Source organism: Odocoileus virginianus, chromosome 1 (genome assembly GCF_023699985.2).
Source record: "Odocoileus virginianus isolate 20LAN1187 ecotype Illinois chromosome 1, Ovbor_1.2, whole genome shotgun sequence".
Taxonomy (NCBI): Eukaryota; Metazoa; Chordata; class Mammalia; order Artiodactyla; family Cervidae; genus Odocoileus; species Odocoileus virginianus.
This window is the reverse complement of record NC_069674.1, coordinates 14624957-14677479: the sequence shown is the minus strand read 5'-3', so window position 1 is coordinate 14677479 and position 52523 is coordinate 14624957. Positions and strand designations below refer to the sequence as shown.

The 52523-nt window shown below is 43.1% G+C and overlaps 1 protein-coding gene, 1 long non-coding RNA gene and 1 other non-coding gene across 4 annotated transcripts; all 3 read right to left on the bottom strand.

Moving 5' to 3' along the window:
- Positions 1–17655: 17655 nt before the first annotated feature.
- MKRN1 (makorin ring finger protein 1) lies at positions 17656–35301 on the bottom strand. 2 transcript variants are annotated; one of them, XM_070464912.1, is made up of 8 exons: positions 34907–35301; positions 28906–29034; positions 22811–23037; positions 22131–22357; positions 19976–20190; positions 19143–19253; positions 18444–18582; positions 17656–18087 (listed from the first exon to the last, which is right to left on the bottom strand). In XM_070464912.1, exons 1-8 carry the CDS (start codon positions 35086–35088, stop codon positions 17878–17880), a joined length of 1440 nt encoding a protein of 479 aa, XP_070321013.1. In that variant the 5' UTR covers positions 35089–35301; the 3' UTR covers positions 17656–17877. The 2 variants fall into 2 exon arrangements, with proteins under 2 accessions (XP_070321013.1, XP_070321019.1); XM_070464918.1 differs by lacking the exon at positions 34907–35301 and adding an exon at positions 31472–32289.
- A 35-nt stretch (positions 35302–35336) lies between these two features.
- LOC139034324 (uncharacterized) lies at positions 35337–36516 on the bottom strand. The gene is made up of 3 exons (XR_011486740.1): positions 36335–36516; positions 35863–35885; positions 35337–35632 (listed from the first exon to the last, which is right to left on the bottom strand). It is a non-coding gene; the product is annotated as an uncharacterized lncRNA (long non-coding RNA).
- A 9767-nt stretch (positions 36517–46283) lies between these two features.
- On the bottom strand, positions 46284–46390 carry LOC139036689 (U6 spliceosomal RNA). The gene has a single exon (XR_011489520.1). It is a non-coding gene; the product is annotated as a U6 spliceosomal RNA (small nuclear RNA).
- Positions 46391–52523: the final 6133 nt, after the last annotated feature.

Genomic DNA, 52523 nt, shown 5'->3' with positions numbered 1-52523 from the left:
AGTTAAAATAGGGAAAAGGAGTCCAGAATGGCGGTGGCTAAAAGACCTGTAAGGGAAAAGCCTGCAAAAATAGAACAAAGGAAGGTCTTAGGACCAGAGTGAGAACCTCAGGTAAAACAACACTCCTGGCTGGCCCAATTTACATAGGACAGGCCCAGGGACAGAGAAACATATAAAAAGAGGAGCCAAAGCTCTCCTCTCTCTCTCTCCCCTGCGATGGGGCGCTCTTCTCTTCGCGTCTTTGGATCCACGTGCCCTCACGCCTCGAAGATGGATTTTCCTGCTGTTATCTAAATAAAATAGAGCTGTAACACTGAACTGTAACACTGATTTATCTAAGAGCTATAACACAGTCCGTTCGAGACCTGAGAGCTATAACACGGTCTGTCCAAGACCCGAGAGCTGTGACCCACCTAGGGGGCTTTAATGTCCATCACTCCAAATTTTTGTTGTGATGAGACAAAGAACCAAGGAGCATATACTCGCCTGACAGAAACGAAACAACCTACCTTTTGGAAACAGGAAGGAAATCTATTATAAGCCAGAAGGAACAAATACATCAAAGCAGATTAACTTTTTAACATACATATTCTCCTTTTAAAGAAAGGGCTGGACTCCCCTGGTGGTCTGGTGGTTAAGAATCTACCTGTCAATGCAGGGGACATGGGTTTGAGCTCTGGTATGGGAGGATTCCACATGGTTCAGGGTAACTAAACCTGTGCGCCACAACTACTGAGGCCACACAGCCATGCTCCACTGCAATGAGAAGCCCGCACATCACAAATAGAGGAAGCCTGTACACAGCAACAAAGACCCATTGCGGCCAAAAATAAATTTTAAAAAGAAAAGAAAGGGTTATGTGAAGCAGGATTTCACACAGCCGATCAGCAATATACCTACACCAAGCCACTGAGCGATTTTCAGAAGAGACAGTGAGCCGGCAGTCATGAAGAAGAAGGAAAACTGAGTGGATCAGGGGAAAGTGGGCAGAGAAGAAAGAGGCTGAGCAGGCTATGAGGTCAAGGGTTCACACCAATCCTCCTTCATTTATCTGTTTATCAGTCTTAACCAACACTTGAAAACCTAACCAGCTTCTAGGATGATGCACTCTGCGGGTTATCTGGAATTAAATACTCCTTACCAACAGGTTTATATATGTGAGAACAAGTTCATCTGAACACCAGCAACCTGTAATTAGCCAGTGTGGGCTCTGTTGAAATGAAGGTGCTGGGACAGAAGGGTTGGAAGTGGAGCAACTTTCCTGGCTGAGGGCACACAGAGGTCTGCTCTGAAAACTTCACTTCAGTTCAGTCGCTCAGTCGTGTCCAACTCTTTGTGACCCCATGGGCTGCAGCACATCAGGCTTCCCTGTCCATCACCAACTCCAGGAGCTTACTCAAACTCATGTCCATTGTGTCGGTGATGCCATCCAACCATCTCATCCTCTGTCATCCCCTTCTCCTCCCGCCTTCAATCTTTCCCAGCATCAGGGTCTTTTCCAGTGAGTCAGTTCTTCGCATCAGGTGACCAAAGTATTGTTGCTCCAGCTTTAGCATCAGTCCTTCTAATGAACACTCAGGACTGACTTCCTTTAGGATTGCCTGGTTGGATCTCCTTGCAGTCCAAGGGACTCTCAAGAGGCTTCTCCAACACCACAGTTCAAAAGCATCAATTCTTCGGTGCTCAGCTTTCCTCACAGTCCAACTCTCACATCCATACATGACCACTGGAAAAGCCATAGCTTTGACTAGACGGACCTCTGTTGGCAAAGTAATGTCTCTGCTTTTTAATATGCTGCCTAGGTTGGTCATAGCTTTTCTTCCAAGGAGCAAGTGTCTTTTAATTTCATGGCTGCAGTCACCATCTGCAGTGATTTTGGAGCCCCCAAAATTAAAGTCAGCCACTGTTTCCACTGTTTCCCCATCTATTTGCCATGAAGTGATGGGACCAGATGCCATGATTTTAGTTTTCTGAATGTTGAGTTTTAAGCCAGCTTTTTCACTCTCCTCTTTCATCAAGAGGCTCTTTAGTTCCTCTTCACTTTCTGCCATCAGGGTGGTGTCATATGCATATCTGAGGTTATTGATATTTTTCCCAGCAATCTTGATTCCAGCTTGTGCTTCATCCAGCCCAGCATTTCACATGATGTACTCTGCATATAAGTTAAATAAGCAGGGTGACAATATACAGCCTTGACGTACTCCTTTCCAAATTTGGAACCAGTCTGTTGTTCCATGTCCAGTTTTAACTGTTGCTTCTTGACCTGCATACAGGTTTCTCAGGAGGCAGGTAAAGTGGTCTGGTATTCCCATCTCTTGAAGAATTTTCCACAGTTTGTTGTGATCCACACAGTCTAAGGCTTTGGCGTAGTCAACAAAGCAGATGTTTTTCTGGAACTCTCTTGCTTTTTCAATGATCCAACGGATGTTGGCAATTTGATCTCTGGTTCCTCTACCTTTTTTAAATCCAGCTTGAACATATGGAAGTTCACTGTTCACGTACTGTTGAAGCCTGGCTTGGAGGACTGAGCATTATGTTGCTAGCTGTGTGAGATGAGTGCAATTGTGTGGTAGTTTGAACATTCTTTGGCATTGCCTTTCTTTGGAAAGATGTGCAGCTTTTTCTGAAGCTCAGCACAGGCTCTCAGGGCACTAGAAGCTCACCCAGGTGGGTTCTGCTTTAGAGCTATGGTGGGGGAAGGCTCTTCATTGACTGACTGCTGGTGATCTCACATATGCAAAACTGTATGGTTGTTAACAAGTGAGTTACATGAAATTAAGTTCCAAAGGGACATTTTGAAAGAATAAAAAGACTATGAATGCCTCTATTTTGTCTGCCAGTGTCAAGTACATTTCCTTGTATAAGAATACTTTTTGTTAATATTTCATTGTTGGGGGACTTCCCTGGAGGTCCAGTGGCTAAGACTCTGGGCTCCCAGGTTTGATTCCTGGTCTGGGAATTAGATTCCACCTGCCACAACTAAGACCCGGCGCAGCCAAGTAAATAAATAAAAATTAAAAAAAAAAAAATTCATTGTTGGAATTTCCCTGACAGACCAGTGGTTAAGGCCTCATGCTTCTACTGCAGGGGGCACAGGTTCAATTCCTGGTCAGGGAACTAAGATCCCACATGCTGCAGGGCATGGCCAAAATTTTTCAAAAACCAATATAAATAAAATTTTAAAAATTTATTGTTCATAGATTATTCCTAAATCTCTTCCCCACTCTATTACTAAAAAGGTCTACTAATAGTAACAGTAATAGTACTACTATCGCAATAATAATGGCAAACACATTACTATGCAATTACTATGTGCCTGACACTGTACCAAACTTTTTGCTTTTTTTTGGCAGCTTGGCTTGGAGGATCTTAGTTCCCCAGCTAGGGATGGAACCCTGAACCCCCTGCAGTGGAAGCACAGAGTCCTAATCTCTAGACTGCCAGGAAAGTCCACAAGGATTTTATTTATACTTTGTTGTTGTTTACTCTCTAAGTCATGTCCGGTTCTTTTAAAACCCCGTGGACTCTAGCCTGCCAGTCTCCTCTGTCCATGGGATTTCCTAGGCAAGAATACTGGAGTGGGTTGCCATTTCCTTCTCTGGGGGGGAGGGGGGGGTTGGGGTCTTCCCAAACCAGGGATCGAACCCACGTCTCCTGCTTGGCAGTTGGATTCTTTACCACTGAGCCGCCAAGGAAGCCATAACTCAGTGTATCCTATCAGCTATCTTTTGAAGTAGGTATTATTTGTAATTCCTATCTTAAAAATGAGGCATGAGACATGGAGAGATTAAAGTCACACAGCTAGTAAGTGGCAGAGCAAGGATTCAAACCCAAACCATCTGGCTCCAGAGCCCACTCAACAATTATGCTATATGCTTTCTCAGACAATCATCAGTAATGGATTTGGGCTCTATCACATTAACCCCTCACCACCCGCCACACACACACACACACACACACACACACACACAAACACACAACTACACTCACTGCAAGAAAAACTCTCATACACAGGTTTTCATATCCTTCAAAGAATTGTGCAGCTCTCTCTATACAAGAAGCTGAAGGGGAGAGAAGGCAGTGAGGAAGGGGCAGGGTGGGGAACAGGTAGCTGGCTGGGGGCACTGGGTGAGTCCTGTCTAACTTCGGGGGAGTTATGGAGGAGCTGTGCCTGAAATACGCCCGGCCCAGGCTGAGTGCTCTGCCTTTTGAACAGGGATGATGCAGAAACTCGAGTTCCCTCTTATGTAAGGTGACGTGGTTGAGACCAGGGCCAACGAGGGTGGCTTCTGCCAGCCTGATGTCGAGCCATCACAGCCCAAGGCTTAGATTGAGAGGAGGGAGAACTCACCCAGCAGCACGCCTCGGGGCTCCCCAAGGGTGTTTTGCAAACCTCCCTGAGACTGATAAGCGGTTCTGGGGATTCATATCACCAAAGGCAACAACAGTGCCTGCTGAATTTCTTTCATTTTCAACAATATTAATATAATCTGTTCAAGAGCTTGTGATCAATTATTGAATGAACATGGATAAATTTCACAGTTCACAAATGACTCATTAGTTGGTGTAGCATCAGCAGAAGGGAAGCTGCTAAAGTGTTCTTGACATCATACAGTTTCTTCTGAACCATACATTGTTTAATTAATACCCCAAAATGATTGCCAAAAACTGGAAGCTCACGAATGCTGAAATTAAAGTGCAAGTTAAGAAGTAGCACAGAATAGGTGCTAATTCTGCAAAGTCATTCAAAGATTGCTCTTCACCTGAATAGAAATTGCTTTACTATCATTGTAACTTTCATTTAATTATTCTTACATAAAATTAACATTTGTAGAAATACCAAATCAGTTATTTTTTCAAAGGTACCGAATATAGGCATTCTCCATATAAAAGCTTGTGTGTGTGTGTGGCAGTTATCTGTCAGTGTTTTATTGTCTATATATCTCCAAACCAAAACATAGGTTATTTTAAAATTCAGCAATGTTTTAATGTAAATAAAAATAACTTAGTGAACATCATTTTAGTGGGAAAAAAATTAGTATATCTGAACATAAGAATTTCACTGTTGGTGATAGGTACACAACATTACAAATGTAATTAATGCCACTGAATTATACCCTTAACATTTTTGATATTTATTATTTTACTACAATTTTTAAAAAATGTATTATAACAAAACCCATTTAACTGTGTACTTAAATAAGTGAATTGTGTGGTATATGAATTACATCTCACTAAAGTTGTAAAAAAGAATCTTAAAATGAGCTCAAAAGGGCCTAAGGAGAAAATAATTGCATTTTAAATAAATTTTATAATCTTTAATAATTTATCAGCCATTAGTATTGATTCTTTTTTTTTTTAGTATTGATTCTTAACTTTAACCATTGTATACCATATAAAAACAATGAAACATTTTTAAATACCTAAGGGAATTACTAAGATTATATATTACTGAGGAAAAACTAAGAAAGGGATTTGTCACTTGGGAAAAGGAAAAGAGGTGAGGAACATTGGCTTTAGAAAAGTTCATATTTTTTTTCCAGTGTAAGAATTTTAGTAATTTGTTCTTCTGCTGCACACTGAAGAAAAAATTACATTACAGAAAAGCTGGGATCCCACAAAGAGTGACTCTCTCAACATGATCGTGTACATTGACTTTCCATAACATTTTGACATGTGCAGAGATATAGCTTTTACTCAGGTAGCCCCTCAAGGGATTTAAGTCCTTTGCTGGCCATTTACAATATGAACCTGGCAAGTCCCAGATAGTTCAGCTGGTAAAGAATCCGCCTGCAATGTGGTGTGGGTTTTGAACTGTGGTGTTGGAGAAGACTCTTGAGCGTCCCTTGGACTACAAGGAGATCAACTCAGTCAATCTCAAGGGAAATCAGGCCTGAATATTCATTGGAAGGACTGATGTTGAACTTGAAACTCCAATACTTTGGTCACCTGATGCGAAGAACTAACTCATTGGAAAAGACCCTGATGCTGGGAAACATTGAAGGCAGGAGGAGAAGGGGATGACAGAGGACTAGATGGTTGGATGGCATCACCGACTCAATGGACATGCGTTTGAGCAGGCTCAGGGAGTTGGTGGTAGACAGGGAGGCCTGGCGTGCTGCAGTCCATGGGGTCACAGAGTCAGACATGACTGAGCGACTGAACTGAATTGCAATGCAGGAAACCCTGGTTCAATCCCTGGGTTGGGAAGATCCCCTGGAGAAGGGAAAGGCTACCCACTCCAGTATTCTGGCCTAGAGAATTCCACAGACTATATAGTTCATGGGGTCGCAAAGAGTCGGACACAACGGAGTGACTTTCACTTTCTTTTTACTTTCAAGTCACTTCCCCTGTGGGGGCTTTAGTATTCTCAACTGGAAGAAGAGAAGGCTGGACAGGAGATGCATTTGTGTCTTGGCTGTGCATGGGATGGGCCACTGCACCTGCTGAACATACCAGGTCCCAGCTCTGCTTCAGTAAGTCTGGACCAGGATCCATAATCTGTACTTGGTAGAAGTCTCTTCATAGCATAAGGGGATTCCCACATATCAGTCCACAGACCAACAGTTATATCACAGACTAGAACCCATCTGTTGCTCCTACCAGCTCTCCAAGCTTCAGCACCCAAAGCCTTAGTGGCCAGTGACCACAGAGATATAAGCAGAAGTGGAAATGCCAAAGGAATTCCTAAATGCTTCAAGGAATGCCCATAATTAGGAGGAGGAGAAAGGAGGCGCCAAGTCTGAAGAAGTGAGAACTAGATGGTGTCAACCAATGCTGCTAAGGAGGGGACTGCACAATATGCCTGGTCCCAGGCCAAAAAGTACAGAAACCAGGGCCTTAGAAATCTTTGAAAATAAAATTGGAGGAGTGATTAAAAAAAAAAAAAAAGAAATCTTTGTATCAATCCCTTGGACAGCAAGGAGGTCAAACCAGTCAATCCTAAAAGAAATCAACCCTGAATATTCATCGGAAGGACTGACGCTGAAGCTCTGACATTTTGGCCATCTGATGTGGAGAGCTGACTCATTAGAAAAGACCCTGATGATGGGAAAGATAGAAGGGAGCAGGAGAAGGATGCAACAGAAGATGAGATGGTTGGATGGCAACATAGACTCAATGGACATGAGTTTGAGCAAACTCCAGGAGATAGTGAAGGACAGAGAAGCTCGGCATGCTGCAGTCCATGGGATCGCAAAGAATCAGACACAACATGACTTAGTGACTGAACAACAATTTGGTAGGATTCCTAGGTGGTGCTGGTGTAAAGAGCCTACCTGCCCAATGCAGGAGACCTAAGTGACATGGGTTCGAACTCTGGGTTGAAAAGATCCCCTGGAGGAAGGCACAGCAACCTACTGCAGTATTCTTGCTGGGAGAATCCCATGGACAGAGGAACCTGGTGGGTTACGGTCCATGAGGTCACTAAGACTCGGACACGAATCAATTTGAATTGCCATAACATCCAATTTTAGGTCTGTTGAAATCAATAACAACAACTTTGGAATTGTACTTTGAAGGATGTTTTTCATCTCATTTTCCTAACAATTTATTTGCCTTTCACAGAAGTTCTGGACCATGATGAACTGGAATTTTTTTTTCTTGGCTGTGCTGGGTCTTTCTTGCGGTGCATGGGCTTCTCTAGTTGTGGAGCACGGGCGCTAGAGTGCAAGGGCTTAGTTGCTCCACAGCATGTGGGATTTTGGGATCGAACCTGCGTCCTGCATTGGCAGAAGGATTTTTAACCACTGGATCACCAGGGAAGCCCCTGGAATTTTTCTTTTTAAAGACAATTAGTCTTTTTACCATTTGAAAGACACAGGTATAAAATAACACTAAAGACTGGGGAGAACAGTGATCTATTTCACCTATTGCTGCAAAAAGCCAAAGACAAAGGTGCTGCAATTCCTGAATTTGGCAGGACCTTCGCTGGGGCCCTTGGCAATGCCCTTTTGGGAGAATGATGAGGCAAGTCCCCTACATGCAGCATAGTCTCCTTGAGTCGAGCCTCTAATCAGAAGGTGTTACATTTGAAGTCTGCTCCACCGCTTATCAACTGTGAAACCACAGGCAAATGATCTAACCAAGTTTCAGTTTCCACCATTGTAAGCCAGAGACACCATTCACTTCAGATTGCTCTGAGGGGTAAATGAGAACTCAAGTGGTAAGCACAGGGCCTGACACTCCATGCATTCAATAAATGGTAGTTACCCTTTGTTCGAGAGCTCTCACACTGAGAATGGAAGAGAGAATTAGTTGGTAGCTGGAGACAAGCAAAGCTTTTTTAAATATTGGGAAGACGACTTCTAGGTAGTTAGACTCAGGAATTCTTCATGGATTTTATGAACCCATACTGCTCATCATAGTGAAAACCTGAAAATAATCTTCAACAATACAGAACTGGGGCTTCCCTGGTGGTTCAGTGGTAAAGAATCTGCCTGCCAAAGACAAGAGACACGGGGTCAAACTCTGGTCTGAGAGGATCCTACATGCCACAGGGCAACTCAGCCCACAGAACACAGCTATGAAGCCTGTGCTCTTAGAGCCCAGCAACAGCGACTACTGAGCCCACGAGCCACAACTACTAAAGCCAAGCACCCTCGAGTCTGTGCCACAAGGGAAGCCCTAGCACTGCAAGTGGAGGACAGCCACTGCCGTCCACAGCTAGAGGAAAACCTGCACAGCAGTGAAGACCCAGCACAGCCGAAATGAAACTTAAAAAAAAAAAACAGGATTGTTACATAAATTCTATACAGCATTTAAAAATGTAGTAACGACTATCTATGATCTGAGCCACAGTCAGCTCCCAGTCTTGTTTTTGCTGACTGACACCATCCTTATGGCAGAAAGTGAAGAACTAAAGAGCCTCTTGATGAAAGTGAAAAAGGAGTGAAAAAGTTGGCTTAAAGCTCAACATTCAGATAACTAAGGTCATGGCATCCGGTCCCATCACTTCATGGCAAATAGATGGGGAAACAGTGGAAACGGTGGCTGACTTTATTTTTCTGGGCTCCAAAATCACTGTAGATGGTGACTGCAGCCATGAAATTAAAAGACGCTTACTCCTTGGAAGGAAAGTTATGACCAACCTAGACAGCATATTAAAAAGCAGAGACATTGCTTTGTCAACAAAGGTCCGTCTAGTCAAGGCTATGGTTTTTCCAGTAGTCATGTGTGGATGTGAGTTGGACTATAAAGAAAGCTGAGTGCAGAATTGATGCTTTTGAACTGTGGTGTTGGAGAAGACTCTTGAGAGTCCCTTGGACTGCAAGATCCAACCAGTCCATCCTAAAGGAGATCAGTCCTGGGTGTTCATTGGAAGGACTGATGAAGCTCAAACCCCAATACTTTGGCCACCTCATGCGAAGAGCTGACTCATTTGAAAAGACCCTGATGCTGGGAGGGATTGCGGGCAGGAGGAGAAGGGGATGACAGAGGATGAGATGGCTGGATGGCATCACCGACTCAATGGCTGGATGGCATCACTGACTCAATGGACATGGGTTTGGGTGGACTTCGGGAGTTGGTGATGGACAGGGAGGCCTGGCGTGCTGCAGTTCATGGGGTCGCAAAGAGTCGGACATGACTGAGCCAGTGAACTGGACTGAACAACCCAAATTGTTTATTTCCAGACATATACTTTTAGGAATACATGTAGATGTGTTGTAGTAGCCACGTGTTCCGGGAAACAGAACAGAACTGAACTGAACTATATATGGTCTTCCCTGGTGCCTCAGTGGTAAAGAATCCACCTGTAATGCAGGAGACACAGGAGATGGGAGTTCAATCCCTGGGTGGGGAACATCCCCTGGAGAAGGAAATGGCACTCATTCCAGTACTCGTGCCTGGGAAACCCCATGGATAGTGGAGCCTGCTGGGCTATAGTCCATGGAATCTCAAAAGAGTCAGGCACAATTTAGCCATGAAACATATGAAGTAGATAATAAGGACCTACGGTATAGCACATGGATCTTTACTCAGTTCTCTATAATGACCTATATGGGAATGAGTGGACATATGTATAACTGATTCACTTCGCTATACACCTGCAACTAACACAACAGTGTAAATCAACTATTCACTCAGTCGTGTTCGACTCTGCAACCCCATGGACTCCTCTGTCCATGGGATTTCCCAGGCGAGAATACTGGAGTGGGTTGCTATTCCCTTCTACTCTAATTAAAAAAAAAAAAAAATGTGGTAAAATTGTTTAATGGGGTAAAAAATGTTCACCAATAGGGTAAATAAAAGGTTAAAAAGAAAGCATATTCTAATACACACACACAAAAGAGATATACACAGCAAGAAAACTACAAATGGTATTAAAAAGCTATAAACCAAAGAGCTACTTCTTGATATATTAGTGTATTATTACCTAATGACACATTGTTACAAACTTAGTGCTTTAAAACACATTTATTATCTCATAGTTTCTGTGGAAGTGCCGTCACAGCTTAGGTGGATTCTCTGCTTGGTCTCATGGGGCTAAAGGCAAGATGTCAGGTCTCTTGCTGGTCTCAGGTGCTTCTTCCAAACCCACTGGTTGTTGGCGGAACTCATTTTCTCTAGTTGTAGGACTGAGGTCTTTATTTTCCTGCCAGTTTAAGATTTTTTTTTGGATGTGGACCATTTTTAAAGTCTTTATTGAAAAAATTAAAAAAATAAAAATAAAGTCTTTATTGAATGTTACAATATTGCTTCTATTTTATGAGTTTTTGGCCACAAGGCATGTGGGATCTTAGTTCCCTCACCAGACTGAACTCACACACCCTCTGCATTGGAAGCTTAGAGTCTTAACCACCAGACCACCAATGAAGTCCCCCTCAACACATGGTGTTTGACATGGGTGTTTGCTTTCAGTCAAGCCAGCTGGAGCCGGCTCTCCACTTTCTCTTTGATAACCAGCCAGTGAATAGGCACCATGTAAATGAGCACCCTCCCTTCATTTTGGTGCCCATCCTTGCCTTTCTTTCTTCGTAACTGTCTTGGTACCAATATTTGTAATGCACCATCTCAAGCTGCCATGTGTAGACTTCTATGTCTCTGTTTGAATGACCTTCAGCGACCCTAAGACTGTAGGATACTACAGCAGTGTTAGAACTTTGACTATCATTGCTATTAAGAAACAGTTTACATTTCCAGCTGGTAAAACATGACCTTATCACATGAGATGCGCTGATATAAATATACCATTCACTTGCTTAAATGTTGCTTGTGGTCCATGAATTGTTCTTCTAATCCATGAATCCATCACCTGCAGTGAACAGCACTGCTTTGGAAGGGAGGTCCCAGGTCTCTGCCACTCCTTGGTTTACACAGTATGATTAGCAAGCCAGCCACTTCAACACACTGAGTCTCAGACACTTGAACTAGAACTTTAAGTTAGAGAGTAAAAGAGTTGTGTTCTGGCCATCTTTGAAGTCCGCAGGATTTAAACAAAGCATATCCTCTATAAGAAACTAAATTTTTTATATTTCAATCTCCTGGTGTTATTTCATAGCTAGAAATAACAACAAAAAAAAATCATTCTCTCTAAACTTTGAGGCTTTAGGACTCCACAATGTCAAGAGAAGACAGATGTTCAAGTCAGAAAGGCCGACTAAAGAGATGGTGGTGAGGAAGAATGTAAATCTGCTATTCAAGACACCCAGAAAACTTGAGCTACATCCAGACAGGAAGCAAATGGTGGCAGATCTGTGTAAAGACTCAGAAGTGGAGTCCAAAACCATTAAGGATTCCTTCCTGAAACCAGTGTTCTCATTTGCAAAATTAGACAAATACTGGCCTTAACTTCTTTACAGACTTAAGAGAAGCCATTAAGAAAAAAATTTTAGGGGATTCCCTGGTGGCTCAGTGGTAAAGAATCTGCCTGCTAATGCAGGAGACACGGGTTCAAGCCCTGATCTGAGAAGATCCCACATGCTGTGCAGCAACTAAACCGTGTGCCACAGCTATCGAGCCTGTACTCTAGAGCCTGGAAACCAAACCCACGGAAGCCCACATGCCCCAGGGCCTGCTCTACAATGAGAAGCCACCCCAATGAGAAGCCCAAGGCTGCAACTAGAGAGTAGCCCCTATTCTGCCAAAACTAAAGAAAAAAAAAATCCTACACAGCAAGAAGAAAGAAAGTGAAGTCGCTCAGTCATGTCCAACTCTGAATTGGAATGTAGCCTGGAAGGCTCTGTCCATGGAATTTTCCAGGCTAGAATACTGGAGTGGGTTGCCATTTCCTTCTCCAGGGGATCTTCCTGATCCAGGGATCAAACTCATATCTCCTGCATTGCAGGCAGACTCTTTACCATCTTAGCCACCTGGGAGACCCTACACAGCAGGTAAGACCAAGCACTGTCAAAAAATAAATTACTTAAATCATAAAAGAAAGCTTTTCATAAAGTATCATCCAAGTTCTCCTTTTGAAGACAGTGTTATAGCCAGGTGACATGGACTTCAAATTACAGCCCAGGTGGCCCAATAATGTGCAAGTGGCTTTAGAAGAGTGATAGTTGAGGTCCCTGTAGGACAGGATTCTGGGGGTACAGTGACTTTAGGGGGGAGGGCTAAGCTCTAGTTAGGCTAAGAAGAGGACCAGCTGGCTGTGTCACATCTTATTAAAAGTACTAACTTAGGAAGATCATCTTGATATATCAGGACAACCAATATTATCCCTATAAATGTTACCAACACACTTGTATTGACATACTTTTCTAAAAGGAAAGACAGTGGTAGCTAAGATGGGCATATCCTGCAGGCCACAGAGGGTGTCATATGTCTGCTTTTGCTGGCCTCATGGCTTTGGCACTTGTCTTTGGTCAGAAGGGAGGTGCCTTTCTCCACTTCAGATCTCAGCTCAGATGAGCTTTTCCTGGCCAGAGACGAGCCAGGCCTCCCACTGAAAGCTCACTTTATACCTTTCTAGTACTTATCATAACTATAAGAAACTCTAAGAAACAGTCCCAAAATAATCTAAGTTCCATGAAGAAAAGCACTACAAGCACAGTATTGGCAAAAAATCAGAGAACAGGCTTGCGAATCTCAATGAATCTCTGATTCATGCAAAACCTGATTTGGGGTGGAGGGGCTGTCTTCTTCAGTCACTTGGGGACCTCGGAATCTCTCCATCCTGTACCATCCTCTTAACAGTCAATTTAACACGTGGCTTCCAACACCTCCACAGGAGGAGGGATGGAGGAGGCTTGCAGCACGTGGTCCAAGTGAGTCACATGGCGCCGACTTAACTGCAAAGAAGTTTGGAAATGATTATATTTTCTTGGCTGCACAGCATGCCATGTGGGATCTTAATCCCCCAACCAGGGATCGAAACGGGCTGTCAGGGGTGTCCCAAAGTTTGCAAATAGAGATCACAAGAATTATTTGGATGGCACTGCTCCTGCCACTTCGGTGCTCACAGAACCTCAGGGCTAGCTCAGTGCTGGCAAGGACTTGAATACCTGTAAAACAAAGTTACCTTCATCTTATTAAAATGTTATCCATTAACACAATTTTAACACAGAAGGCAAGGGCAGGGGAAGAAAGGGGGTTAAGTGCACCTGCATGCATAGAAGTAAAATCACAAACAGCCCTTTATAAGAGGGCAAATATATCCTTAGTCTTCCTTTAAACACATCTTTTTCTTAGAAATTCATCATTTTTCATTTTAGATTATGATCACTGTTGGCAAAGACAGAGTAGGTGCAAGCTTTCTGTAAGTCAGTTCCTAAGTATTTGTTGAGGGGAACAAGTTTTCAATTAAAAAGAAAGTAAAGCATATCACTTGAACCTAAAAACACTTGTTTGTTCGAGTACTACAGGGTGTCTCTTCTACGCATTGGTAAGGGAGCTGTAGGCAGCACAGTAGGAAGGAAACTGCCTACCAATGCAGGAGACGCAAGACAGGTGGGTTCCACCCCTGGGTCGGGAAGAACCCCTGGAGGCGGCAAAGGCAACCCACTTCAGGATTCTTGCCTGGAGAATCCCATGGACAGAGGAGCCTGGCAGGCTACAGTCCATGAGGTCGCAAACAGTCGGACATGACTGAGCACAACGTTCAGTCAGGAAGACCTAGTTAGTTCTGGTGAAGTAAGATCTTAGCAATGTATCTCTTCCTGTCATCTGATACAAAGAATAAGCACTGGGTTGTTAAATTTTAAAGACTCTTTTCCCACTTAGAGGTTAAATCCCTTTCCTACAGGAGCCTATACAACCCTCAGAAAAGGTGTTTGAGGAGTACTTAAAAACTTGGCATCTAGCTGCCCAATTTGCAACAATTTAACTAAAGTAGGCTTCTGACAAAGCACAGGACTTCCCTGGTGGTCCAGTGGTTAGGACTCTGCACTCCCAACTCCCAAGGCAGCTGGGACAGGTCTTACCCCTGGTTGGGGAGCTAAGATCCCGCTCATGCTGCCTGGCATGGCCAAAAGGAAACACTCACTGTAGTTGGTGAAGGAGAGAGATAGGGAGGCCTGGTATGCTGCGGTCCACGGGGTTGCAAAGGGTCAGATAAAGTTAGCAACTGAACAAGTCAGTACAAAATCTCATTATTTGAAAAGATATCACATTAGTAATACTTATCAAAGAGTAGGCAAAAAAGTTTGTAACAATGCATTTCCTACTAATATCTGTACACCTGTGTATCAATTTTAAAAGATCATTTATTATATTTGTTCATCAGTACAATTTACTTGATCAGCTTACAATTTACAGTTTACTTGATTTCCTAGAATAGAGGTGCTGGAAAGTATTTTAAATACTCAATCTTTTATTTAGTTTTCCTTTAAACAGACAGATGAGATCAACATGGGACAGGCTATGATGCTGTGACAACACAAACACTCAAAGTCTCAGTAGCTCTTCCCCCTATACACAGCTGGGTCCCATGTCCCTTAGAAGTGAGCCAAATGTCCCACTCCACCTCTCCTCCTCATAGAGAGACCCTAGCTGACAGAACCACCACTTCCTTGGAATACTATCCATCACCTTAGAAAATCAGAGAATGAGGAAAACCATGGGCTGGATCTTAAACGTTTCACCTGGAGATGACATCGTGTCCCTTCCACTTTCCCCAGCCCAAAATAGTTAGATGCTCTTTTGCAACCATACCACACACCAGAAAGCAGACTTGATTCTAAGAGCACAACCAAGGCCGCCTACAAATACCTTTGTTGATGGCATCCCTCCTCCCTCCCCCACACCTTCAGCAGTATTTCCCCCAACATTTTAACAAGCACACAGAAGTTCTCTCGGTGCAGGCAGGGACAGGGCAGCAACACGAATGAAGGGCTGGCTTATACATAAATTCCCACCATCTTTTCCACAAAGACACAAAGAAAAGCTGCTTCAGACATCAACCCACCTGAACTCCAGCTGTTACCACCACCTGGGTCATGTCCAAGCCATTCTCCCCACCATGGACCAACATGCCAAAAAGGCAGCTACTAATGAGCCTCTTCCTACTTTTTGGACACCAAAAGCTGGAGGTTTAAGTCTCTCTCTGCCTCCCTAGGTCCCGACCACTTCCACCTCACCTCCGAGGCTCTCTAGCACTCCTCTGGGAGTATGTGTGGTCCCCAGCAAGGCCTCATCAGTACGAATTCTAAGTACTCTGGGAAGAGAGCAGCTTCAGCTGAAGATCCACCAGAAGGGAGCTTACAGAAACAGACTCCTCAGTGGATCTCCAGCTACGATCAGGACTACAGTTAAGTTGCCATCACACAATTCCTAGACGAGGAAACATTTTCAAATTGCATGGATTATTAACATAGGCAATACAATTATTTACTCTTAATTATATATATTAAGCTATTTTACAAATAAGCACTGTAAAAGGTTACTTAAGGTCTTCCATGGGAGTGGTGGGTTTTTATTAATAAAAAAATTCACATAGGGAATTCCCTGGCAGTCCCGTGGTTAGGACTACGCACTTTCACCGCTAAAGGTTCAGGTTCAATCCCTGGTTATGGAACTAGGATCCCAAGAGCGGCCAAGACATGGCAAAAAAAGAAAGTATATAATTAAAATTAGGAACAAAAACACCATTATTTGTGGATCCGAAGCAAGTTCAACAACCAGAGGATGGCAGCAGAAACCGACAGTGCCTCTGACCAAGAAAGGAGGCCTAAGGGTTAGTCTTGCAAATTCTAAAATACAAAACAGTTTGTAAGGTTGTCCTCTATATCTCAAACATTTCTCAGTAGGCTAGATATTTTAGGAGAGATGTCAACTTTTCTCAATAAAACTATCTCCACGGAAATCTGACTCGTGGATGAACTGATCCAAGAGGCGATGCAAGAAACAAGTAGAACATTTTGACATCTGCACATTTCAGAATGGCCCATTACACAAAACAGGAAGCCAAATCATGGGTTTTAAAAATTGTTTTATTTGGGAAAAGTGCGTCTTACAAAAGGGAAGCTGCAAAATACAGAGACCTCTGCAACAATTACTGTTTTGTTTTTATCTTTTTTTCTTTAAGTGAAAAGAACGAGTGATATCCGAGGCATCAGAGCAGTCGATGGACATATCTGGGGCAACTCCAAGTTATTTTCAGGAAATAGCAACAAAACGCAAAGCTAAAATTTCCGATCGAGGAATTCTTCTAACAATTTAACATTAGCTTATCTTGTGGAAACCACCCTCTGTTTCCCCTTTTAGTGGAAAAGCCTGACTTACTATACTGCCAACCAATGACTCCATTATACAGGAAACAGCTCAGAACGTAGTTTTGAATCCCACTGTCTAGCTGCAAAGCTCGGGGATGGAATGAGGCAAATACCCACAAAAAAGGAACACAAAAACCTGACCAAAAACGCCTCAAATGAGGACAAAGGTTTGTCAGAAAGTGCCTGGACTGAGAAGTCTAGGAGATCATACAACATTAAACACAACTGTGGACCCATGCCCTAGGTTGTGTTAATACATGGGATAACCAGAAAGTTTGCACTTCTATGGCTAAGCCCATTTCTCTATTTATACAGACAGAGCTATCACTGCTCTATTAACAGCTACCAATAAACTGCTTTGTCCTTTAAGATCTATTTGCCACACGAGGCTGAAACCACTAAACCAAGTTTTTTTGCTAAGGCTACAAACACTGCATCTATGCAGGGATGGGAAGCTTGTCACACACTCACACTCACATATCCCAAGTCCATGAGCCTTGGGGAGTCAGCTTCCAACTCTAAATTATTTTCTTCCACTCCCATCTCTTTATGTGTGTTCTTTCACAATTTTCCTATCACGCTAAAGACGGTAAAAACCTCAAATACATTCACACCTGGTTCTGGTTACCCAGTAGTATTATTACTTGTGTGCAATGAGACAAAGACCAAAACCACAGGCCGAGTGCACAGGGCGGGGATGAAGGACAGGGACCAGACAGAAAAACACACATGTGCAGGTTTTACCAGAAACCAAGTACCCGCCTCCCAAGTCTACAGCAGGAGGAGGCTACTTGCTACAGTTCAGATCCTTCACCCATCACCCCGCTTCCTGGACCCCCAAAGCAGGGGCCAGTGTGGGTACTTCTGAACCTGGGGCCCTCCAAAATAAGTCCTGGAAATCCAGGTATGCTCCCCTCGAACTGTGTGGATCTGATGGTAAAACGTGACGCGACAAACCTACACTAACTGTCTGACAGTTAAATTCATGTTACAAAAAAACTAACTTTCAGATTTATTTTTGTAACTTTTTCAAACAGAGAAAACAACATACTCCTTGGGGAAAGGTGAGGGGGTGAGAAGACAGGCCCTGGGTAAAAATGATTACGACAGCACCTGGAGTTGAGAGGCCTGCCTAGGAGAGCGGCCTGGGCACGGCCGCCACCCGCCGAGGCCCACTGCCGTCTTAGGCTCGGCAGACCAGTTCACACGCCCCGCCGAGCTGCTATAGATCCAAGTCATAAAAATCTTCCAGCTCATCGTGAAACAAGTCCCACTCGTCTTCAGAGTCTGTCAGGTCGTCGTCCCCACCTGCAGCCAAAAGCATAAGCAACATCTCGCCCAGCTCAAAGGTGACAACCTCCTCTTCGTCGTCAAAAGGGTTGCTGTTCTCGCGTTCCTCGATGAGCTCCCAGAAGTGGTTCCTTCGTTGGGCCTGTAAAAAACAAGGCCGTGATAGGGGTGGCACTGCCGGGCAGCATCTTCTAGTCTGTGGTTTCTAAGGCAAAACGTCCAGCACACCAGAGGGCATGACGAACCAAGACTTCCGAGTTAGGGTCGACTTTTACCAACGCCTCCCCGCTGGTTACTCGGCACACCGCTTAGTCTAGAGCCTTAAGAGTTCTAGCTTTTCCTCATAGCCCTCCCGGTCTGCTGAGGTTGGTCTCCTCTTTTAATCCTCTAGTCTCTCGCTCCTAGACCTGGGTCTTCACTTTCCCCTGCCCCTATCTGTGCGGGCCTCAGGCTCAGCGTGTGGCATTTCCCCTCCTTTAAAAGAACAGTGAGAGTTACCCGGTATCTGCTTGATGTTCCCACTTTCTGTCTCTGTGGCTCCTCTCTACGGCCATCAGGGTACGCATGCTTGTAAAAACAGTTCCCTCCAAATGGGCAGCTCCCACGGCCTTCATCAAAATACCTGCATGCCTTGTTGCTGGAAAGGAAAATATCGCAACCCTTATTCACGGTGGATTTCAGGTCTGTATTTGACTATCATCCAGGGTTTCTTTAAAATGGGGAGGGAATAGAACCGGTACGTCTGTTAACAGCCCTCCCCAAGGTGTGTTCTTAAACATGTGTGTGCTACCGCATGAAAACACTGACTAGAACCAGAAACTGTTCAAGTCGAGCAGTTTAACAGCCCTAGAATCGCAGATCCAGCAGAGAGAGAACCTTCGAGAAGGCCCACACAGAAGAATACAGTAGGACAACTATGACACAGACTTGGGATAAGGCAGACCCCATTCCTGGGGCGTTAGCCATACCAGCAGTGTAGGCTTCATTATAACACAGCCCCTGGGCGTGCACCCCAGGGGCTGTGTTACAGCAAGATACACACCGGGTAAACGTCATCAGGGGTGACAAACCGTACTGGGAAGTAAAAGAAAGGGTAGGAAGGAGGTAGGAGTGTATAATGCAGCACTGTTTCTTTTCAAAGTGAGCCCAAGCGACACGTTGGGATCTGAGCTTGAGAAAAGGCTGCAGTGCTCATACCTCATTGCCTCCTTGTATTTCTGAATGAGTTTCTGCTTCTCTTCTTTCTCCTCCACCCAGTACTCACTTGGAATGACAAAGTTAGATGTGATCCGGCATTCTGGGCAGGACCTGGGAAACAATGAAGAGGCTGCAATGCAAATTCCCCTTTACAGGCCCACTCTCCTTCAAGGACACACCCTGGTGTGTCAACTCCAGATTTAAAGACTTAACTGAAAGGCAAATGGGCACTTCCTGCAAGGGTTCCACACAACTGACCATTTCCTTTTTTCGTAAGTTCAACTCAATGGCTAGCCAGTTCATTTAAAAAAATAACTTTAGGTTAAAAAAAACAACAACAAAAAGAAGACATTTCACACAGACTCCTTTTTCTTTCGTTTAAATAAATTTATTTCTTGTAACTTTGCTCTGTTTAGATTATGTAGTTTCTGTTCAGTTATGAGAACAATTTTTAAAGGATGGTGGATTATTGGCTAGCTTAATGGATGGAATAGGAAAGTGGAAAATGTAAAATGCCAGGAAACATACATTCAGAGCTAGATACGCTTCTCTGACCCTAAACTGGCTAATCCATTAAACACAATCTCCTCAGAAAAAAGCACGAAGATTCTACTAACTGATACATAGGGTTTTCCTCGTTCAAATAAAAGTAGATATACCAACTAATCTAGAAGCTAGCTGAAATACAAAGAACTCCCAATTAGAAGAATACCCCAGTTTCAAGATAAAATGCATGCATTTAAATGCGGTCCATCTGGCTGAAAGTTGGCACAAGATACTAAAATTCTTCCCCAAAATAGAAAGCACAAACGAAGATTGGGGAGGAGTCTCACTTTATGATCTTGCTCTCAAATTGCTTAGCACTCCTCCACTTGCGAATACACTTGAGACAGTAGGTGTGGTTGCAGTTGGAAAGAATCCCGAAGCGGCGCTCGCTGGGGCTGGCTTTCTCGTAGACCACCTCCATGCAGATGCCACACACCATGTCCTTGCTGCGCTGCACCGCGAACGAGAGCTCCATGTCCTTCTCGTGGGCCTCGATGCAGGACTAGAGAGTGGACAGAGAGGGGCAGTCAGGTCGTGGAATCGATAGACCGCTAAGAACTCCTGTTCAGAGAGTCAAACAGCCAGTGGAAAAGAGAATTGTTCCCAACATGACATCAGAAACAGCTTTGTTCACCAGGCGGTACAGGTGTGCTGATGGAGGGACTTCACGATACTGTCAAGTCAAACTCTGAGGACTCAACTTCAAGAACTAAAGAATTACCTAGTTTTCTCTATCCTGCAACTCAACCTTTGTTACCCACATTACAGGCTGTTTTTCATACTGTTTGTTGATGTACTTTGTTTCTAGTTGGAAAATGTAATTAGGATTAAGACTCTAGTTTGCCACCTGTCAGAAAATAAGAGTGAAGGAAACTAACATTCATTAGATGACAATTATGTGCCAGGCATGCAAGTTTCACATTCAAAATAAAACAGTATTGAGACATATAATTTCATACTATATAATGCATTCACTCAAAGTATACAATGAAATGGTTTTCGGTACATGCAGAGTTGTACAAACATCACCTCAGTCTGTATCGGGACATTTTCATTACCCCAGAGAAACTCCAAATCCATAGTAGCCACTTCCCCTCAACACCCTCAGTCCTAGGCAATGACAATCTGTGTATATGCTTATTCAGGGCGTTTCATAAAAACTATGTGGTCGTTTGTGACTGGTTTTGCTCACTTGACTACATTTTCAAGGTTATCTATGTTGTAGAATATATGACTCATTTCTTTTTATTGGGTAATATTCCATCGTATGGAGAGACCAGTTAGTTTTTCCATTCATCAGATGACAGATACTTTGGTTGTTTCCACTCTGGAGCCATTATGAATAATGCTATGAACATTCATGTACACATTTCGGTGTGGACATCACATACTTTTAATTTTAAATGAGGTATAATTGACATAACATTATACTACACATATTTTATTCTATAAAAAACATGCTAGTTGTTATACCATGCTTCACCCCCACCCTCACAACCTAATTAATTTTTATTAAACAGAGATGACTATGATTAGAAGCAAAATTTCCTCTAATCAGGTTTGTAATACAGTATGCTCACAAACAAACAAAAAAAGACGCAAATGGGCTTAAAACCATAGTCTGAAACTGTCATACACTACTACTGAGAATGTAAAATGGTACAGTCACTGGGAAAAAGTTGCTCAAAATATTAAGCACAGTTACCATATGACCTAGCAACCTTATTTTAAGGTAATTAAAGTGTACATCCACAAAACTTTATACATGAGTGTTCAGGGGATTATTCTTAATGGGGAAAAGGTAAAACAACCCAAATGCAAAAACAAAATGTCACACAGCCATCCAGAGGATTACTATGCAGCCATGAAAAGGACTAAAGTACGGATACACACTAAAACATGAACAAATCCTGAAAACATTATGCTACTGTTTTAGCCAGTCACAAAAGGCCACATATGATTCCATTCATAGGAAATTCCCATAACAAACAAAAAAATTCATGGAGACACAAAGTAAATGAGTTGTTGCCAGGAGCTGGAGGAAGGGTAGAATGAAGACTAAAGGAGTTAATGAGTATTAAGTCTCTTTTCTGGGGAGAATGAAAATGTCCTAAATTAGAGAACAGTGGTCATGGTTGAACAACTATGCAACTGTATTAAAAACCAATGAAATACACATTTTAGAAGAGTAAGCTGTATAGAACTTGAATTTCACAAAAACCATTGTTTTAAAAAAAGGAAAGAAAAAGGGGGGGGAGCCCATAATCTGAGGTTCTAAAAGCCTAATTACTGATAAAACAGTCAAGAAAGCCAGGAAGGGAAACACTCCTACATAAAGAGAACCATTTGATTCACCCAATGTCTCTTTGACATGAGCTGACAGTGCTGTGAAAGGCAGACATTTCTCACACCTGTTAGCGTGCGTGCTTCCTTCCGACTTACTTTTATATGCTGTGACCTCTGGGCGGCATCCACGGGATGGAGGACCTGCAGCCCGCACATGTCACATGCGTCCCCGTGCAGATACGCGCAGTTCTCCCCGTAGCGGCACTCCCCCACCGCAGCATAGGGGCAGAGCTGCTTCTTGGTCTCCACTGCGCTTTGCTCCTTCTCTGCGTCTTCCCTGGTCACTGAGCCCTGCAGCGGGGCTTCAGCTGAAGAAGGGGCAGCTGAAAAATGTTTAAGAGGGTGCTAAAGGTCCGAAATGGTTAAGGCAGATACATGAACTAGTCTTGCTAAAGAGGATAAAAAGAACTTAAGAGAAACTCTCAAAATAGTCTATTGAAACTAATTCCCCCACTCTTGAAAGAAATGAATGTCTTTTGCTACTAATATTTCCAAGATTAGCCTTATTTTAAAAAAAACCTTTTTAAAAGTTTTTGAATGCATTTCAACTGTACTGATTAAAGGAGATAAACATCCATTTTCAAAACATTCTACATTCATTATATTGAAAGTCAAGAAGTTTCTTTTGTTCCACCTGTTTTTTTTTTTCTTCAAGGTAACCTAATTTAAGAATATTAAGACTAGGCTAAATATGAAAATTGGAAGCAGGAAAGTTGTGAAAACTCAGCTAATTAACTCTCCAGCCTTCTAACTTTTTTTTCTTCAAATATACTCACTCCGGCCACAGTAGGGCTGCCCTGGAACAAACTCGATGGCATTCACCCAGTCTTCTGAACCAGCTCCTACAGTTGCAAAGTTTGAATTTCTTGACTCAGCTTCGCCCATATTCATATCAACAGTCGGTCCAACTGATGAGAGACTCGAGGAAGCAGCAAGGGATGACTTTGCAGTTAGATCTGTCGCAGTTGCTTCTTCCTGTTTCAGCGGCTTGCTATGTTCATATCTTAACAAGAAAAGAAAATTTACAAAGTCAGCCATCACTGTCTAACCAGAAGCATCTAGATGGAATATACATTCCCAATCCTGTCCTTGGGTTCTTTTCAAATTACTATGCCTATGAATCATGTGGGAAATTGTTAAAAGGCAGATACCTAATTTCTGAGTCTGGAGTATAGCCCCTAATTTTGCATGTCTCTGACAAGTCCCCGCATGAGGCCAATGCCACTGGTCCAGGGTAGCAAGGTCATACAGATTCAGGGCTCTGCAGGTCAAACCACCAATGTCACAACCATTTAAGTCTGTAACTGTAGTTCCAAAGCAGCCATGGCATTATCTAAACAGCTGTGCGTTTGACTTGTGTTCCAATAAAACTTTACATAAACAACATCCAGTTACACGTACTCTACAGGCCATAGTTCACCCACCCCTGCTGTAGACCATCTATTACCCCTCAAACTGCACTCTCATTAGGAGTTTCAGGAGCTGACAATCTATCGTTACCATGGCAACTCCACTAAAAAAAAAAGACTATGCAGCCAAAACTGACTAAAGCAAAGCAAGGTTGACACTCTAATCCGACAAGTAAAAATGTGGACCATTTTACCAACACATAAATTAAAATGCTCCCAATATTAAAAGGGAGAAACAGTATTTATAAAATATACAATGTGTTTTCCTTTTCGCCTACATCCATCCACTCACCTACTTTTCTGAACTCTCACCCTGTACATTTCCCGATTCCTTGTCATCTGTGAAATTATTGAACCTCATCTCCAAATACAGAAAAAAATTTCCCTCAAGAAGCACCTTGCTGCTTGAGAAAATCCTCACAATTCTTCGAATACTTTAGGCTGTGAGATTCACTCAGACACACACAATTAATGATGAACGTACTACTGGGTTGGCCAAGTTCATCTCGGTTTTTCCATAGCATCTTACAGAAAAACCTGAACCAACTTTTTGGCTAACTCAATCCATAAACTGCTATAATGTATAGTATGTATCTAGCGGTTCCTGACTAATTAACTCACTGGCAACACTAACCATGGGTCATCTGTGTTACAAGTGTCTGTGTTTACATCTAAAAGATAAAACATTCTAACTGAAGACTGCTCTTTAACATGGCAAACATTTGCTGAGCTGACTTTTATCATTATATTATCTCAAACCCTCCTATTTCAACTCTTAAGCATTAGGTAACCTACTTTGAGAATCCTGGTATCAGCCACAAAAACCCAGTGCATTTTATTCAAGGCTGGAATTATGCAAGCTAAAGATCATGAATATGCTTTTTCACTTGGACAGTCTCACTTCATCATCAAAAATGTATTAGAGATGATGTGTTAAGCAGTGTTCTAGCTCTAATGTGACTCTAAAGCTGCCCTGTAAAACAGCAGCCATTAGCTGTATCTAATTATTTACACTTACACTCAAAACTCAGTGCATTGGTCCTTGCACTAGCTACAGTTTCAAGTGTTCAGTGGTCACACGGAGCTAGCAGTTTCTTCTTTGGGCAGCAGATAGAAAGCATTCATGCTATCAAAAAGTTCTACTGAACAGCATTCCTCTGAGGTTTTAGAGATTTCAGGAACCTTAGAAATCTAGTCCCCAGTCCTCACAGTTCAATTACTTTCGCAGTCTTTAACTTAGAAAAGAACCCAGGTTTTGGAATTAAGATGCCAGCTTCACCAATGAAGACAGCCTTCAGGAAATTTTAAAGGATTAAGTAAAACTAAATCTCAAGATGCGTAAAGGGTCCAAGAACTAGTTTCAATGCCCATATTTTAGTTTCTGTTCTTTCTCCTTTGCCATATTCATTTGAAGAATTTCAGATTAAATGACTCAAATATCTACTTAAAAAACAGAATTAGAATGCTCATCATCATCTATCAAATGGCACATATGTCAAAGCTGGGTTTTTTTATATTTATTTGGCTGAGCTGGGTCTTAGCTGCAGCTTGTGGGAACTAGTTCCCTAACCAGGAACCCCCTGCATTGGGAGTGTGAAGCCTTTGACACTGGACCACTAGCAAGTCCCACTACAAGTTTTCCGAAAGGACTGCATTTTGTCTTTAAGGTAAATTTATCAAGGAATCAACAAGGTATAATATTTTTGATAGCATAGAATATTAGCAAGAAGGTTCATATTTGTGAACAGTGCAGAATAGATCTGTATAAAATATACTTCTGAAGTAAAAATTTGTTAAGTAAGCACCATGAAAGATAGAGCACAAGAAAGAACTAGTAAGAAAGAAAAAGCAAGACTCCTATCCTGAAAAGAATTTGCTAAAAGCTAATGGTTCAGTGAAGCAGAGAACTTTTAGAATAGGAACTGGCCAACTACAGGCCTCAGGTCAAACCCAACTGGAGCTAGGAATGGTTTTGACATTTTTAAATGTTGGGGAAAAAAATCATCTCATGACATGAAATTAAATTTCAGTGTCCCAAAATAAAATTTTCATTGGAACCTAGCCACACTATTAGCTTATGTATTATGTAGGGTTGTTTTTGTGCTACAAGAGACCATATGGCCTGCTTAGCTAAAAATACTAATTCTCTGGCCCCATACTGAAAGCCTGCCAGCCCCGGCTAATCATATCTACTGGATTCACTGTCATGACAGTGGCTTTGTTAACATTATTAAATTAATTCTTTAATGAATTATCACAGAATCACTGATCCTTTTTAGCCAATGGGGGATAAATGTCGAGACAACATTGAAACCAATATTGTGTTTTCCTTTCATATCTTGCAAAGAGTACTCTGATACAGTTTCCAGCGAAGGAAGTTTAATTTTTCTTCTACACAAAAGAACCACACTTCTCCATCTTGTTGGCTTGCAACGCCCACCACCCCACCCTTATGAGGTTTGATATCTGCCTTTTACGCTTTTCATGTATAGGATTCAGTAGGTCTACAGTGAAAACTCCTCCAAAGGGGAATTCCCTGGCAGTCCAATGGTTAGGACTCCACACTTCCACTGTAGGGAGCAAGGGTTCAATCCTTGGTAGGGGAACTAAGATCTCTCATGCTGTGCAGTCAAAACAAACAAAAAACCCTCCAAATCAACCATAACCATAGTTGTCAAAGAAGGCAATCCTGTCCCTTTCCCAAGTGGGTATTTAGAAACAATGACTGGGAGTTCTGTGGCACTTGCTACAGGGATGCTAGATCTTAGACAACAGTCCTGAGCAACAAAGAACTGGGCTCACTTAAATAACAGGGCCCCGTCATACAAAATGAATACAGCAACATTTCTGAGCTGCTGGAACTAGGGTATCATCTTTCATTTATAAACTACTGCCTTTATGAGGAGTTAAATTATTTGAAATCCCTGGACACTGGTCAGGCTGTATAACAAGATCCCTACATAAGAGATATTTCCCCCACCTCCAATGTCAAGTTTTTACCTTGCATGTACTAGAGTATTTATTTCATCTATTAAAATGTTATGCTTCTCAAAAAAAAAAACCCAAACCCTACATAGTAAGAGTGAAAAGTAGGCTTAATCCCCCAAGTCTATTTTTAACAAGGAAACAGTCTTGGAACAAGCCCATAAGACTCCTTCCTTAGCTACTCTATAATCAAGCTCTTAATAATCACCTCTATCAGCCAGTTCCAAACAACTGTCACCAAACTTTCCTCTCAGGCAGACTATTAGGATATAGGTTTCTCTAATTCCTTTCACTTTATCCTAAGAATTCTAAAGCCAGCTCAAATCAGGATCATTCTCCCTAAAAGGGAGCTGTATACCCTTTAAAAAGAAAACTAAAATTGTCTCCCATGAGGAAGCCCACTCTGAATACAGGGTTATGCAAAAGCTGGGCTTCTATACTGTTGTCCCAAGGAGAACGTGGAATGCTGCTGGGGCTGGCAGAAGTCCCTGAAAAATAAGCTGATTTAACACAAGAGAATCTAGGATTCAGCTCAGATTTCTTCAGTTTAACCTTATTTCCCAAACATTTCAGCTGTACGGTCCAATTGGAGAGGCACCTCTTCTGAAATAAGAGGTTCATCTGTTACCAACCATACTCATCCACAGTCTATACTCTATCTCTCTGCTCAGCACCTCAGAGTCCATCTCCACTCTCACCCATGTTCAACTCCTCTCTCTCTGCAGTCAATAAGGTCTCTCAACTGACTGCCTAGTCAAGGAACACAACTGCCCTTCAATTAAGTTGGACCGTCCTACTACAAAGGAGCAATTGCTCATTTCCGGTAGGACGGATTTCCAACTTTTGCCCTCTTTAATATTGTGACTACAAAAGACATATCTGGGTTATTTAGTTTTAGTTTTTTTTTTCTTTGGGGGAGTGTCATTGTATCATTTTTTTCCTTTCCAGCAAAACTGCAAAAATTTAGCAGAGGGCGAAATGACGGACCACATGGAAAGAATCTTTTCCTTTTTCTCTCTTAACTAGATTTCCTAGTAAAAAAGATGTGAGGTAAACCTAACATCAATATCCTGCTCATCAATAATTTCTTAGTCTTTTGAACTCCAAGCATTTGAACCCCAATAGCTGACACAATTCTTTTCTCCTAAACTGGATACGACATTGTCAAAGTATCTTTTCTAGTGATGGTCCTCCCTTCAACAGGTAGAACCCAATTTCTTTCCCCTTGTACATGCACTGGACTTAGTGACTCGCTTGTAATAAACAGAATATAGTGGAAGTGACAGCCTGCGACTTCTGAGACTAGGTCATAAAAAGGCACTGTTGCCTCGTCCCTGAGGTCTCTCTTCAATCACTTACTCTGGGGCACAGGTTAATGTGAGGACACTAACACAGCCCGAGGGAAATGTCCACCAGGCAAGAGACTAAGATATATGAATGAGCCATCTTCAAAGTGATCCGCCAGCCCCCATTCAAGACTTGCAGAGGATGGCAGATGCTGGCAGCCCGGCTGAAATCTTGGCTGCAATTTCTTGAGAGCCTGAGCTAGGACTACTTACGAAGCTAAGCCACTCCCAGATTCCAGACCCCAGCAACCATGAGATAATAAATATTTCCTGTTTCCAAGCTGCTAAATTTCAGGGTAATTTCTTTAACATCAATAGAAAACTAATACTCCTGGGTATTTTGTAAACTAGCTCTACCCAATGGCTAGCAGAACCCACTGCTGCTGAATTACAGTTTGATAAGACTATGGTGCCAATTCAATGAAGGATAAAGTACTTAGTAGCTGACCTCTCTTGTTCTCCACCATTCTAGGAAGCCAGACACTGCTAAAGCATTTTCCATAATGTCAGCTTATAATTTAGTCTTGCAAGCTCAGGTGGTTTAGGGAAGTTTAGTTGGAATGACAAGACCTCTTTAGTAACCTAATACACTATCCCAAATGCCTATGATCCCATTTTCTCTCCATAATTCAATCTAATAGAGAACTGAAACCAGTCCCAACTGGTCAAACATGCACCTTATTCTTGGTCTTGAAAAGGAAATACCATTAACAAACACGCCTTCACCACGCCTTATCCCTAGGTTTGCCCAACATGCTCCTCAGGCACTACTTAAACTTAGGACTATATTATAAACGCATCTTGTAAATGTAATAATACATTCTTTCCAAGTGAGAGATTGGAGAGATGAGAGATCTATCTATCAGAATGTGCTAACATTCCTAAGGAGCACTTTTTAAAGTACTCTTCAGGGAATTCCCCGACAGTCCTGTGGTTAGGACTTAGCGCTTTCACTGCCATGGCCCACATTCAATCCCTGGTCAGAGAACTAAGATCCTACCAGCCACACACCAGTATTACTTTATAAATCGATTATTTACAAAGCTGTTGGAAATTTCATGTTTTACTCAGTTTTTTCTCCCAACCTCTCCACCCACCCCGAACAAAACTAAATTTGAAACAAACTCTTACCTGCAGCGGTCTCCATAAATACAGTACCCTCGTTGAAAATACTTGCACACTACACCATATGGACTGTCAGAGAGGTCGTGTGAGTAGCGACAGTTATCTCCTTCCTTACAAACCCCATGCATGAAATACCTGTGAGACAAAGAACCACAAGTTGGATTACAAGGCAGTACTCAATTCATGACTGACACATTCTTTTTTATTATTATTACTATGTATTTTGGTTGCACTGGGTCTTTGGTGCAGTGTGCGGGCTTAGATCTGGCATGAGAGATCTTAGTTCACCAACCAGGGATTGAACCCGGGCCCCCTGCATTGGAAGCATGGAGTCTTATCCACTGGTAAGTCCCCATGGCCAATATATTCTACCACTAACACACGAGCACTAACTCTATACTAGTAATATATTCTTTTATATTCTTTGTACACAAATATGAGAAGTGAACACAAAGATAGTTGAACTACACCATATGATCATAAAATTATCTATAATGGTACCACAGGAAGGCTGCCTGTAGACAGAGGCACCAATTTAGATTTAAACTCGGAGGTCATCCTTAATCTTGTCTCTACAGGTTGTCTAACCACTGCTCTCAATTTACAGTCCTACAATTTACAGCTTCTCGTTTTCCACTAACTTTAGTCATACTCTTTATCTGCAGCTTTATCTGTAAAAAAAAAAAAAAGAAAGAAAGAAAGAAATAGTGTAAACTGGAACAGATCAGACTACTGTATGTTTCAATTCTTCGAGAAACCATTTTAATTCTTTAAAAGTCACATGTGAGAACACAAGTAACATTTGTTGCAAAGGTATGAGCAAAGGGAAATCACTTTCTGTCCTTCATTTACAGACTCTTGTTCCTCTGCCTTACAGGAGAACATGTGTAGCTAAGTAGAAATTTCCAAAAACTGAGTTTGACTCCGTTTCTAAGAAGACTTGGGAGTTTGCTTTGTTGTTGTTCTGTCACTAAGTCGTGTCCAACTCTGTGACCCTGTGGACTGCAGCACACCAGGCTCCCTTGTCTTCCACTATCTCCCGCAGTTTGCTCAAATTCACATCCATTGAGTCGATAATGCCATCTAAACATCTCATCCTCTGCCATCCCCTTCTTTTGCCTTCCATCTTTCCTGGCATCAGGGTCTTTTCCAATGACTCAGCTCTTAGCATCAGGTGGCCAAAGTACTGGAGCTTCAGCTAGAAATGCAATTTTGGACACCTTCCCTTAGACCTACTAAACTGAAAATGGGGCCAGGGCCAAGAATAAATCTGAAGTAACTAGGCGGATCAGGGAAGTGATAAGGGTCTTATTTTTTGTAGATAACTGATAAATAGAACCACCACCAACCCCTCCATCTTCCCTCTCATCATCTCATCACTGACTTTGGTCTCTTTCTCTTGAATAGAATTATGAAGATTTAATTTTGGCAAGTCATAACTGCCCCAAATGTGCATTTATGTGCAGCTGGGATGCGCTTCCCATGTGGCTCACTGGGAAGTGGTAAGGCATCCACCTGCCAATGAAGTCTGCCAATGAAGGAGACACCTGGATCAGGAAGATACCTTGCCTGGAGTAGGAAATGGCAACCCATTCCAGTATTTTTGCCAGGAAAATCAAATGACAGAGGAGCCTCGTAGGCTACAGTCCATGGGATCACAAGAGTCGGTCCACTGGATTGAATGATGTATAGAAAAGAGATTCAGTCATATTTACTTAAAGGAGCCTTGAAGAAGACTGCTTCAAACTGAAATGTGAAAGCTTCTATTCAGATTACTGGCAAATATAAACCTTCTATGTAAAGACAGAAAGAAAAAAATGTAACATCTTGATAGGAAGAGCTGTAATTAGCAAGATCCTAAAGTACGCAAGGGTTTCAGTCCATACTGAAATATAAGACTACAGCAGCAGGAAGTCAAATTCTAATTGTAATTAACCTAATTTCAACCTTTTTCAGGCTTAACAATCTAACAAGGTCTGAACTTCTGCACAACTATAGGGCAACTTTCTGCAAGCTTTGAAGCTGTCTGAGCACCACCTACACAAATATTAGTTTCCCCTGAGATTTAAAACTTAAAAAAAACAAGGGCATGTGTTCAGTAAGTAGCAATTGTATAACGTCTTTGCTGGTACTCATGTTCATTTCCACATCTCTCCTCTGTCCCTGCAGGCAAACACCCTGACTACATTTGTTTCCAAGGTACACATTTAACCAATCAGTTAAGAAAGACTAAGGCAGCCAACAGGGAAAGAAGACCTGGATGTCAAGCCGTACGATTTTACGCAACTGGAGTAATTTAGCCAGGAGAAGACAAGGAGTCACCTCCAGCACTATTCCTGGCAAAGTAAATGCATGTGGGAAGTTACATCATAAATGTGATTTAATGTAAGGACTGAGAACTAGAACTATTCAGCAATGGCATAAGTTCCTGCGATCCAGAACTAGCACTGAAGAACTCAAGCAGACACAAAATCGCCCGATACTGTGACATCAAGGGAAACCCTAGAATACAAGTCCTAACTAGTTACTGCCAAATACTAAGCATCATTTTACAGGGGCGTTTGGTACACACCGTCTGGGTTTCTGGTTTGTTTTTCGTGCCTTTTTTCTCTCAGTCTTCACAGTGATATCCCTCCTTGCCAACCCATCTCTACGTCTAAGAGACTATGACATGACTATGTAAGAGACTATGTAAGTTACAACAGAAAGAGGAAAATATGTCAACTCTTCCAAGAATTTCTCCCGTTACAAAACCAATCAAGACACAAGCACTTTTCTTTTTTAAATGCCACCGCCAAAAGCCATCACCAAATTCATCTTGATATTGTCCAGGCTGAGCTTGCCTTTGTTGTTAAAGGCTAGGCCACAGGATTTCTAAGCATCCTTCCGCCTTGAAGATTCCATGATGCCAACCAGACATTGTCCGGTAATAAAGACAAATACAACTGACTAGAATCCCTGACTGCTGTACCTCTTGGATACCTAAGCACTTTTACATACAAGAAACCCCAAAAGCTTGTGAGGGTACAAGAGAACCAAACAAGACCCTCAAAGTACTGATAGGTAGGCATCTGGGATTGTTAATAGAAATTACAGAATATTAAGTAAGTTGGCAGTTAATCACTTAATCTGCTGTGACATTTCTTACTTTGTTACTTAATTCTTGACAAGTACATGTACCCTGGGCTTCCCCATTTCTCAAACCAGACTGTAAATTCCTGGTGTTTAAGAACCAGAGTTTATTCTGCCTTTTATCTTCTAGAGGACATGTACAAATAATACTTAGCAGTGTCTAAATTCAAAATTACAACTTGCAAGTTGTAAACAATTTCATTGTTTTAATACCCCACACTCAGGAAAACTAGAAGCAATAGCATTTCTATTTTACAGAACTCCTCTAATAAGTCATCAGAACAGCCTGGTGGGGGCAGCATAACACAGTTCTTTGGGAAAACTATGTCTAGGTTTTTAAGCTGTTCAAGTAACACAATGAGATAGATTTTTTTTTTAATGAGACAGAATTTTTAAGAGAAATATTTAGAAAAGACTAACCAACAAGAAAATGCAGAGGATTCTGAGCAATTAAAAACAAATTTCCAACATCCAAACAACTTCTAAGGATTATACCCTTGAAGAAAATGGCCCTAGTCAAATTTCTAGATACAGGGGGAAAGGGGGTTCAAACTAGAACACAGCACTATCTTGAATTCTCTTCAAAGGAGAGTTTGCTATCAAACACAAAGCAAATATTTATAATACAATACATTCCTGCCTTTTCTTCAACATCTAGCTCTATGTCTCCCATTGTAAGCACAAATACTTATTTACAGAATAACTGAATGAGGTTAGTCCCAGAAAGATACACATACCAGGCACCGAATAAAGCCCTACAGAAACAATGATAAACAAAATAAGGCCCTGTTCTCAAAAAGCTCAAAGTTTACAATAAATGAATGAATATATATGTGGTATTCCCCTAGACAAAGCAGAAAGATTTTTAATAGTTCATGTTAGTACTTAAAACAAACTGAAAGTAATGTCAAGTATTAAAACCCAAGACATCAATTAGTCTGTATTTTTTACTGGATAACAGTTTCAAGTAAAAGCTATAGGTTGCTTTATATGAAAAAACAACAACAGCGTGTCTAACTAACCCTGTATCTGAGACAAAATGCTTATTAGAAATAGCTTACTCGATGATGTAAATTTCTTAAATATATTAATCTATTAGGGTTCATGTGCAAGAAACTCATGCTGGTCCTGGAGTGATCTAGAATATTTCAGAAACTCAAAGATAGGTAGGCAAAGAGGAACTGATCAGTCTAGTGAGCTGTTTTGAATTCTGATGACACTGGTAAGGAACTAGAAAAGGAGAAGTAGAGCAGGGAAAAGTTTCTAACAGAGAGGAAAGTAAAGTGCAGAAGTGACAATGCTTTCTCTGCAGACACAGAGTTGAGCTTGAGCTCAGACACAGACACAACAGGATAATAATGAGACAAGTAATATAAAGTAATGTCAAGCTAGTGATGGGTATTCAAAGCCAAACAATAACGGAGATTAGAGTCGGTGTGTACTGATAAAATTAAGACACTGCATGGAGTTCTTAAAGAATCCACATATTAAAGGACGATTATTCTCAGTGCATGCAGACAGATTGGAACTGCAGGGTAAAAGGCTAGAAAATTCAGGAATATAAAGGTTACACCAGTTTATTTTAAAAGATTCAGCTAGCACATATAAAGCAATTGCAGCACTGCAGAGAAAATGGAAATAACAGACTCAATGACCTGGTTCCACGAGTAGGAATTTTTAAATTCTCATTCTTTGGGATAGATACTGCACAATATTCTCAGATCTACAGATGACTGAAAAAAACTACCTGAAACAGCTTTTATGCTTTCTCTATCCCGTTATTGAAAATAATTAAGCTTACCATTCATGTCTTATCTTAAATGTATCATATTAAGCACTGAGAACGTTTCACCCCTGTTAATACCAGGACAGTGAGTTCTGTATATTAAAAAATATTTTGAAGTACTGATATCTGCATATAAATTACCCCCCCCCCAGGTGAATAACGGCGTTTCAACTGATTTTTCAACCGACAGAAAAGCAAAAGCTTCTAGTCGCTTACTGATCACTTAAGGAAAAAACTCAAGTACGACATCCAATTAAATGCCCTTATCTTAGACGCACAGCCACACGTCCGCATAACCGTCCTCTACTAATCACTTATTTTTTTCAAATATGTTCATCTGACATCCCAAACCCCAAACAAAATCAGTCTCCCTGCGGAGCGACGAGCTCCCCGACTCCCTTAAGACGCGTGGACTTGAAAACAAGACACCTTCCAGCCAGGGTGGGGGGAAAGGGAATGCCAGTTCGTAAACACCTAAGGTGGTGGAGAGGACCCCCCGGGCCGGCACTCGGTTCGGAGACAAAGCTCAGAACCGCCCAGCCCGGTAACACTCAAGAGGAGAAATCACAAAAGGTCCCCGCTCCGGGCGGGGCCCGAGAGACCCGGGAAGACGTTACAAACGGATGACACCGCGGCGGGGCCGGCGGTCGGGCCCCCCTTCTCGCCCGCAGGCCGGTGGCGGCGATCCCCGGCCCGGCAGGGCTGTGGGGATGCGGGCTCCGGGCCACACCGCCAAACCCCCTTTTGGAACCGGCGAGTTCGCAGGCCAGGGGTTGGGGTGGGGGGATCGGCGACAATAAAGGAGGGAGGAGTCAGCCCACCTTTCTCCCCGCGCGCGCCGCGCCGCGCCGCTCGGCCCGGTGCGGGGAGGCGGCGGGCGGTGCGGCGGCTCCGCAGCGGGGCCGCGCGCCCGGGCCTCGGCGGCCGGCGGGGGTTGACGCAGCGCGGCAACCGCGGGGACCGCAACGCCGGCTCGCTTCCCACCTCCACCCGCCCCCGCCCGGCGGCCCGGCAGCCCGGCCGCCCGCCCCCTTCCCCCGCGGTCTCGGTCCCCTCCCCGCGCCCGGCGCCGGCCGCTCTGCGTCTCACCTGCAGGTGACCTGCTTAGTCCAGCCGCCGCCGCCGCCGCCGTCGCTGCCGCCTCCCCCGCCCCCCGCCCCCGGGGACAGCGAGGTGACTGCGGGGATAGGGGTGGGGGAGGCCGCTGCCGCCGCCGCCGCTGCTGCTCCTGATGGTGTGGCTGTTGTTCCGGGAGCTGCAGCCTCCGCCATTACTGTTTATCCCACACAGCAATGGCGCCGGAACTTCCGGGATCACATAATTCCGGTCCGGCCGCGGCGAGAAGGCGGCCAGGCGACGGGTGGGGAGGGGAAGGACACTGAAGCGCCGGCTCGCTCCCCTCGGCCCCGGCGTCGCGTCGACAAGCGCTCTCGCCGCTCGAACTGCGGGGCCGGGGCCCGAGCGCTCCCCCGGCCCGCCCCCAGAGCCCTGATTGGTGGACGAGGCGGCTCCGCCCGGGAGGGGCGGGGAGAGGGCGGGCTCCCCCAGGTAGGGGACCACCCCCCCCGCCCCACCTACTGCCCCCAGGTTCCTCGCCTAGGGAACCAAAGTCCTCATTTCAAGGGCACTCACCTGGAGGAGTCCTTCCCAGCAGAGGCTGGTGCAGTGGAGAGGCAGAACTGGGGTTGGGGTCGGGGGGTCCTGGGTTTGAATCCAGACTTTGCTGGTTCTACCAGTTAACGTAACTGTACGAACTTCGACAGGATACCCGTTATCTCTAGCCTCAGTCTCCTTGTCCGAGTAGGCTTTATATATCTGGCAATTCACTGAGCTTTTAGTGCCTGCCCAGACTGAACACTTTTTTTTTTTTTTCCCAGACTGAACACTTAACAAATGTTCTCTCCTGTTCTTCCCGTTAGAGGTGTGATCTCTCAACCCAAGAGAAGAGCAAGGTGGCTAAGCAAAGGCTATGCAGTCGGCTTGTCTCCCTTAACCTCTGGCCATCTCTCATTCCTAACAATGTAGTTTTGAGTCAGTTAACTTACCTCTTAGTGTTCCTCCTCTCCGTCTGTAAAATAAAAAATTTAAAAATAATAACAGGACCTACTCCCCAGAGAGTCTTCCCTGGTAGCTCAGATGGTAAAGAATCCGCCTGCAAACTGGAGAGACCTGGCTTCGGTCCCTGGGTCGAGAAGATCCCTGGGTTGGGAAGATCCCTTGAAGGAGGGCATGGCAAACCTCTCCAGTATTCTTGCTGAGAGAATCCGAATGGACAGGAATCTGGCGGGCCACAGTCCATGGGGTCGCAAAGAATCGGACACGACTGAACCACTAACCACACCTCTCTGAAGCACATCTCTGAAGATGGTTGTGAAACTTAAAGTTCATGTAAAACCCTTAACAGTGTGCTTCACACAACAGTTTTCATAGATACTGAATAATAAAAGCTGTCGAAAATATCCCAGCTTTAAAGAGTTATTTCTAAAACTAGGAAAATTAAAAAGTATTTACTCTTACCTCCCCGTTTATGCTCCCGGTCCACTCAGATGCTGCATACTAAATCCTGAGCAGTTTTTCATAAGCCCTTAAATTTGCTTTTTTACGTAATCTCTTTACCTTGAGAAAGTGAAAATCCATCCCACTGATAATCAGACCACAATGTACCCAACAGACACAAACAAGGACAGTAGCAAAGCCAACTGAAAACAATGCTTCCCTCAAGGCCACAGCATGGTTGCAAAATGACTGACAATCCCCTTTTGAGAAAATGCAACATTTTTACTAATGACTTGCCCAGCCCGGCTTCATTTCTCCCTCCATTACCGAGTCCAAGCTCGATCTGCTTGCTGACGACAGGCTAATAAACAGAGAGATGAGGTGTAGAGGCCAGGAATAGGAAAGTATCACCTGTGGACCGACGTGGTAGCAGACTAGGTCCCTGAAACACCATCCTATGGGGTCCTGGATGCCAGTTTCTTTTATAGAACAGGGAGAGACAGGAGGTGAGGAAGTAGCTCTCTCTTGCAAAATAGGAGGGGCTCTGTTAATCGCTTTTTTTCTTGCAGCCATTGACAGGTGGGCATGGTCAGATTGTCTCCCAGTGAGCGGAACAAAGCCACTTTAGTTTAACTTTGGGCAGAGGGCAGGGTTCCCTGAGGCAGGCCATAATGTATGATTATAATAACAAGAGCAATGACAATCAAGGTTTCAGTCAAAGAATCAGATCCAACATGGAGTCAGACTTGGCTCTTCCCTGTTACCTGAGCTCCCAAAGATTTATAAGATACCCACTTGCTAAACTGCTGCATCTCACGACAGCACCCAACCCAGAGCTGGTCTTCCATCTGCTTGTGCTGTTATCCAAAAAGAGCTTCAGTCCTGTGAGAAGCCCCTCCCTACTCCCTTTTCCAGGATGCCCGCCTTCCTCCCCCATGTGGCCTCCCCTGCTGCCAGTTAACCTCTTTGTTGGACTACAGGTGTGTTCCTGGTAGTTTTTGTCTGTTAGGGTTTACCTGTTAAGTAACAACATTTTTCTTGGGTTGGGGGTGGGGGGCACACTGCACTGCCTGCGGGATCTTAGTTCCCCCACCAAGAATCGAACCCGTGCCCCCTACAGTGCAATTGCAGAGTCTTAACTACTGGACTGCCAGGGAAGTCTTTGCTCTATTTCTTTTTGCTTAGTTTTCACCTTCTAATTACTCTAGAATTTGCTTTTTTTTTTTTTTTTTTTTTGGTCTGTTTTTCCTAGCTAGAATATAAGCTTTGTAAGGCCAGGGATCTTTGCCTATGTTGTTCTGATATAGCCCAAGTCTCTAGAACTATGTGTGACATATAGTAGTTGCTCAATAAAATATTTGGGCTATGGGTGAGAGAATTCTCTGATGTTAGAGAAGTTACTATGTCTTGTTTCACCATCTATACCAATAGGAATAATGAACAAAGAGTCATCTCTTTCTCTGGGAGAACGTTTTAGCACAAGGGCAATTCATGCATTTCTTCACACACAAAACATTTATCAGTGATTCTGCTGAGCCAGTGCTGCCCAAACAGGTTATATAGGAATCATGAGCAAGTTTTATGCCTGAACATAGTAGACCGGTGACACTGGGCAAACTCCTGCCTTAAGTAAAGCAGGTGAAATAAGTCTAGTAGTACGCCTTATAAGTATTTAGTGAGTTTATGTATAGATAGATACACACACACACACACACACACACACACACACACACACATATGGCTCAAGGAACAGTCCCTGGACTTAGTAACTGCTAGGTAAGTATTTGCTGTTGTTTTCATTGATGATGTTATATGATAGCAAAAAAGGTTGCCAGATTTAGCAAATAAAAAATACAGGATGCTCAGTTAAATTTCAACTTCATATAAATAACAAATTGAGTTTCAGATCCCAAATATTGTGTGGGATATATGCATAAAGCATTTGCTGTTTGTCTGAATTTCCAATACAACTCGGAATCCTGTATTTTGTCTGGCAGCCCTACATCAGAACGATACTTGGAGCTTTTCAAAGACCTTTCGCCCACCTTGTCTGTTTTGCTTCACAGTAAGTTTTTGAAGATGGACAAGCACAGATGATGTCGCCCCTTTAAATATGAGAAGATGAAGCTGGAGAGACAGGCAGAGATGCTGTGCAGGATCACACAGGCTGTGAGTGACAGAGGAGAGCTTGAATCTTGGGAATTTTAGCCGTGGGGCTAGTGTTCCTTCCCCTACTGGTGCTGAAAGTCAGGCTCTCCCCCAGAGGAACTTTTTAATTTAAAAGGGGAGACTACAGAGTGGCCTAAGCAGAAGCAATCGCACTTATTGGTGTCTGCTGAGTGCTACAAAATTAAAGAAAGTATAAAAGATAGGGCTGGCATCCTGCCAAGTCACAGAGGATTCTATTGCTGTGAGCAGATCTACTTGATACTGTGTTGCACAGACTTTGAGAATCTTAATGTGGAAACTCTACACCATAAACACCAATATCAATCTTCCTGTTATTTTCTTTTCAAAGGGAGTTTTAATAATGATTTGGTTCCTGTAAAAACACTTTATATTTTCACAAAAGTCAGTGGTTCCCTGCTTTTCTCAGTCTAAGTATCCTCTCCCACAGTCTATGGATTATTTTGTATTAAATGCTTTGTTACTTTTTGGTTTATATAAAAAAAGTTTTCTTGTATGGGACTTCCTGGTGGTCCAGTGGTTAAGACTCCATGCTTCCACTGCAAGGGGCATAGGTTCAATCCCTACTGGGGAAACTAATAAGATCATGCATGCCTTGTGTAGCATAGCAAAACAAACAAACAAACAAAAAACACTACAATAATACAGTCATGTGACTAAATATTTTTAAAAGTAGAAAAGGGCATGACAAAGATTCTCTCCTTGACCACATTCTACTCAGGACCCAATGAGGCCTCAATTTTTGTATGTCCACAATTTTAGCAAGAATCCTCTTAAATTGGTTTAGCCAGAATCCTCTGTACTCTATATCTGATCCCCCTCCACATCTGATCAGGTGGTGGCTCAGATGATAAAGTGTCTGCCTAGAACGCAGGTGACCGGGGTTCAGTCCCTGGGTCTGGAAGATCTCCTGGAGAAGGAAATGGCAACCCACTCCAGTATTCTTGCCTGGAAAATCCCAAGGATGGAGGAGCCAGGTAGGCTATAGTCCACGGGGTCACAAAGAGTCAGACATGACTAACTTCACTTTCACTTTCTTTCACTATCTCAGATGATATCTCTTGCCCTGACCTGCCTCCACTAAGAATCCTGTTATGTCACTTTAGCCAGAATCCCCACCCTCCTTTCCTCTTAGAATGTTCTATCCAGTTAACCCGCTCACCCCTCATTCTGCTCCTTGGCTATAAATTGTTAACAATCTTTTAGTGCTTCAATTAATATTTTATATATGATATTTTGCACATGTGAGATGATGTCTGCAGTATAAATTCCTAAAACTGGCATTGCTGAATCAAAGAGAATGGGGGTCCGTGACAGTAACAGATTTGATGAAAGCATCTTCCAGTATGCGAACCCACCGACAATGTAGAAGGATCCTGCCTGCAAACACCTTCTCAATCCAACTAGTCATCAAAATTTGGGATATTAGCATTTGGGTGGGGAAATAACATTTCAGTGTAGTTTTTTTTTTTTTTCCAGTGCAGTTTTAATTGTTATTTCACTATTTTAATTTTTTTTCCTTTTTCTTTCTTTTTTTCAAATTTGTGTGTGTGTGTGTGGGTTTTTTTTCCTCCGTGTCTGGCGACTTGCAGGATCTTAGTCCCAGACCGGGGATTGAACTTTTGCCTTGGGCAGTGAAAATGCAAGGTCCTAATGGTGCTGATGGTTCACCAGATGGTCAACACTGAAATCAGGTTGATTATGTTCTTTGCAGCCAAAGATGGAGAAGCTCTATACAGTCAGCAAAAACAAGACCGGAAGCTGACTGTGACTCAGATCATGAACTCCTGATTGCCAAATTCAGACTTAAACTGAAGAGAGTGGGATAACCACTAGACCATTCAGGTATGACCTAAATCAAATCCCTTATGGCTATACAGTGGAAATGAGAAATAGATTTAAGGGACTAGATCTGATAGACAGAGAGCCTGATGAACTATGGACGGAGGTTCGTGACATTGTACAGGAGACAGGGATCCAGACCATTCCCATGGAAAAGAAATGCAAAAAGGCAAAATGGTTGTCTGAGGAGGCCTTACAAATAGCTGAGAAACGAAGAGAAGCAAAAAGCAAAGGAGAAAAGTAAAGATATACCCATTTGAATGCAGAATTCCAAAGAATAGCAAGGAGAGATAAAGACTTCTTCAGTGATCAATGCAAAGAAATAGAGGAAAACAATAGAATGGAAAAGACTAGAAATCTCTTCAAGAAAATTAGAGATATCAAGGGAACTTTTCATGCAAAGATGGGCACAATAAAGGACAGAAATGGTATGGACTTAACAGAAGCAGAAGATATTAAGAAGAGGTGGCAAGAATACACAGAAGAACTGTACAAAAAATATCTTCACAACCCAGATAATCACAATGGTGTGATCACTGGACTAGAGCCAGACATCCTAGAATGTGAAGTCAACTGGGCCTTAGGAAGCAACACTATGAACAAAGCTAGTGGATGTGATGGAATTCCAGTGGAGCTATTTCAAATCCTGAAAGATGATGCTGTGAAAGTGCTGCATTCAATATGCTAGCAAATTTGGAAAACTCAGCAGTGGCCACAGGACTAGAGAAGGTCAGTTTTCATTTCAATCCCAAAGAAAGGCAATGCCAAAGATTGTTCAAACTACAGCACAATTGCACTCATCTCACTTGCTAGCAAAGTAATGTTCAAAATTCTCCAAGCTAGGTTTCAACAGTATGTGAACCATGAACTTCCAGATATTTAAGCTGATTTAGAAAAGGCAGAGGAACCAGAGATCAGGTTGCCAACATCTGTCGGATCACAGAAAAAGCAAGAGAGTTCCAGAAAAACATCTACTTTATTGGCTATGCCAAAGCCTTTGATTATATGGATCACAACAAACTGTGGAAAATTCTGAAACAGATGGGAATACCAGACCACCTTACCTGCCTCCTGAGAAATCTATATGAAGGTTAAGAAACAACAGTTAGAACTAGACATGGAACAACAGACTGGTTCCAAATTGGGAAAGGAGTATGTCAAGGCTATATCTTGTCACCCTGCTTATTTAACTTATATGCAGAGTACATCATGTGAAATGCTGGGCTGGATGAAGCACAAGCTGGAGTCAAGATTGCCAGGAGAAATATCAATAACCTCAGATATGCAGATGACATCACCCTTATGGCAGAAAGCAAAGAACTAAAGAGCCTCTTGAATGTGAAAGAGGAGAGTGAAAAAGTTGGCTTAAAACTCAACATTCAAAAAAAAAAAAAAAAAAAACTCAACATTCAGAAAACTAAGATCATGGCATCTGGTCCCATCACTTCTTGGCAAATAGATGCAGAAACAATGAAAACAGCGAGAGACTTTATTTTGGGGGGCTCCAAAATCACTGCAGATGGTGACCGCAGCCATGAAATTAAGACGCTTGCTCCTTGGAAGAAAAGCTATGACCAACCTAGAGAGCATATTAAAAAGCAGAGACATTACTTTGCCAACAAAGGTACATCTAGTCAAAGCTATAGTTTTTCCAGTAGTCATGTATGGATGTGAAAGTTGGACTATAAAGAAAGCTGAGTGCTGAAGAATTGATTCTTTTGAACTGTGCTGTTGAGAAGACTCTTGAGAGTCCCTTGGTCTGCAAGCAGCATCCAACCAGTCCATCCTAAAGGAAATCAGTCCTGAATATTCATTGGAAGGACTGATGTTGAAGCTGAAACTCCAATACTTTGGCCACCTGATTCGAAGAACTGGCTCATTGGAAAAGACCCTGATGCTAGGAAAGATTGAAGGCAGGAGGAAAAGAGAACGACAGAGGATGAGATGGTTGGATGGCATCACTGACTCCATGGACATGAGTTTGAGCAAGCTCCAGGAGTTGATGATGGACAGGGAAGCCTGGCATGCTGCAGTCCATGGGGTCGCAAAGAGTTGGACACAACTGAGAAACTGAACTGAACTGAGGTGGTTTCATGACTGTTCCTTCCTCAATTAGCAACTGTTTGAATCCACTGTTTGGAATTTAGGAAAGGGCATGGAGGTTGGAGTCTTGCCTACAGGAAATGGGACAAAAGAGGCTTCCAAGCTCAGGAGCCCACAGACACCCCCTTACCTCATCCCTGAGAGGGTAACAAGCAGGAAGGCCATGGGGCTCCAAATGGAGTCAATAGGCTGCAAGTGTTAGGGGAAGCACACTGACTGAGACTGCCCACCCTGGCCAGGCACCATAGTAACCCATTTTGCATGGGTTGTTTTATGGCAGGAGGTCCTGATAAGGAATACGGAACTAATAAGCCACCACCAGCCGGAAGAGTTCGGGAAAGGTCGAGAGGAGACACTACCTGTCCGTCCACTTCCCAGAATCCCTCTCGCCAGCATCCATCTTGGCTGAGCGATGCGTGCACCACCAGGAAAGACTCTGAATTAGAATAATTGGCCAAAGACCACCCGGAAACTAATCCCATCACCATAAAACTCAAGACTGCGAGCCACGCGGCAGAGCAGTTCTCCTGGGTTCCCTTACCTACTGCTCTCCACCCGGGTGCCCTTTCCCAATAAAATCTCTTGCTTTGTCAGCATGTGTCTCCTCGGACAATTCATTTCCGAGTGTTAGACAAGAGCCCAGTTTCGGGCCCTGGAAGGGGTCCCTCTTCCTGCAGCACAAGTGTCTCTTAAAATTCTGTGTTGCTCTCAGAACACCTGGTTCCACCTGAACTTAACTTTTCTCAAACCTTGAGCAAGCCAATGCATTTTTCTCATGGAATGGTTTTTCTTAAGCTACGTTAATGAAATTATGTATTTGCTTTGGAATTTGCCTTTATTCAAAATGTTTCCACCTAAGAGTAACTTTTCTCCTCTTCTCAAACCATGGGCTGATAATACCTTAACAAACCAGTATTCATATCAATTGTTTTATGGCTGAGGGATGACACACCTCGTGCCACCCTATCTTAAAAATGCATATTGTGGGAGAGGGGCCTGGTGAAACTCCCTTGTTCTTGAGATGTCTCTATCTGATTAATAGCTTTCTAACAGACAGAAAACAGCTTGCTAAAACTAGCATGGAGGGCACTCTCAGCCCCCTCTGATGTCTATGTCAGAAGCTTTTTCTGTCCCTTTTTTACTTCAATAAAACTCTGCTATATAACAGCTCTTGAGTGATCAAGCCTGGTTCCTAGTCCCAAAGCTAAATCTTCTTCTTTGGAGATCACGAATCCGACACCATTCACAGTAAGCTATCATCCTCCCACCTCATTCCCCTCCCCCTGTAATCCTAAGCACTGGACTGCCAGAGAATTCTTTCTTTTTAGAAATTGAAGTGCAGTTGATTTATAATTAACTTCCATTCCTCCTAATCCTCATACGTTTTGGAGATATTTTATTTCCTTTTCTATCTCTTCACATCCTTCACCTATATTTCCACTTAGATCATTTGTAAGTGAAATTAAGGAAATTAGCATTTTCTTTCTCATGAACTACAAATCTGTTTCTCATTTTGTTGTTGGTGTTGATTTTCCTTCTGATTTTTGCCATGTGGATTTTTTTTTTTTTAATGCAGTTTAACTCCGTGGTTTCTGGATTTTGTATCATAGTTATAAAAGTCTTCCTCTCCCCGAGATTACTGAACTAGTCACCCGTGTTGTTGTTTTTTTTTCCCTAGTAATTTTACGGTCGAGTTTGCTATATTTAAATTCATGATTCTTTTGTAATTTGTCCAGTTTCAAGGTGTTAGGTGTAACAGCATTAATTTTTCCCAGATGGTTTCCCAGTTGTCTCAACACCGTTTATTGAATAGTTTACCTTTTCTTCAGTGTCTTGAGATGCCATCTATATGGCATATTAAGTTCACAAATCTGTGTGAACTTTCTGTTCTCTTTATTTAAATTCCAGTGCCCTATGTTATTGAAGGTATATAATATCTGTTAAGGCCATATCATTTTTTCCCCTGGAGGAATGTTCTCACATTATCTTTTACATATAAACTTAAGAATTTCATTGCCTAATTTAAAAAGTCCTGTTGCTTTTATTTTTACCATTAAACATTTGCTCCGCTCATCCACCAATCTACAGATAATGCTTGGAGTTCCTCTCGGCTTTTAGTGAAGTGAAGTGAAAGTCGCTCAGTTGTGTCCGACTCTGCGACCGTAGATTATACAGTCCATGGAATTCTCCAGGCCAGAAGACTGGAGTGGGTACCCTTTCCATTCTCCAGGGCATCTTCCCAATCTAGGGATCGAAGCCAGGTCTCCCACATTGCAGGCGGATTCTTTACCAGCTGAGCCACAAGGGAAGTCCTGACCCAAAATATTTGTCGAGTAAATAAAGGAATAGATAAACCAAAGGACTGATGTAGAAATGAATGCAAATTTAGATTCCTGCAGGCTTACTGTTTGCTTGAAGCTCCCCTCCCTCACTCAAAAGGACTGGAGCTGTGTCCCCTCTGGTGTCTCAGCCCTTCCCCCCTCCCCCAAGCCTTTGTGCAGACCTAGTAGCTTTCGAAGCTTGAGGGCCTTCTCTTAGGGAAGGGCATAAACGCTAATAATGTTTCCAGTTTCCATTCTTACCTTCTGTTTGCAAGCAGTTTGAGCTGGAAATTGGCAAGTCATCTGCAAAGTCCAAAAAGGCCTTGGGACCCCACTAAGGGTGGGAGGGGGAAAAGATCAATTTGAAAAAAGGGCTTTGAAAAAAAGGATTTGAAAAAAGGGCTCATAGTAAACATTGAAAATACCCATAAGTTAGAAAACTCTTATCTGCTTTAACCTTTACTTTCTAGGATTTGTGTGAGAGTGTGTTTTAGCTATTTAAATAAATCCTACTCTCTTCTGCCCAAGCTTTCTAGGAAGAAGAGGCTGGAGAGGGCAGCCTAATCTCCACAGGAATTATCTATTTTGAAAGAATTATTGAGTCCAGACTAAGAAATGAGTGCTGAGAATGAATTTAAGAATTCCCTAGGCTGGTATTCCCTTGCGCCGAAGAACTGATGCTTTTGAAGTGTGGTGTTGGAGAAGGGTCTTGAGAGTCCCTTGGACAGCACAGAGATCAAACCATTCAATCCTTATAGAAATCAACCCTGAATATTCATTGGAAGAACTGATGCTGAAGCTGAAGCTCCAATACTTTGGGCACCTGATGGGAAGAACTGACTCATTGGAAAAGACCCTGATGCTGGGAAAGACTGAAGGGAGGAGAAGGGGACAACAGAGCATGAGATGGTTGGATGACATCACCGACTCCATGGACATGAGTTTGAGCAAGCTCTGAGAGTTGGTGATGGACAGGGAAGCCTGGTGTGTTGCAGTCCGTGGGGTCACAGAGATTCGGACAGGACTGAGCGACTGAACTGAGCTGAACTGAGGCTGGGTTTAACAGATACATGCTACTATGTATAAAAATAGATAACCCACAAGGGCCTGCTATATGTATTGCACAGGGAACTATAGCCAATATTACATAATAATCTACAAGGGAAAGAATCTGAAAAAGAATGTGTGTGTATGTATTTTATTTATTTATTTATTTATTTTTCATTTATTTTTATCAGCTGGAGGCTAAGTACTTTATAATATTGTAGTGGTTTTTGTCATACATTGACATGAATCAGCCATGGATTTACATGTATTCCCCATCCTGATCCCCCCCTCCCACCTCCCTCTCTACCCGATCCCTCTGGGTCTTCCCAGTGCACCAGGCCGGAGCACTTGTCTCATGCATCCAACCTGGGCTGGTGATCTGTTTCACCCTAGATAATATACATGTTTCGATGCTGTTCTCTTGAAACATCCCACCCTCGCCTTCTCCCACAGAGTCCAAAATTCTGTTCAAAAATATGGAACACTTCACAAATTTGCATGTCATCCTTGCGCAGGGGCCATGCTAATCTTCTCTGTATCATTCCAATTTTAGTATATGTGCTGCCGAAGCAAGCACGTGTGTACGTATTTTAAATCAATCTTCTGTACACCTGAAACTCGATATTGTAAATGAATTATACTTTCATTAAAAAATTTTTTTTCCTAGCCTTATTTGGCTAAAATAAAGTTTGGGAATAAAATAACAGAAATTTGTTTGTTTGTTTATCTTTTTGAGAAAAAGCCTCTTCCAGATACAGCCTAAATGGGCATTGGTGAATGTATTCACTTATTCATTCATTGAGATAGGGTCATCAGAAAGTCTTTTCTAAGACTGACATTTGAACAGAGACCTAAAAAACTGTGAAATAAAATATCTTCGGCCATATTGATAAACAAGGAAATAAATAATAAAAACAAGATATTACAGCCACTGGAGATTTCTGGCCTCCAAATGTGAATGAGGGCTCCCCAAACTGAAATCCTTTGGGCACGGCCACCCCCAAGTTGATTGCTGAGGAGCTGAGGGAATGCAAGAAGCAAAGTGAACGGGAAAACAGGATTGGCCTGATAGCTGAGGTGCACATGAAAGGAATGAATTCACTGTGCCCCGAGGCTTGCATCTTCCCAGACAAAGAATGCTAAATTCCTTGATGCCTGACCTTTGTTGTTCAGACAGCCCTGCTCCCTTGGTTGCAAACTTGTATACAGCCTGCCTTCCACTACTTCCTCCTTGGGGCAGTTTTCTCAAAACAATTGCTGTCTCCTGGGCTTAAAATAAAATAACTCTCTGCTTACAGGTTGTGCCTATATTTTTTAGTCAACAAAGAATATATATGTGTATGTGCGTATAAATGTATTTAAATCATTGCATATAAATGTATTGTAAATCAACTATACTTCCATTTTAAAAAAACTTCCTAGACATATTTGGCTAAAATAAGGCTATGGAATAAACTAACAGAAATGTGTTTGTTTATCTCTTTAAGTTAAATTCACCCATTCCAATCCATTTTAGTTCACTGATTCCTAAAATGTCGATGTTCACTCTTGCCATCTGCTGTTTGACCATTTCCAATTTGCCTTGATTCATGGACCTAACATTCCAGGATCCTATGCAATATTGCAGGTTCCTTTGCAGCGTTGGAATTTACTTCCATCACCATCACATCCACAACTGGGTGTTGTTTTCTCTTTGGCTCCGTCTCTTCATTCTTTCTGGAGTTATTTCTCCACTGATCTCCAGTAGCATATTGGGCACCTACTGACCTGCGGAGTTCATTTTTCAGTGTCCTATCTTTTTGCCTTTTCATACTGTTCATGGGGTTCTCAAGGCAAGAATACTGAAGTGGTTTACCATTCCCTTCTTCAGTGGACCATGTTTTGTCAGAACTCTCCACCATGGTGTGTCCACATGTAGATCTGTCCACATGTGTAGAGAACACTCTACACGTCGACATCACCAGATGGTCAATACAGAAATCAGATTGATTATATTCTTTTCAGCCCAAGGTGGAGAAGCTCTATACAGTCAGCAAAAATAAAACCAGGAGCTGACTGTGGCTCAGATCATGAATTCCTTATTGCCAAATTCAGACTGAAATTGAAGAAAGTAGGGAAAACCACTAGACCATTCAGGTATGACCTAAACCAAACCCCTTAAATCCCAAGCTGGATTTAGAAAAGGCACAGGAACCAGAGGTCAAATTGCCGACATCCACTCACTGGATCATAGAAAAAGCAAGAGAGTTCCAGAAAAATATCTGCTTCTGCTTTATTGACTATGCCAAGGCCTTTGACTGTGTGGATCACAACAAACTGTTGAAATTTTTTGGGAATACCAGACCACCTCACCTGCCCCCTGAGAAATCTATGTGCAAGTCAAGGAGCAATAGTTAGAACTAGACATGAAACGACAGACTGGTTCCAAATCGGGAAAGGAATACATCAAGGCTTTATATTGTCACCCTGCTTATTTAACTTATATGCAGAGTACATCATGTGAACTGCTGGGCTGGCTGAAGCACAAACTGGAGTCAAGATTGCCGGGAGAAATATCAATAACCTCAGATATGCAGATGACACCACACTATGGCAGAATGCAAAGAACCAAAGAGCCTCTTGATGAAAATGAAAGAGGAGAGTGAAAAAGTTGGCTTAAAACTCATCATTCAGAAAACTAAGATCATGGCATCTGGTCCCACCACTTCTTGGCAAATCGATAGGGAAACAATGGAAACAGAGACTTTATTTTTTGGGTTCCAAAATCACTGCAGATGGTGACTGTAGTCATGAAATGAAAAGATGCTTGCTCCTTGGAAGAAAAACTATGACCAACCTAGACAGCATATTAAAAAGCAGAGACATTACTTTGCCAACAAAGGTCCATCTAGTCAAAGCTGTGGTTTTTCCAGTAGTCATGTATGGATGTGAAAGTTGGACTATAAAGAAAGCTGAGTGCCGAAAAATTGATTCTTTTGAACTGTGGTGTTGAAGAAGACTCTTGCGAGTCCCTTGGATTGCAAGGACATCTGACCAGTCCATCCTAAAGGAGATCAGTCCTGAATATTCATTGGAAGGACTGATACTGGAACTGAAGCTCTGATACTTTGGCCACCTGATGGGAAGAACTGGCTCATTGGGAAAGACCCAGATGCTGGGAAAGTTTGAAGGCTGGAGGAAAAGGGGACAACAGAGGATGAGATGGTTGGAGGGCATCACTGCCTCCATGGACATGAGTTAGAGTAAGCTCCAGGAGTTGGTGATGGACAGGGAAGCCTGGTGTGATGCAGTCCATGGGCAGCAAAAGAGTCAGACCCGACTGAGCGACTGGACTGACTGACTGATCTTTTTGAGAAAAAGCCTCTTCCAGGTACAGCCTAAATGGGCATTGGTGAATGTGTTGCAGGAAGGGGGACCCCTTCCAGGGCCCGAAGCTGGGCTCTTGTCTAACACTCGGAAATGAATTGTCTGAGGAGACACATGTGCTGACAAAGCAAGAGATTTTATTGGGAAAGGGCACCCGGGTGGAGAGCAGTAGGTAAGGGAACCCGGGAGAACTGCTCTGCCGCGTGGCTCGCAGTCTTGAGTTTTATGGTGATGGGATTACTTTCCGGGTGGTCTTTGGCCAATCATTCTAATTCAGAGTCTTTCCTGGTGGTGCACGCATCGCTCAGCCAAGATGGACGCTGGCGAGAGGGATTCTGGGAAGTGGACGGACAGGTAGTGTCTCTTCTCGACCTTTCCCGAACTCTTCCGGCTGGTGGTGGCTTATTAGTTCCGTATTCCTTATCAGGACCTCCTGCCATAAAACAACTCATGCAAATGGTTATTATGGTGCCTGGCCAGGGTGGGCGGTCTCAATCAGTATGCTTCCCCTAACAAATGTATTCACTTATTCATTCATTTAGATGAGTTTATCAGGGAAGTCTTTTCTAAGACTGATATTTGAACAGAGACCTAGAGAATTCAAAAGAACAAGCCCATTTAAAATCTAAAGGTAGAGTGTACAAGACAGAAAGGGTGAGTGTAGAGGCCCCCAGATGGCAGCGTGAATGGTACAGTTTAGGAACGGCCGATCCCAGTATGACTGGAGCCCACTGAGTCAGGCTGAATGTGGCAGAGCCAGGGCAGCTGGTTAGAGAGCAATGTGGAGAGAGGGACAGAGTCCCCAGGGGCAGATTCCTCCTGACACTAGCATCCTTTGGGTGAGAATCTACCAGCCAGGCAGAAGTAATCAAACCCAGTGAAACTGAGCTGAAGCAGGGGTCATCCTGGGGTGGCTACCCCACCTGGTAGAAGGTGGCTACCTTCTCCTCCTGGGGAGGAGAAGAGGGATGTTGTGAGTGGGGCGTAGGGACAACACAGACCCCTTAATCACAGGTACAGAGCGTCTGTCTAGCTTTCTGTCTGTTTATACTTTTGGCTTCACACTTATCAGGGAGCTTTTATCTTAAGGATTAGAGCAATGCATTCTGGATTTGGTGGTTATTCCTTGGGGAAAGAAACTTTCTACTCTCAGGTTCATTAACTAGGACATGCTAATTAAACTGATAAAAGACTCGTTAACTGGAAAAAAGAGTTTGTTTCATGTGCATAAGAGTAGTTGATGCCTTAACTTGTTAAAAGTTTATATACCTAACTTAATAGGGAAAAAAGAGAGGGCAAGAGAGGCTTTTATGGGAAAAGCCCAATAGGTTTCTTTAGGGAAGCCCAGTGGGTTTTTAGGAGAACAGGTGAGAGATAAGAAGGTTTGTGGTAATGCTTGCCTACATGGTGATGCACAGTATTTCTGTCTTCTTAAGGGTCATTAAGTGGATTTATGGTATCCTTATTGCCTAGAAATTGCTGCTTTTAGTCAGATAAGGAAAGCTGGGAAAAGGTTTTTTTCTGCATCTGTTGAGTTTCAGATGTCTTCAGCTTAAAGTCACCTTTATATCCAGAGAGGATCCCTACATTTTCTAATGTATATCTCATGGCATCTTGCACCTATTGTTCAAAAAAAGAAAAGTGCACATATGATTGACATATAAAACCAGTGCTCTTTGTTTAGAGAGCTTAGCAGAGAATACTTGCATTTCTATGTCCCCCAGGACTGCTGGAGACGGAAATGGCAACCCACTCCAGTATTCCGACCTGGAGAATTCCAAGAACAGAGGAGCCTGGTGGGCTGCAGTCCATGGGATCACATAGAGTCCGACACGACTGAGTGACTAACATTTCCCAGGACTGCATTCTGAGCTTCCAGGACTCACTCTTGAAGCGGCGAAGCAGACGGCCTGCCTCTTAGCCTGCAGGGGAGCCTTTAGCTCATAGACCCCACCTCACCTCACAGCACCAGCCCAGCCTCCTGGGCACTGGTTCCCCCACGGGACCACCAGCAAGGCCCAGGGCTACAGATGACTCCCTCTTCCTGCTTCCCACAGTCCCCATCACCCCACCCCCTACTCCCCGCCCCCACCCTAAGTCCTGGCCTCTTTGTTTTCATTTCTTTTTGGCTGCTCTAGGTCTTTGTTGCTGCACATGGGCTTTCTCTTGTTGAGGTGAGGGTGCGGGGCTACTCTCCAGTTGCAGTGCTCACGCTTCTCATTGTGGTGGCCTCTCTTGTTGTGGAGAAGTGGCTCATCTAAAACGACTGTTTTCCTTTGAAGAAGAGGGACTTAGGACCCAGACACAAAAAGGAAAGATGAGGAGAAGACTTGCCTCTGCAAGTCAAGAAGAGAGGCCTCAGAAGAAAGCAACCCTGGGACCGGCAGCCTCTCAAACCATGAGATTGAACAGCAAGGAGATCAGCCCTGAATATTCACTGGAAGGACTGATGCTGAAGCTGAAGCTCTAATACTTTGACCACCTGACGCAAAGAGCTGACTCATTGCAAAAGACTCTGATGCTGGGGTTGCAAGAAAGGGGACCCCTTCCAGGGCCTGAAAGTGGGCTCTTGTTTAACACTCAGAAATGGATTGTCCAAGGAGACACTGTGCTGCCAAAGCAAGAGATTTTATTGGTAAGGTTTCCCGGGCAGAGAGCATTCGGGTAAGGGAACCCAGGAGAACTGCTCTGCCAGTGGCTGAGTCTTGGGTTTTATGGTGATGGGATTAGTTTCCCATTGTCTTTAGCCAATCATTTTGGCTCAGAGTCCTTCCTGCTGGTGCCCACCTTGTTCGGTCAAGATGGATGCTAGAGTGGATTCTGGGAGGTGGTCAGACATGTGGTGTCTCCTTTTGATCTTTCCTGAACTCTTCTGGTTGATGGTAGCTTATTAGTTCAGAGCTCCTTACCAGGACCTCCTGTCATAAAACAACTCATGCAGATGGTTACTGTGGTACCTGGCCAGGGTGGGTGGTTTCTGTCAGTGTACGTCCCCTAACACTGGGAAAGATAGAAGGCAGGAGGAGAAGCAGACGACAGAGGATAAGATGGTTGGATGGCATCACTGACTTGACGGGCACGAGTTTGAGCAAGCTCCGGGAGACAGTGAAGGACGGGGAAGCCTGGTATGCTGCAGTCCATGGGGTTGCAGAGTTGGACACGACTTAGCAACTGAATAATAACAACAAATAGTGAGATGATAAATTTCCATTGTTTAAGTTGCCTAGTCTTGCAGTACTTTGCTATGGCGGCCCTAGCAAACTAATGCAGGCCCCTCCATACCCCTCCAGCTCCGCTGTCTCTGCAAAATTCCCTTTCATCAGTTTCTAGAACTTGCCTTTCTC

Bases quoted from the DNA above. Each gene is read 5' to 3' on its own strand.
- MKRN1 (XM_070464912.1), bottom strand. From the start codon at position 35,088: ATGGCGGAGGCTGCAGCTCCCGGAACAACAGCCACACCATCAGGAGCA. The intron at 20,191-22,130 runs GTAAGTCGGAAG...TCCACTCTCTAG, and splicing joins AGAGGTCACAGCATATAAAA to TCCTGCATCGAGGCCCACGA. The intron at 18,088-18,443 runs GTAACTCTCACT...TGTTTTTTACAG, and splicing joins GAACATCAAGCAGATACCGG to GCCCAACGAAGGAACCACTT.